This window comes from Heloderma suspectum, chromosome 1 (genome assembly GCF_057233095.1).
Source record: "Heloderma suspectum isolate Gila_16-S chromosome 1, 16-S_ref, whole genome shotgun sequence".
Taxonomy (NCBI): domain Eukaryota; kingdom Metazoa; phylum Chordata; class Lepidosauria; order Squamata; family Helodermatidae; genus Heloderma; species Heloderma suspectum.
In genome coordinates, this window is record NC_139458.1 from 439,665,050 (window position 1) to 439,737,138 (window position 72,089).

Below are 72,089 nucleotides of genomic sequence, written 5' to 3' on the forward strand. Positions count from 1 at the left end.
CTGTGATCAGCGCTTTGAATTAAATTTGGCAAACATACTGTATTGCCTTCTCTTAACACATCACACCATAAAAAAAAAAGGTAAAACTAGCATGCAAGCAAAAAGGGGGAAATTGCTAGAGAAAGAAAATGGCAGCAGGAACTGGTCAGCATTACCCCCCCCCCCCCCGGAAAGGAAACACCAAGCAGGTTGGAATATCTGCTCTAACCCCTTTGTCCTCAATTCACTACATCAATCACAGTAAAGTCATCATGGGAGAATTTGATCTCCTGTCTTGCTTCTACCAGAACAGAAAGAAAAAGAGGGGGAGGGAGAACCAAAGTTCCTTTCCATGTAAGGCACAGGACAAAATAAACCCCATTGACATACTCAAGGCAAATGAGTTTTTTGCTGATGCAAATATGGTGACTTAAGCACAGTATTCATAACAAAACCCCACTGTTGTACAAAATAAACTGTTAATGCTAAGTTTTATTCTTGTACAATTTGCAGACTGGAGCTGAAAGGATTGCTCTAAATTTTAACGTTAAGACTGGGCTATAATACAATGAGAATGTGGTGCTGAGTTGAGCTGGTACATTAAAAATAAAGTCAGACATGATTTTAATACAGTTTGTTTCAAGATAATTATAGTCAGCGAGCTCTCTCTAACAGAAGAACAAAGGAAAGGTGGAGCCATGTTAAGATGAGGAACAAAAACAATGAAGGTTAAAAATGGGCGAAGTGGTTTATTCCGCAGCAAGAAGAGGAGGGGTGGCGGGTGGCGCTTGGCAAGGGGAGCACACTCAGCAGCACTTGCTCTTCCAGCCGGTGACACCGCCTCCGCTGCTGATATCTACATTTTCACTGTTGGGCTCTTTTACAGGCGTCTGAAACAAAGAAGCCACACAGGAGTTGAGACAAACCCCAAGGTCCAAGAGTTTTCTCTCAGTCACTAAACAGACCAAAGCAAGTTGAATATGCAGCCACTCATGTTCAAACAAAGCGCCTGATGACAAGAGTTCCCGCATTGTTAGGTTACCTTTACAGAAGAAGCTGGTCATGGATAAACTCTACCAAAAACAATGGTATTTAGCCACACGCTGATTCTGATGAGACTTAAGTCATGCCGCACTACTCTGGATTGTGAGTGTGTCCTCACAACTTTGCGAGGCAGACTATGGTTTTGTTTATTGTTCACCGAGAGGTTTTTGTAACAATAAAAGACACTCCCTCTCTCCTTCCCAGTTCTACAGTTGATGGCACAAGACACAGGACAATAAGTCTCCATTTCCCCTGGTTCCCTCCTCCTCCCCCCACCTTTCCCTTCAGGTCACTGAGAGGTGTTAAGTTCTGTGTCTTACATATGAAACCATTTACAGTCATCACTTTCACATCTGCTAATTTGCCTATTACAGTATTATATTTTAAGAAAAAGAAAACAAAATAATGGGGAAAAAGGAGAGCAGAAATGTGAAAGGAAGGTAAAAAAAAGAATAAAACAGAACATGGTATTGATAGTGCAGAGGGGTGGGCTCTTATGCAGACTCCTCAGTCAGCATAAGAGTTCTACAAAAAAATTCTGCCAGACATTTTGGAAGTTATCTTCCCTCTTTTTATGCAAACTATTCCTCCATGAGCTGTGAGCTCCAAGAGGTCTTTTGTCCACTGATCCACATCAGAGGACCCGGTGGCTCTCCACCTCTGTGGTAGGGTATGCTTGGCAGCGAGTGTGGCCTTAAAAACCAGGCTCTCTGTTCTTCAGACATGCCCCATTTTAAAGGTATGTGCCCTATAATAGCCTGGATAAATTGAATAGAACAGAGTTTGTTTAAGGTTATACTGATTTTTGTTAATTAAGAACAGAGGGCATGTTTTTATAAGGCCCCTACTCACCGCAAGGTCAAGACTCTGCTCTACTCACAGGCGTTTGAAGGCACATGGCAGGCTTGTTATGCATCAGTTGTTTTGACTGTGGTTCTTCTGGTGTTTTAGTCGTCACATTTTGGTATTGTAATGAAAATTGCTTTTAGCTGTTTTACATTTTAGATGTTTTTAATAATTTTGTCATAAGACGCCTGGGGCCTGGTTAAAAGAGAGGCGTTTAATAAATTCAAACCCTCATCATCACCATTATCGAATTACTTCTTTCAAAATATGGTATCACAATACAGGCCCAGAGAAGGTGGGAGAGATTAGCTGTGGTGCTTGACATCGCCAGTCATCCGTTTCTGTTTGGATGCTTAAGTGGAAAAAACATTTTGGGGTGGCAGACTATCATTTTTATGGAAAGGAGGCCGACACGGTAGCTATGAGCAAGCGGTGGGCATCTGTGTTTTGCGCACCCTAAGTTGCTGAGCCTCAACGGCTCTCAGACAAGTTCAGGTTGAGCTGCTCCTCTCCACGCCCCATGTTCGGCTGAGAGCAATCAAGGCTGCAGTTACCTTTCGAAGAATGTCTTCCGCTAGCGTGAGGAACGCCTTCTCAATGTTTGTATTTGCTTTTGCGCTAGTTTCGAAAAACCTAATACCATGCTCCCTTGCAATCTAGGCCAAAAGGAGAAAGTCTGTTAGGCTAGCCAACGCTTCCTGAATCTGCCACACATCAGCAACGGGCAGCCGGCTCAAATCTACTACACGAGTTACAAGGCAATATAGAAATGTTGCAAGACTAATGTCCCTGAAGAAGTGTACAAACAAAACAATTAAACAGATTTAATTCATATAATGTTTTAAAATGTTTTAATAACACATAATGCAAACATGAATTGCTACCGTATGCAAAAGGACAGGTTGCTTACCTGTTAACTGTGGTTCTTTGAGGGGTCATCTGCATTCACACATATGAGCTCTGTGTGGAGCCTCAATTTGGGAAACTTTCAAAGCTGAGAAAAATTTTGGTGGGAACCCTCCCCCACCATCCCGGTGCACATGTCCGGGTGGGTTCCTGCCTATTCCCTCGGTTTAACAAGACCCAAATGTGGCCTCGGAACCGAGAGAAGTATGTCATTTTGGTACCCAGAAAAAAATACAACAGTCATGAAACCGAAGTGGGAATGGTGAGTGGGTTGTGTGAATGCACAGATGACCACCTGAAGATCCAATTACAGGAAAGCACCCTGTCCTCCTTCTTTGTGGTCTCTGTGCATCACGTATATGGGCGAGTAGAAGCTCACTTACCGGGGGGGGGGGGGGGGGTCGGTGTCAGAATGCAGTACTGACGACAGGACAGCATGACCAAAGGAACAGTCTGCTCGAGACCGCATAGCGGACAATGCTGCAGAAACATCAATGGGGTTGCCCAAGTAGCAGCACGGCACAGCTCCGGAATGGAGACACCCCTGTCAAATGCTATCGATGTCACCATGGCCCTTGTGGAGAGCACTGTCACCTTACCCAAATATAGATTAGCTAACTGGTAGGAGAGGGTAATAGTGCGAATGACTCAGGAGACCAGTCTCTGACCTGACAGCGGGAGGCACTTTTGTCTTCCTCCACAGCAAACAAAAAGTTTTGGCAACTTGCAAAAAACCTCTGTTCTAGATTTAAAGAAGGTCAATGCCCTTCTCACGTCCAAAGCATGCAATCTAGATTCCAAACCCAATGTTGGTGATGGAAAGAAAGCAGGGAGGACAATGTCTTGGTTAACGTGGAAAGCCAAAACTACCTTCGGTAAAACTTGCACATCTGGCCAAATAACAACTTTATCTTTGTGGAAGACCATGTAAGGTTCATCCACGCTAAGAGCTGCTAGCTCACTAGCCCATCTGGCAGAAGTTATCGCTACCAAAAAGGCTATCTTCCAAGATAATAGTTGGAGATCTGCTGTTGCTAGAGGCTCAAAGGGCTTAACTGCTAGAGCCTGGAGAACTACTGACAGACTCCAACTTGGAATTGGAACTTTAACTGGAGGCCGAAGATTTCATACTCAAAGAAACTGCCAAGTATGGGGGCATGAAAAAACAGTTAAACCCACTGTCAGTGCATGCAATGCTGAAATCGCTGCCAGATAAACCTTAATAGGCAAGAGTTTGAACCCCCTTTCAAACAAAGACAACAGGAACTGTAAAATCAGAAGGAGGGAACAGGTAACTGGGACTAACCCTCTTGAAGTCACGAACGCCAAAAACTTGTCCCATTTAAGGGCACAGGAATGTCCAGTTACTGGCTTCCTAGCTACCTCTAAGACCGTTTGGATTGGCTACGAAAACTGTGACAAATCATGCAAGGTTGCAGCCTCCATGCCTTCAGCCCCAACGTTTGAAGTTCAGGGTGTCGGATGTGGCCGTCCCACTGATACAAGAGATCTAGTCTCATTGGGAGTCAAAGACACTGATGCCAACACTGCTGAAGCAATGGGGTGAACCATCCCTGCAATGGCCACCACAGGATTATGACTATGCAGTCTGTGTTGTCGTCTGGAATCTTCAAGAATACTTGAGTCAACAGTGGAAATGGCGGGAAGAGGTAGTAAAACCCCTGGTTCCAAATTAGAAGGAAGGCATCCCCCAGTGAGGTTCAACCTATGCCTGCTCTGCTGCAATAACTCTCACACACCCCGTCTCCATTGCAAACAAGTCTATCACAGGGTCTCCCCAACAACTGAACAAACTCTGTACCAACTCAAGATGGAGTTGCCCCTCATGTGACACTCGGTACAAGCAACTTAGGTGATCTGCTAGAATGCTGTTGGATCCCGCCATGTGTACTGCTATCAGGGAGATTCCTTTCGCAATGCACCAACTGAAGATGTCTAGCGTAAGTGTCACTAAGGGGGGGGGGGATTTCATTCCCCCTTGCTTGTTTAAATAATAAACCATGGTTGTGTTGTCAGATGCAACTTGCACCACCTTGCTGCAGACATCAAGCTTGAAAGCCTTCAATGCTTTCTGGACTGCAAGCAGCTCGAGGAACTTGATGTGCTTGTCCCGTTCCAATTTTGTATAGAGACCATGTATTTTTGAGGGATCCACAGTGCACTCCTCATCTCTGTAGGGATTTGTCTGTTGTAAGCGACCTGGATGGCAATGCCCAGTGAAAAGGCACTCTGGAGAGATGACGACGGAGGAACATCCACCACTGAAGTGAAGGCGAATGTGCCTTGCGTCGTCTGAAGGATCGAACACCTCATTGAACCATAACTGGAGGCTTATCATTCGAAGGCGGGCAAATTGTACTACCACTGTCTTAGTGGCCATGAGTCCCAATAGCCTCTGGAGGGAAAAGGCGGTTACTGTGCTGAAACAAAAGACTTCTCTTACTAAAGCTACTAGTGCATCTGCTCGATTCCGTGGGAGAAAGGCTTGACCCCACTCGGAGTCCAAAACTGCGCCTATAAACTGAATGGTTTGGCTCAGTTCCAAAGAAGACTACTGAATGTTTATATAAAGGCCAAGTGCTTTTAAGAGCTCGCAGGTGAGACAGACTGAGCGAAGAAGGCCTTGACAGGAGGGTGCCGCTATGAGCCAATCATCAATGTAAGGAAAGAGAGTCACCCCCTGCAACCGGAGGTGGGCACAAACCACTGTGCCATGCACTTCATAAAGACTCTCGGTGCGGTGGAGAGACCCAATGAGAGGAGGCAGAACTGGTATGCCTGCACCCCAATGGCAAAGCGAAGATAACATTGGCTTGACTTTGTGATCACTATGTGGAAATATGTGTCTTTGAGGACGACTGATGCGAACCAGTCACCTCTCTGCAACAGCAGCAATATTGTGGTCAACAGTCATACAGAATTTCCTAAGTGTGATGAAGAAATTCACGTCTCGTAGATCTAGATTTGAACATAGCCCTCCTTTTCTCTTTGGTACGGTAACGTTTCAAGAATAGAGGCCTTGAAGAATTTGATGATTGGGCACACGTAAAGCTACCTCCACTTTCAAAACATCCAATGGTGGCGTTGGACAGACTGGACAGAGTGGGGGAAGGGCGTCAAACTCGATCCTGTATCCTCTGCTGATTATTGACAGCACCCAAAAATCTGAGAACTTGATGTGATTTGCTTCCAGGCCAGGAGAAATTGGGAAAGACGAGACCGAAACTTTGAAGACTGGTGGTTGAGGACACATCATACTTGAGTCAAAGACAATTCTTACCTCCAGGATCAGGCTTGCGGTAGGTAGGTCAGAACTTAAGATGAAGTATACTGTTGCTGCAAAACAGATGCTGACCTTGCTGCTGTCTCTGGTATCAATCGCCCTGATGTCTCTGTTGTTGGAAACCTGGGTGTCGGAACCAGCGACAAGGCTTGAAGGGGGTCGGGAGCCTGAGTGAGTCCCATCTCTTTGGCTATGGCCTTCACTTTCTGGACAGAGTCCATAGCGTTGTCTGTGGTCGCATTAAATAACCCATGCCATCAAATGGAAGATCCTCAATACAGGATCTTCTTGAGACTGCCATGCATGCCGTCAAAGAGCAATTGCGCCAATCATAGCCTTCACTCTGCAGTTCGACTTATGACAGGCAGTGTTGATCTGTTGCCTTGCCACTCGACTCGCTTCAGCCTGGAACACCCTGGCAAGTTCTCTCTGATCATCAGGTAAGTGGTCACATAGCGATCCTATCTTTTCCCACAGGAACGTTTGAACACTGTGCCATAGTGACCTGATAGTTCACGACTCTGAGGCTCAAAGCTGCAGATGAATAGATTCTACAGCCCATGAGGTCGAGTCTGTGCTCCTCTTTACCCACTGGAGCAGAATGTTGTTTGTGGGAGCGACTTTGTGCCGATTCGACAATTACAGAGTTAGGGTGCGGATGTGTGAACAAAAATTCGGTTCCCTTTCCAGTACTCTGCACATGCTCTCCTGTCTCTTTGAAGCAGGCGACATAGACGCTGTTTCAAAGTTCGAAGCAATGTCAGTAAGAAGGGAATAGCAACAGGCATTGATGTTTTGACATTAACAGCATCAAACACCAGATTCTTAAGATGTTCGATGGGTTGCTGTGTCTCTATTCCTAAGGATTGTGCCATTCTCACAATTTGTTCAGAAAATTGGTCTAGATCTTCCGAAGGTGAAATGGGGTCTTGTGAACCTACTGCCCCATCCAGAGATGAGACTGATGGAGCAACAGAGGAGTATGATACAGAATCAGACTGATCATTATTGGTAGCAGACTGAGGCGACTCTCAGCGTCGAGGTATGAACGGAGGTGGTTGGGGGGCTAGATCCTGTCCTTTGTCACGAGGCAGGGTGGAATCCCTAGTTTCACCCTCTGACATCAAAGCTATCTGTACCAGGTCAATCCTCAGCGTCGATGCATGCTCCATTTCAAGCCCTGGTACCAATAGCTCAGATGTTGTCGATATTGGCGAGTTTAACAACGGTGGCAGCGGAGGAAGGTCTCTTGGATGCTCTGAATGAGATTTTCTCTCATCTTTCCCTGTTTTCTGTTTCTCCAGGTCTGCGGTCTTAGGCATCCAAGCCTTCTTTGACAACTTTTTAGCTGTAGACAGCATCAAAGATCTCCCCAGAGTAAGTGGTTTCTCCGTCCTGCCTATGGCTAGAGCTGGCACAGAGGGAGAGGCAGGCAGTTGCACTCTCTCAGACCTCTCTCCCGTGCGAGTTACTTTTGCATAGGCAGACGTCTGTGCCATTGGAGCTTTAGGGGGGTCTCAACAGCAGCCAGTGCCCTTTCCCAAAGTTCTGCTCGCAGTCTATCGGCATGGTTTCTGTAGGCTTGCTTGGAAAAACCCTGACAGAATGAACACGCCTCTCCCACATGCCCTCTGAGACAAAAAAGACAAAGGAAATGCCTGTCTGACTGCGGCAATTTACTCCCACACTGCGAGCACTTCCGAAAGGGTGCCTTCAAGGCCATATGCCCTGAGGTGAATGGCTCGCGATCAACGGACCACTCTCCCCTGAAAGGAAAAATAATACCAAAATAAAATAATCTGAAAAGAGTGAAAGAACTATAGGAGATAGAGACAGAACAAATTCTAAGCTAAATAGCAAAAAAAGACAGTCCTACATGGACAAAGTTTCCCAACAAGGCACCACAGTTGGCAGTTGAAGAAGAACTGAGGGAATAGGCGGGAACCTGCCCGGACATGCACACTAGGACAGTGGGGGAGGGTTCCTGCCAAAATTTTTCTCAGCTTTGGAAATTTCCCAGATTGAGGCTCGTGCAGGTGCAGAGCCCATATGTGTGATGCACAGAGACCACAAAGAAGAATTCACACATTCATACCTCTCTCATAGTGTGGGGGATAAGAGGAAAGAGCTTATTAACACTCTGCAAGTTGAACACATTTAGCAAGACACAAATCAGTCCAGAGAAAGAGGGAGTGGAAAGCTTCTAGTCCTCACTGAAATCAAATCAGGTTAGAATATTACATGGGTCAAATCAAGGAAGAGCACTCACTCATCTGAAGACTGGGCTTTGTTGTTTACATTTGCATGTAACAAAATGACAGTTCTATGAAGCAAATATAACACATCTACCAACTCAAGTTAGACAGCTGCTGGGACTGTAGAAATGTTTTATCACGTGCAGATTAGCTGCAGCCTCCCAGCCCTCAGTCCACACTTGAGACAGACCGCTCCAGGCAACAGATGCTCACAGCATGGTTCCAGGTGGTTCAAGCTGTCCAGAGATTGCCCAGAGGAAGCTAGAGGCCTCCTTCTCAGATCCCTCTGCCCATCCTGCCACCAGCGCAGACTCTTTGCTGAACTGCCACTCACCTGTTCACCTTTTGCTTTGGGTACCACCCTCTTGTCATCCATATCACACTTGTTTCCTAGAAGCATTCTCTCCACATCTTCATTGGCATGCTAGGGTGCAACCAAAAAACACCTTACGTTTCCACACAGCATCGTACCAACATGCTTTTGAAAGCAAGTCATCTATTTCAGTTTGAGCAATCCATCATATACTGCAGTGTTTAGAAGAATGCAGAACCAAACCTTCTACTATTTAAGAAGGCTGACATCTTGAAATTAGGTAGAGAAACATTGTTATTCTGAAGCAACAGAAGACAGTTTGTGCCTGATGGTTGGCACATGGACTAGGAAAGTCTTTCCTATAATGTTTTCAAAGCTTAAGAACTTTCAGTTCTTTCAATGGCAGTCAGTAGCCCAGAAGTCTATTTCCCGTCTCACTAACACACACATCTTCTGGTCACGTGCCTTTATAAAGGAGAGGGAAGGACGATTAAGAACCAATTCCTGTGCTTAGCATTAACGAAAACGTTTGAGGGGAGGGACACTGGGGCCATGGTTAGTTAAGGCAAAGGAAATGAGATTATGAGACCCTCTCTACCAAAATACAGTCAGTCTAGGTAACAGAAAAACAGATTAAGAACTTATCTAGTATTTAACCTAAGGAAGACAGTTTAACAATGCAACAGGCTGCTTCAAGAGGCTGCAGAAGCATCTTCTTGGAAGTCTGCAAGAAGAGGCTGGACAGACAGCCCTTAATGATAGTTTAGATACAGAAGCTCTTGATGTCATGATTGTGGGAACAACAGGGTCCCTGCCAAATCAGAAATTATTTTATATGCAACAGCACTTTTTGCTGAGGCAAACACATCTTGCTCGGTTCCAAAGAGTCACTTTTTGCCATACAGCCCTTTCACAGCAAAGCACAAACATCTTCCCCACCCACTGCTCACCTCGTCGATGTTTCTGAGCCATTTGCTGATGTTTTCAAAGCTTTTGGCATTGGTGATGTCATACACTAGCATGATTCCCATGGCACCTCTGTAGTAGGAGGTGGTGATGGTGTGAAACCGCTCCTGCCCTGCCGTGTCCCTGGGAAGGAAAGAAGAAAACATTCAACCATCTAGCAAAGCTTCAGGTGAAAAGTACTGCTAAGTAGGATGGACATTAAATGACCAGAATGAGGCATAAATACATCCATTCTACTTCAGTTCTGCTACCCTTGAAGACACTTGATCACTCTTTTGTAGAAGCATCTTAAACAGCCTTCATTAGTATCTGAGTTCTCAAAAGAACTCAAACAGAGCCCTGCTGGATCAGACCAAAGGCTTATCTAGTCCAGCACTCTCTTCCCACAGTGGCCAACCAGAAACCTGTGGGAAGCCCACAAGTAGCACATGGGTACGATTATAGCACACTCCTGCTCAGGTTCCCCAGCAAGTGGTGGTTGTTGTTCAGTCGTGTCCGACTCTTCGTGACCCCAAGGACCATAGCACGCCAGGCCTTCCTGTCCTGATCCTGGAGGCAATATACAGCCATCATGACTAATAACCAGTGATACTAATAACCAGTGATACCCTCCAATCTGTACCCCCTCCCCGATTTTTAAAGCCATCTAAGATAGCAGCCATCACTACACTTTGTGGTAGTGAATTCCATAGTTTTAACTATGCACTGCTGTGTAAAGAAGTACCTCCTTTTATGAGTCCTGAATCTCCTACCGTTCAGTATTCATTGGACAACTACATTGGGTTCTCGTATTATGAGAGGCTGAAAAACTTAGAATCATAGAATAGTAGGGTTGGAAGGGGCCTCTAAGACCATCGAGTCCAAGTCCAACCCTCTGCTCAATGCAGGAATCTAGGTCAAAGCGTCCCTGACAGATGGCTGTCCAGCCTTGTCTTGAACACCTCCAGTGTGGGAGAGCCCACCACCTCCCTAGGGAATTGGTTCCACTATCGTATTGTTCTAACTGTCAGGAAGGTTTTCCTGATGTTCAGCTGGAATTTGGCTTCCTGGAACTTAAGCCCATGATTCCGTGTCCTGCACTCTGGGATGATGGAGAAGAGATCCTGGCCTTCGCCTCTGGGACAACCTTTCAAGTACTTGAGGAGCGCTATCGTATCTCCCCTCAGTCTTCTCTTCTCAAGGCTAAACATGCCCAGTTCTTTCAGTCTCTCCTCATAGGGCTTTGTTTCCATTCCCCTGATCATCTTTGTTGCTCTCCTCTGAAACCTCTCCAGTTTGTCTGCATCCTTCTTAAAGTGTGGTGCCCAGAACTGGACACAGTACTCCAGATGAGGCCTAACCAGTGCTGAGTAGAGGGGAACTAGTACTTCCCGGGATTTGGAAGCTATACTTCTATTAATGCAGCCCAAAGGGGCATTTGCCTTTTTTGCAGTCACATCACACTGTTGGCACATATTCAGCTTGTGATCGACAACAATGCCAAGATCCTTCTCGCTTGTAGTATTGTTGAGGCAAGTATCCCCCATCTTGTAACTGTGCATTTGGTTTCTTTTTCCTAGGTGCAGAACTTGGCATTTATCCCTATTAAATTTCATTCTGTTGTTTTCTGCCCAGCGCTCCAGCTTATCAAGATCCCTTTGAATTCTGTTTCTGTCTTGCAAAGTATTAGCTATCCCGGCCAATTTTGTGTCATCTGCAAATGTGATCAGCATTCCCTGCACCTCCTCCTCCAAGTCATTAATAAAAATGTTGAAGACCACTGGGCCTCTTTTCTTCACTCTTTTCTGCCTCTATTTACCATTGCTTAGGAAGATCAATGGCAAAGATACCGTACAGCCTCAAAAAGAACAGCAGAGTAATGTTGTAGGGGGGCAGGAGGGCTGCCCCTCCCAAGCGCCATCTGCTTTAGTTATCAATAGGAACAGAGGAGATCAAGGTAAATTCTGGCTATGTGAGCACCTGGAACAGAAATCCAGTTTATTTATTTACTGCATTTATACCCCGCCTTTTTTCCTCTTGCAAGGAACCCAAGGCGGCTTACATTATCATCCTCCTCTCCATTTTATCCTCACAACAACAACCCTGTGAGGTGGGTTGGGCTGAGAGTGTGTGACTGGCCCAAAGTCACCCAGTGAGCTTCCATGGCCAAGTGGGGACTAGAACCCGGATCTCCCAGCTCCTAGTCCAACACTCTTGCCACTATACCACACAGTTTAAAGCACTTCTTCCCATTATCCATTGTCAATCCATACCCATCCCCTTCAGGAACAGCACCACCACAACATCCCTTCCTGCATCATCCTCTGAGGGGCAGCTATGTGTTTTCTTTTTGCTGCAACAGACATCTTGAGGAATAACATATTTATTATTGCAGAAGCCGCCTAGCAGACGCACAAGGACTTATTCATTCTCCACCAGGATAGCTTGCTACTGGCCAGGGCTGGAGGAAGTGGGGTTGACATCTGGTACACAGCACTTGCTAAATAAGATGCACGCCTCAAGGAGAACAAAGCGCAGAGATTCACACCCCAGAAACTCTTAAGACAGTGAACTTGTTCATACCACAACTACAGTAGGTTGGAACTTTAATACAACAAATATTAAAGATGAGAAAATAAAAGCAGTAATACTGGAATAGTGAGTGGCTTAAGTTGGGTATATGTTGAAAGTTCAGTATCCACCCTGGAGAATAATGCTTTTAGAAGGGAAGTGGTTTTGTAATCTTAATGCTTTCATATTAATAGGAGCATCATATAATAGCTATAATGCATCATCATGTTCTGAAATGCTAAGTAGTCCTTCTGGCACTGGAGGGAATTGTTGCCTTTACTGTACCCTTTTAAGCAACGTAGTTCTACTCCCATTAGCTTGGTCTCTCTAGTCAATTAAGTATCTCAACCCAGATTTTGTTGGTCACCAATTTTAGAATGCTTTTTTATTCTCATAAAAACACACAAAAAAATGGAGAAAAACAAGTTTTCTATATTGGGGCTTCCAAAGTACCTGGGAGTATGGCTTGGTGGAAACTCAAACAGAAGTGTCTGTCCATGCATCGTCTGGAGGTTTCATTGATCAATGGCGCTATTCTGACTGGCAAGTTTAATTGTTTAACTGCATATTTAATTCAGTGCTTGGTATACACACACACCCCACCCCTACCCTGCAGGCTGATAAGACTGTATTTAATAATCCTCTAGCTAGGAGATCAGGCTTGCCAGACTCTCCCTTGTAGTCAGCTTCACATTGCAGGGAGGTGGGCGACCCTCTAGCATCTGCGGGATGCTTTGTTAACCTGGCCCAGCCACAGGAGGCGGTGGTGGTGGCGGTGATGGGAGCAGAAGACAGGCAGCCTGCCTGAAGCAGGAGCAAGGCTAGTGTTCGATTCCCTAGCACACAGGTCTGCATTTCAGCTGCAAAGCTGAGAGAAAGCTGCTGCAAGGGGCTTCATATTACATCTGCCTTCACCTAGGAAGACCAACGCAGCTTTCCTAAGCAGACGGCGAAACAGAAGCTGGGGATGAGGAGCAGATGGGAGCGTAGCAGTCATGGGTGCAACTGGTGGTGCAAGAGGGGGACTGAAAGGATGACCCCGAATCTGAGAAGACAGTATGAGAGAAGAGACAATGAGCCGTAGGAGTTAAGCTGGCAGAACAAATGAGGCAAAGGGAAACATAGTGGCATGTGGGTGGGAGAAAATCTCAATGCCAACTAACAAGAAAGAAAAAAGATTGAGAGAAAATTTAGGGAGGGAGAAGACAGAGAAAAGGGATACATGCCCAATTAGCATACATGTGGAAAGAGATACAATATCAGTGGCCGGGGGTGGGTGTCCTCAAATCAGACACTTTACAACTGAAGGGTGCTTTATTCACCCCCGAGAGCAGGACATCGGCGGCTGGCTGTTCTGGGATTTGCCACCATGGCAGAGCGGCCAGTGGGGCTCTCCGGAGCACCTGCCCACTTTGATGCCCCCCCCCCCCCCGAGAGTGTGTGATGGTGGGATACAATCTGCCGCCCTTCCCCATCTGCCACTTGAATGCATAGGAGGGCCCGCCCAGTTTATGACGAAGTAGATGCCAACAGCTGTGCATGTTGGTCATGTATGTACGAGTGACGTTTCTTACTGCTGAAGAACTCTTGAGCTTTTGCACCAAACACACTTCGGCAGAGTCTACTAAGATCCGATTCCCAGCACTTACCACTGAAAACCATTTATAATGTCGCCTACACTTTCCAGCTAAAACCATTCAAATGTGTCAATGATTTAAAAGCGGGCTGAGGTAGGGGCATGGGGTCTCCCTTCGTCCTGGTGGTTCTGGACCTGCAGACAGCTGGCTGCTATCCAGGGAGATCCATACTTAGGTATGCAAGGATAGGCCAGGTAGTTTTGTTATTTTGGCTTGGGTATGCATTCATGAAGCTCTCCATATAGCTTTGTACCTTTTTGTGTAACTTGCTACTTCCATTCTTCCCTTTCCTTCTACCCCTTTATTGTTATCTTAGTAAACCTTTCTCCAACCTTTAGTTGGTGTGATTTCTCTGCATAACCTCAGTGCTAATTTCAGTGCCTCTTGCCTTAGGAGGGTGGCTACTGGGTATTTTGGGGGACTGGAAGGCCGGGTTTGGCCAGGTCTATTTTTCGAAGTAGAGCTGGGATTAGGTCCTGAGCGGTCCTACCTCACAAGGAGGTTGGGGTTGTTCCCAGCGGGATCCTTCACAGCGGGGATCAAATTAGTCAATCATCCCTTACCATTTGCTGTGCTGCCTTGGGCTGATGGGAGCTATAGACCAAAACATCTGGAGGGCACCAGGTTGCCCTCTCCTGACCTGAGGCCTGTGTGGGGGATTGTACAGGATGGGCCACCCAAACACAGCTACCCACCAGCAACACACTACATAACAGAGATACAGACACAGGAACCAGACCCCAAGGCAGACCCAGATGCCAACTTTGTCCCCATATCTACTCTGGCAACACTATTACAGGACCTAATAACGTTAACCATATCAGAATCTTGTAGCAGATATATGCCATCATCTGCCAGCAAGGCTCTGATGCATTCTACATAGGACAATCAGGCCAGTCTCCACACAAAACAATAAATGGACACAAATCGGACATCAGAAATGGCAATATTCAAAAGAACAGTGAGGGAACATTTCAGCCTCGCAGGACACACTCACTGACCTTACGCCGTGACCTGTCACAGTAACCATTTGAGAATAAAGGAACTTCAAAGACAGATTGCAACATGAAACGGCTGAACTACAATTCATCAAGAGGTTCAACTCTTGGCAATCACACTACATGTATTTATCACCAATGCTAGGATGTATGTGTTATCACCCAACAAGTGTTTTGTGAATGACCACTGTTAATCCTCATCCAGTCTCTAGAAAAACCTAACAAATGTCATATTTGGGGTCTTTTTGGACCCCAACCTGAATTCCAATACATTTGGAGGTATAAAATGTCCCACGATACCAATTTTTTTGTTGTTCATCATAGCGAAGTGTTTAACAATAGCAAAACACCCAGATCCAGAAAACACACAATCAGATAAGGTAGAATGTTTGTTGGGAATATACAGTAACCCCCAATTTTTGCACACAGAGTAACTAACAGCATTTCCGAATCTTCAAACATCAAATATTTTTATTTTTCATTAGAAACAATAAAAACAATGTTTTTGAACCAAAGATGGCAGAACCCCAACACAACCTGGCATGAAAGCGTTGTTCCTCTTCAGGGTCATTTTTCTACCCCATACACAAAACTGTCTCCAGTGAAGCAATGTCCCCTGTGAATAGGGATGTATGAAACCCCTTTACCTGGAGTCCGAGGGGGGTCCGCGCGGGGGGGGGGGGGAGGCGATTCGTCCCTCCTCCTTGGAATCCTTGTCAGCCGGCTCTGCCCTGTGGCGATTCCATGGAGCTGCCGGTTGGCTCTGGCTGCTGGCGGACTTCTGGCCGCTGGGAAGCAAATGGCGTCCGGTGTAGCAGACACCATTTGTGTCCCTGCTCTTTGCCATGATAGGCTACATAAATCTTCATGTAGCCTATCACGGCAAAGAGCAGGGACGCAAAGGTCGTCCGCTATGGCATTTGCGTCCCTGCTCTTTGCCGTGATAGGCTATATAAATCTTTACATAGCCTATCACGGCAAAGAGAAGGGACATAAATGGCGTCTGCTATGCTGGACGCCATTTTCTTCTGCAGATCAGCAGCGGACGGACCAGACCAGGCCGGTGGCAGGTAGGATCCATGCTGGGGCAACTTCGCGGGGTGGCGGAGGTGGGTGGTCCGTTCCACCACAGACTCCGAGGGGCTGGATTCTAAAGAACTGGAGTTCGTGGCAGAATTCTCTTAACATCCCTACCTGTGAAAGGCCATTGTTTGTGCCGGCTTACTGGCACAAAGAGCACTTTACTTCAGTGACGCAGTGCTCCTCACAAACAAACCTCCTACAGCTGATTCCCTGTCCGGTGGGTTTTTTTTTAATCTACTGCTCTAGCGCAGAAGTGACAGCATCCTTTTGATCCAGAGAGTTGTACAGGCGGAGGCAAAGGTTGGTGTACACAACCCACAGCATGTGCATCAGACTTGATGCTCGCACTTTGGCATGTCTTGCACTCTTCGTTGCACCTCGGGATGTATCAGTTCTTTCCTGAGAGCTGTAAGGAACAGGTGCCTTCTCCGTTTTGGCACTCTACTCTCCACAGAGGATGTGTGCGGACCCACAACACATAGCTGGCTATGGCTGCAATGTCCAGCATATTTTTTTTTTTAAAGCACCATGGCCACCTGTTAATTTTATGCTTACTGGCGTAGTTCCTCATAAGGTAGTCAAGGTTATCCACCCCACTTTGGTGGCACTGTAATGTGCAATTATATCTGGCTTTTTGGACTCCCCATGCACCAGCACATCATGATGCATTAAGGAGAGGAGAATGACAGCTTTCCCTTTTTGGAGAATATACGATACCAAAGTAGAGTCACAGTCAAAACCAAACAGAGATGACAGTGGTTCCCTGCATAGATGTGGCTGCATCTTGGGTGGGATGTACAGTTTATTCCTTCTCAGTGTGCCTACGTAAGTTAAGTCTTTGATTATCAATGCTTCAGCAAGTTCAATACTTGTGAAGAAATTGTCCCCCAGCACATTTCTCCCATTGTGGAAACAGGCTTCCACAAGTTTTGTCCACTGGAGATTGATCTTTCCCCCAGCAGATTACAATCAGCATAACAAGGGATTTTAGGTTTCAGTTTCTCAGTGTCTGGGTGAGGGAGGGAATTGCTCCTCTTCCTGGCACTCAAAACAGTCTAAGATAACCTGTAGTTTAATCAAAGGGGCATGGGACATTTTATGACCCAATACTTTACATTGTGTGGGATGTCAAAAACACCCCAATGATGAAAATCCATAGACTTTGTGGGATATTTTATGTCCCAGACATGTTTTGGTTTATAGAAAGAAAATTGTAAAAGGCAGGTGAGGACATCATATACTACCATGCAGATGACAATGGCCTAGAAGGACTAGATTGTAGGTCTACTTATGTGTAAGTTAAGCAACACAATATAAGCCTGGGGAAAGAAAGTCCCCCATAACAGCAGATGAGGGTTAAGCTAATTATCTCTCTCTCTACATTCTGCATTTCAATTCCCTCTTGACCTCACTGTTTACAATTCTCTTCCCACTATGTGTGTGTGCGTGCTCTGTCTCTCTCTCTCTCTCTCACACACACACACACACACGTACGTAACTCAGACAATACCCGATGCATCTGATGAAATTGACTGTAGTCCAAGAAAGCTTGGTGCCACAAGACTTTGCTGGTTTTGCTGCAACAAACATGGCTACCCCATGAACATTTCTATCCTAGTGACTCATTTTGTTAGCCACCTTGAAAGTGGAAAAGTGTATAAATCTGATCAATACAGTTAGTAGAACCTCAGCCCTTATTTTATCCAGGATTAGACACAGATTGCTCAGAAATGTCATAGGCGAAACCAACACCATGATTTTTACACTGTTTGCTATTAAACCTAATTCCATTAAAGCAACTGAAACTCAGCCTGAGTCACTAGAACTATGTCACTTTCGTAGAATGGCCACCAGCAGATCCGTGACATACACTGCTAGTGGCATATGATCACTTTCATGTAACTACAAATACATATAACAGGTAAAATACCTTAAACACACATGCACACATTCCGATTTCTTCAGCAAACTTAGTTTAGTTTTACTAACATACCCGATGGACAATATGCCACATGTCTGCTTGTTTTCATATCCAGGTCAAAAGTAGGTGTTTGGAGGAGGCAGAAATATTTCTGGGGGAAAAAAATCTTAATTGCAAGGATGTTCACCCTTTCCCAGTCCAGTTTGCTGCCACAGTTGCCCCTCTCAGCTGCCATGACACACATTTGTTCTCCTCATTCCAAAATTAGTTACATGGGTAAACTTAGCATCAGGAAACTGAACATCCAGTGAACATGATGATCTGGTTTACATGTAAGGACAACGCATGGGTCATTGAGAGGGAGTGAGAGTAAGCATAATGCCTCCATTCGTTTCTCACCTCTGCCTTCAATAAACAACCTTCATGAAAAAAGGATCACTTACCATATCTGTAGCTTTATCTTCTTTCCTTGCAATTCAACTGTTTTGATCTTGAAGTCTATCCCTATGAAATGAAATGAGAAGCAAAGTCAACTGGGCAGTATACGACAGGACAAAAAACCAACAACGATCTTGAACAGCGCAGTTATGGCAAAAACTGAAACTATGCCTACATACACTCCATAAAGCGCCAGCCAATGTCTCCAAAACTGATCCTGCAAGCTCAGGTACCAAACCAGCACAGTTTCAGTGGTAATTAGCAGTATACAATTCTTGGCCTACAACTTCTAAAACCACATAAACAAACCTCCCCAAAGGCCACAGTTTCAAGGACCATAGGGTAATAAAATCATGTTGAATATATTTCTACACTATGTAAGAATGCAAGAGCCATGATGGTTCAGACCAAGCTCCATCTACAGTAGTCCAGCGTTCTGTCCACACAGTGGCCAACCAGCTGCCCACACGAAGCCCACAAGCAGGACATGAATGCAACAGCACCCTCCCACCCATGTTCTCTAGCAACTGGTGTACATAGGCATACCGCCTCTGATACTGGAGGCAGCACATAGCCAGCAGGACTAGTAACTATGGATAGCCTTCTCCTCCAGGAATTCGTCTAACCCCCTTTTAAAGCCATCCAAACTGGTGGCCATCACTACTGTCACATTTCCCTTGGGCCCCCTCTTTCCTGATGCACTCACTCACACACACACACACACACACACACACACACACAAATAGAGAGGCTTCAGTCTCAGGCCTTTAATTCATTATCAACAGGTCGGGTACAGATGCAAATCCTCAAAGACTCTCAGGCTACAAAGGAATGCCTCCAGGGGATTCAAATGGGAACACAGTTGCCTACAGTTTGAAGTGAGGCTTGCTGGCTAGACTAACTGAGGGAGGGATGTTCCACCCTTCCAGTGATGCTGCCCTCGCCCATCGCTAACCTGGTCGACCGTCCCTCTTAGCTCTGCGCTGTAGTCTAGCATCTCTTAGGTCACAGCCCCCACTCTCCTCCTCCCGGCTTCTCACAGAGGGGGTCAAGGGGGGGCATCAGGCCCAGCCATCTGGGAGTTAGTAATCTGAGAAGCATGCCTACTGGTATCTGAACTGGCTTGGGAAAATGCATCCCCAATCTGAGCTGCTAACTATCTCCCTGCACTCAGAATCAATCCTGACAACTACATCTTGTGGTAGCAAATTCCATAGTTTAACTATGCACTGTGTGAAGAAGTCTTTCCTTTTATCTGTCTTGACTCTCCCACCAACCAGCTTCATAGCATGTTTCCCTATCCACTACTTCCACACCATGCATAATTCTGTACACCTCTAATGTCTCCCCTTACTTGCCTTTTCCCGCAAACAAGCTAAACAAGTCCCAGATTTGGCAACAGTCCCAGATGTTGTAGATATGCACTAGCTGTGCAATTCCAGACATTTGGATGACACCAAGTATCTGGTTTTATCTCAAATCCAGTGTCTGGCCTCGGTTTGGCATTGAAACTTCTATGGTCACCTCAATGGGTGACCTATGCTGGGAGAAGGGGGAGTGAGACATTCCCTATTCTCTTCCACCATTTGACAGCTTCTGATACCATTGTTCATGGACTAGATCTCTGAGATGGGGATTGGGGTGCTATGCTCCAGTGGTTCTGTTCCTACCCCGATGGCCATTTCCTGAAAAGTGTTGCTGGGAGACTCTTGCTTTGCCCCAAGACGGTTATGCTATGGTGTGCAGCAGGGCTCTATTCTGTCCCATCTTAACATCTACATGAGACCACTGAATGTGGTCATCTGAATCAGTGTGATTTGGCTCACACTGTCATCTCATAATCATACTCCTGTAATCTTCCCTCCACTAACTGCTGATGAGAACTGCAGTAAATATCAAGAAAGTTCAGTGTGCTCCAATTGAAAACCCTTATATTTAGTACTATTAAAAATCTGATGTCATAGGAACATAAGAAGCTGCCTTATACGGGGTCAAACCATGAGTTCATCTAGCTCAGTATTGTCTACACTGACTAGCAGTGACGTTCCAGGACTTTAGACAGAGGTCTTTCTCAGTATTGCCAGGAAATGCCAAGAATTGAACCTGGGATGTTCTGCATGCAAAGGATATGCTCTGCCATTGAGCTACTGCCCTTCCCCATGAAGAAAAGACTGTACTGTTTCAGCTCTGATTCCCCACTGAGATTTTCTTAATCTTTTATTATGCTGGTCTGTTATGTATCATTCTTAGGGAGTTAATTTTATCATTTCTTGCTCTGCTATTCGTTTTTATGCTATGCAAAGATATTAACTGATTGAAAGCTGCTTTGTGGGGTTTCAGAACAGGGGACGGGGGAAGAGAAGAGGGAACAAATGATTTTGGCCCCACGGTTATAATTTCAGTTTCTGAGGGCAATCCTCATTCCTGCAGAACTTCCTGATCCTCTTCCGTGTTAAAAATGCCTCTTTGACATTACCTGCAATTTTCATCAAAATGTTACTCTGACAAAAATTTCAATATGAAATAATGGAAACCAGGCCTGCCATCTAATTCATCTTTGCCTTTGAGAAAGCATAGCATCAGTTAAACCAGCTCCCACCAGCTCCAGCCAACATAGCCAATGGTGAGGGATAATGGGACCTGCCATCCAACATCTGGAGAGCCACATCGTCCCTATCCCTGTCATTCTCTGACTGAACCCAGATCCAGCTCAAGCATCCACAAAGTGACTGAACACATTTAAGGAGCATAAGACGTTCTGTTCACCAGAGGGAGCGGAATTCCGTTGCTACAGAGAACTCAACCAGGTGCTGTGGCCCAGGCCTCTTGCATTCTCCACCCGGCATGTCAAATCATGAGTCATACATGTGAGTGTTGAACATTTTAGTTTTGTTTACTTCAACTCTCCCACAGTACCCTTCCCCCAATCCACCACTAAGTTCAACAGAAGATTTTGTAAGCAGGTTTATTAACATAGGCTACTTCAAGCTGTCAAAACCAACCTATTTTGCAATCATGGAAGATTTAAGCTTTCAACAAAGTGCTCCATGATCTCCTGATGAGCAAACTAGCTCAAAGTGGGCTAGATGAAACAACGATCTGGTGGATCCACAGTTGGCTACAGAATCGGACTCAAGGAGTGCTTCTCAAACTGGGGAGAGGTACCGAGCAGGGTACCGCAGGGCTCAGTCCCGGACCCAGTGCTCTTCAACATTTTTATGAATGACTTGGAGGAGGAGGTGCAGGGAATGCTGATCACATTTGCAGATGACACCAAATTGGGCGGGATAGCTAATACTTTGCAAGACAGAAACAGAATTCAAAGTGATCTTGATAGACTGGAGCACTGGGAAGAAAACAACAGAATGCAATTTAATAGGGATAAATGCCAAGTTCTGCACCTAGGAAAAAGAAACCAAATGCACAGTTACAAGATGGGGGAGACGTGGCTCAACAACACTACAAACGAGAAGGATCTTGGAATTGTTGTTGATCACAAGCTGAATATGAGCCAACAAGGTGATGCGACTGCAAAAAAGGCAAATGCCCCTTTGGGTTGCATTAACAGAAGTATAGCTTCCAAATCCCGGGAAGTACTAGTTCCCCTCTACTCAGCACTGGTTAGGCCTCATCTGGAGTACTGTGTCCAGTTCTGGGCACCACATTTTAAGAAGGATGCAGACAAATTGGAGAGGGTTCAGAGGAGGGTAACAAAGATGATCAGGGGACTGGAAACAAAGCCCTGTGAGGAGAGACTGAAAGAACTGGGCCTGGTTAGCCTTGAGAAGAGAAGACTGAGGGGAGATAGGACAACGCTCTTCAAGTACTTGAAAAGTTGTCACCGAGAGGAAGGCCAGGATCTCTTCTCCATCATCCCAGACTGCAGGACACGGAATCATGGGCTCAAGTGACAGGAATCCAGATTCCGGCTGAACATCAGGAAAACCTTCCTGACTGTTAGAGCAATATGACAATGGAACCAATTCCCTAGGGAGGTGGTGGGCGCTCCCACACTGGAGGCATTCAAGACAAGGCTGAACAGCCACCTGTTAGGGATGCTCTGACTTAGATTCCTGCATTGAGCAGGGGGTTGGATTCAGTCTCGGTTGGCCTTCATCCAACCCATTACTGTGCCCAGGCACTGGTTCAAAATATGCATGGCCCCTCCCTATTCACCCAGCTCTATTTCTCTGTTACATCAGCATACTGATGACACCTTGCCCCAGATCTCTTGATGACCACCCCCAGGGGCTTCACGTAAACATTAAAAAGGATTGGAGACAAAATAGTACCCAGCAGCCCCCACAGCATAGCTGCCCCAGTGCTGAGACACAGTCATCAAATGCTACTTCTGGAACCATCACAAGTAGGAGCACACCATTATAAAACAATGCTCCTAATTGTCTGAGATGTAACTATTCAATTTACATGTTAAAAACTTGGAAATCCTTCAAATTCTATTTAAACATTTTGTACCAAATTATGCCTATATTTTGGTACCTATATTTTGATACTATAATTCAGGGGTCCCCAACGTGATGCTCATGGGCACCCGGAAATATTTATTTTTCCCCCATTTTTAAAATATCCATACATGGATTTGTATGAAATACATACAACTTTCTAGCAATTTATACATGGGCTGCAACAAAAGTGGACCAAATATCCAAATAAGTATCCGTCTTTCAAATGTGGAAGTGTTACAAGGTCTTCAATCCATTGCATTATAGGTGAGTGTTTATCCTTCCAGTGTTGTAATATCAATCTTTTATCTGCCAAAGGGTGCAGGGGATCCTGCACCCTTTTGACAGCTGAGCATTTATGCTGACCTTTTATGCTGATCATTTGTTAATTTCCATGAAGCAGGTAAATAATTTAAGAGTGTGTACATCAGTGAATATTAAAGACTGTTCCATTACAAACATTTTCTGTGTAATAACCAATGGACATTGCCAAAACGTATGTTTAAAAGAAGCAATAGCTGTATTGAACTTCCAGCCATTCCCCTTCATGGATCACTGCCTTGTTGTGGCGAAGGGGCTCGCGTAACTCAGTGAAGCCATAAGCTATGCCGTGCAGGTCCACCCAAGACGGACAGGTCATGGCAGAGAGTTCTGACAAAATGTGGTCCACTGGAGAAGGAAATGGCAACCCACTCCAGGATTCTTGCCAAAAAACCCCCCATGGAACGTATCACAAGGCTAAAAGAGATGATGCCGGAGAATGAGCCCCTCAGGTCGGAAGGTGTCCAATATACTACTGGGGAAGAGCAGAGGGTATTTCCAAGTAGCGCCAGAAAGAGTGAAGCGGCTGAGCCAAAGCCGAAAGGACACTCAGCTGTGGATGTGTCTGGTGGTGAAAAGAAAATCCGATGCTGTAAAGAACAATATTGTTTAGGAACCTGGAATGTAAGATTAATGAATCAAGGTAAGCTGGAGGTGGTCAAACATGAGATGGCAAGATTGAACATCGACATCTTGGGAATCAGCGAACTAAAATGGACAGGCATGGGCAAATTTAATTCAGGTGATCATCATATCTACTACTGTGGGCAAGAATCCCTTAGAAGAAGTGGAGTAGCACTCATAGTCAACAAAAGGGTGGGAAAAGCAGTACTGGGGTACAATCTCAAAAACGATAGAATGATCTCAGTATGAATCCAAGGCAAACCACTCAACATCACAGTAATTCAGGTCTATGCCCCAACCACTGAGGCTGAAGAAGCTGAGGTTGATCGGTTCTATGAAGACCTAAAACACCTTCTAGAACTAACACCAAAAAAAGATGTCCTCTTCATCATAGGGGATTGGAATGCCAAAGTAGGAAGTCAAGAAATCACTGGGATAACAGGCAAGCAAGGCCTTGGTGTACAAAATGAAACAGGACAATGGCTAATAGAGTTTTGCCAAGAGAACACGCTGATCATAGCGAACACTCTTTTCCAACAGCACAAGAGGCGACTCTACACATGGACATCACCAGATGGTGAATATCGAAATCACACTGATTATGTCCTTTGCAGCCAAAGATGGAGAAGCTCTATACAGTCAGTAAAAACAAGACCTGGAGCTGACTGTGGCTCAGATCATGAGCTGCTTCTTGCAAAATTTTGGCTTCAATTGAAGAACGTACGGAAAACCACTAAACCATTCAGGTATGACCTAAATCATATCCCTTATGAATACACAGTGGAGGTGATGAATAGATTTAAGGGATTAGACCTGATAGACAGAGTGCCTGAGGAACTATGGACGGAGGTCCGTAACATTGTTCAGGAGGCAGCAACTCAATCCATCTCCAAGAAAAAGAAATGCAAGAAAGCCAAGTGGCTGTCTGAGGAGGCTTTACAAGGAGCTGAGGAAAGAAGGGAAGCAAAAAGCAAGGGAGAAAGGGGAAGATATATCCAACTGAATGCAGAGTTCCAGAGAATAGCAAGGAGAGACAAGAAGGCCTTCTTAAATGAACAATGCAAAGAAATGGAGGAAAACAACAGAATGGGAAAGACTAGAGATCTCTTCCAGAAAATCGGAGATCTCAAGGGAACGTTTTGTGCAAAGACGGGCATGATAAAGGACAAAGAAGGCAGGGACCTCACAGAAGCAGATGAGATTAAGAAGAGGTGGCAAGAATACACAGAAGAACTATACAGGAAAGATCTTAATGTCCCTGATAACCATGATAGTGCGGACACTGAACTTGAGCCAGACATCCTAGAGAGTGAAGTCAAGTGGGACTTAGGAAGCATTACTAACAACTAAGCTAGCGGAGATGACAGTATTCCAGCCGAGCTATTTAAGATCCTAAAAGATGATGCTGTTAAAGTGCTGCACTCAATATGTCAACAAATTTGGAACACTCAACAGTGGCCACAAGACTGGAAAAGGTCAGTTTACATTCCAATTCCAAAGAAGGGCAACGCCAAAGAGTGTTCAAACTACCGCACAATTGCGCTCATTTCACATGCCAGCAAGGTGATGCTCAAAATCCTACAAGCTAGGCTTCAGCAGGATGTGAACTGAGAACTACCGGAAGTACAAGCTGGGTTTCAAAGAGGCAGAGGAACTAGAGGTCAAATGGCCAACTTTCGCTGCATCATGGAGAAAGCAAGAGAATTCCAGGAAAACATCTATTTCTGCTTCATTGACTATGCTAAAGCCTTTGATTGTGTGGATCACAACAAACTGTGGCAAATTCTTAAAGTGATGGGAGTATCAGACCACCTTACCTGTCTCCTGAGAAACCTGTACGAGGGTCAAAAAGCAACAGTAAGAACCGGACATGGAACAACCGATTGGTTCAAAATTGGGAAAGGAGTACGACAAGGCTGCATATTGTCGTCCTGCTTATTTAATTTATATGCAGAGTACATCATGAGAAACGCCGGGTTGGATGAATCACAGCTCGGAATTAAGATTGCTGGGAGAATTATCAACAACCCCAGATACGCAGACAATACCACCCTAATGGCAGAAAGCGAAGAGGATCTAAAGAGCCTCTTGTTGAGGGTGAAAGAGGAGAGTGCAAAAGCTGGTTTGAAACTCAACATTAAAAAAACGACGATCATGGCATCTGGCCCCATCACTTCCTGGTATATAGAAGGGGAAGAAATGGAAGCAGTGAGAGATTTTATTTACTTGGGCTCCAAGATCACTGCAGACGGTGACTGTAGCCATGAAATTAAAAGACGCTTGCTCCTTGGGAGGAAAGCTATGGCAAACCTAGACAGCATAGTAAGAAGCAGAGACATCACCTTGCCGACAAAGGTCCGTCTAATCAAAGCTTTGGTTTTCCCAGTAGCAACGTATGGCTGTGAGAGCTGGACTATAAGGAAGGCTGAGCGCCGAAGAATTGATGCTTTCGAACTGTGGTGCTGGAGAAGACTCTTACGAGTCCCCTGGACTGCAAGGAGGTCCAATCAGTCCATCCTAAAGGAAATCAACCCTGACTGCTCACTGGAAGGACAGATAATGAAGCTGAAGGTCAAATATTTTGGCCACCTAATGCGAAGAGAAAACTCCCTGGAAAAGACCCTGATGCTGGGGAGGATTGAAGGCAAAAGGAGAAGGGGACGGCAGAGAATGAGATGGCTAGATAGCATCACTGATGCAATGAATATGAACTACAGCACGATCCGGGAGACAGCGGAGGACAGGAAGGCCTGGCGTGCTATGGTCCATGGGGTCACGAAGAGTCAGACACGACTTAACGATTGAATAACAACAACTTCCAGCAATTAGCTACATTAGACAATCTATTATTAAAGAGATGGTGCAGTGTCCATTAGACATGAAGCAAAAGTTTTTGCTGAACAAGACAACAGCCTCAGATCTACAGATGCGAGGGGTAGATGTCAAAGCGGCGACCTGCTGATTAGGCATTTTGCGGTGGTGCCCACAGCAGTATCTCAAATTCCCAAATGTGCCCACAGGTCAAAAAAGGCTGGGGACCCCTTGTACTAAATCAAGCCTATATTTATCTGAGAGTTTTTCTTCTTTAAACAAGGGAGGAATTCCTTCACCTTTATAGCAAGTAACAGACTTATCAATGGAACACCTACAGTTTAGAAATCCTAAGGAGTGAGTCAGAAGTTGAACTGCCAGTCCAATATGCTCCCGCACAAGCCAAGACCAACTTCCTCTTAAATCAGAAGACTACAAGTGTTTCAGATTTGTACCAACTGGGTATACACAGAAAATATGATTCACTATATGCCAATGCTGCTATTCAAGAGTGGTGCAAATGCAAGACCAGACACTCTCTTAACTATGATTAGCCTTAATTGCAGTTACCTCTTAACCAATGCACATGAAGCAGCTTCTCACAGGTTCTCTTACCAGGGAAAACAACTACATGAAGCTTTGGAAAGAGGGGAGGATGGTGGAGAGAAGGGGGCAGGCTCTGTACTTTCCCATGTAGTTGTCTGCTCAAAATCATAGAATCATAGAATAGTAGGGTTGGAAGGGGCCTACAAGGCCATTAAGTCCAACCCCCTGCTCAATGCAGGAATCCAAGTCAGAGCATTCCTGACAGATGGCTGTCCAGCCTCATCTTGAACACCTCCAGTGTGGGAGAGCCCACCACCTCCCTAGGGAATTGGTTCCGTTGTCGTATTGCTCTAACAGCCAGGAAGTTTTTCCTGATGTTCTGCCGGAATATGGCATCCTGTAACTTGAGCCCATTATTCCGCATCCTGCACTCCGGGGTGATGGAGAAGAGATCCTGGCCTTCCTGTCGGTGACAACCTTTCAAGGACTTGAAGAGCGCTATCCTATCTCCCCTCAGTCTTCTCTCCTCAAGGCTAACCAGGCCCAGTTCTTTCAGTCTCTCTTCACAGGGCTTTGTTTCCAGTCCCCTGATCATCTTTGTTGCCCTCCTCTGAACTCTCTCCACTTTATCCACATCCTTCTTAAAGTGTGGTGCCCAGAACTGCACACAGTACTCCAGATGTGGCCTAACCAGTGCTGAGTAGAGGGGAATTAGTACTTCCCGGGATTTGCAAGCTATGCTTCTATTAATGCAGCCCAAAATAGCATTTGCCTTTTTTGCAGCCACATCACATTGTTGGCTCATATTCAGCTTGTGATCGACAACAATTCCAAGATCCTTCTCGCTTGTTGTGTTGTTGAGCCACGTCTCCCCCATCTTGTAACTGTGCATTTGGTTTCTTTTTCCTAGGTGCAGAACTTGGCATTTATCCCTATTAAATTTCATTCTGTTGTTTTCTGCCCAGCACTCCAGCCTATCAAGATTCCTTTGAATTCTGTTTCTGTCTTCCAAAGTATTAGCTATCCCGGCCAATTTTGTGTCATCTGCAAATGTGATCAGCATTCCCTGCACCTCCTCCTCCAAGTCATTCATAAAAATGTTGAAGAGCACTGGGCCCAGGACTGAGCCCTGTAGTACCCCACTTGTTACCTCTCCCCAGCTGGAGAAGGTCCCACTGATAAGCACTCTTTGAGTCCGATTCTGTAGCCAACTGTGGATCCACCGGATCGTTGCTTCATCTAGCCCACTTTTAGCTAGTTTGCTCATCAGGAGATCATGGGGCACTTTGTCGAAAGCTTTGCTGAAGTTGAGGTATATGATGTCTACAGCATTCCCACGGTCCACAAGGGGGGTGACTTGACCAAAAAATGAGATTCTATTCGTCTGGCAGGATTTGTTCCGGACAAATCCATGTTGGCTTCGAGTAATCACTGCATTGTTTTCAAGGTGCTTACAGATGGACTGCTTTGTCACCTGCTCCAGAATTTTCCCAGGAACTGATGTCAGAGTGACTGGTCTGTAGTTCCCAGGTTCCTCCTTTTTGGCCTTTTTGAAGATAGGGACAACATTAGCCCTCCTCCAGTCATCTGGCACTTTACCCAAAAGGCAATCCACCCTGTGCCTTTCTGAAGAGATTACAGATACAATTGGTGCCTTATATGTCCAAGCTACTACCACTCCTGAACCACTTGTCCTTCTACAGGCAAGATAAAAGGGCTCATTTCAAAAATTGGGAAGCGAAGGGCTTATATCACATTTATTTATTTATGTTTTTATTTATTAAATTTCTTAATCGCCCATCTGGTCGGTCACCTGGCCACTCTGGGCAATGTACAATGGTACAATTTAAAACAGTAAAGTTATACATAGCTAACTTCTATGTAAATAAGCAGCCACTGGCCATAGATGAACTGAAAAAGAAGTTGCTGGAAGTACCAGCTGCTTGGCTACAACTGCACCAGGTTGTTTACTTTTTAAGCAAAGAAATGCATGAAAGACCAAGCAATCCAGAGGCTCACCCACCTTGAAGATTATTATTAGAGTACAGTATAATCATAAAAAATAGTGTTAAATACATATAGGATTTTAACCGACTACACGATGAGCAACTTTGAAGGCCTTAAAAATTTTTTGCAAGAAGACATCAGTGACCAAATTTCAGAAGAAAAATAGGCAACAGTGTGGAACCGGAGACCATTACGATCAGTCTTCGCAATTTAAGGAAGTCAGCACTTTAATTTATAGGTGGTGCATTACATGACTAAAACTTTCACAAATAGCAGACACACATCCACTGGAACGTTGGAGAGGGGTGGCTGTGTCCCTTAGCAGGAAACTTTTGGGATAACACCTTTAAAGACATTTTAGCCATTACTGATCAACAGATTCCCAAAGATCCCTAACCAGCCTTGTTGGACATTTTTGAGGAACAGCATAAAGACATACAGCATAAGGACCTAATTTTGTTCCTATTGGTGGCAGTAAGATTAGTTTTTGCATGACACTGGAAAAATAATACTATAATTTCAATTGGAAGTTTGGTGGCAACAGTTTTGGCCCATAGCCATTGCTGAGAAACGAACTTACCAACTTAGGCTCCTAAAAGAACAAACAAGCCCAGCTGTATTTTACATTACTTGACCCACATATCAGAAAACAAGCATATACCATCCACAATTTATGTCATCATCGTGTTTGTTTGTATGCAACATCTCCAAAGCTCAAAGTGGCTCACAAGAAAAGTAAACTAAATATAGAGGTACAAGAGCATAAAATCATAAATATATCAAACAAATTTCAAATAATATGCACATTACAAACTAAAAGACACCACAATTAAAATTCTCCTAAATATATGAACCGCAGCGTTCTCAACTGTCCGGGCACACTGAGCAACAGGAGCAGCTGTTGTAGCTGGAGCATCAGGGCCTCGCCCCTCCCACTCAAGACGTAAGGCCAGCCATTGCGTTCCCTGGAAAGAAGTAGCCTGGAGCTACAGAGAACAAGTAGAACCTTTCAGTCTGTGTCCAGCACAGGTATGTGTAGGAAATTGAAGGACAGAAGGCCAGGCAGGCATACTGGTGAAATTAGTTTTATACAGTGGTGCAGTTTGAATTAAAGTTGTTTGCTATGAATTCTTTTGAGCTTCTAGTGGCTTGAATCAGCATCAGGGAAGAATTGAACGCAATGTTTTGATGAACCATCTGTCTTGCTCTGTCATCTTCAAAATGCCACTGCATTAAGCAACAAGAATCTCAGAAAGCACATCCAACACAATCAACAGCAAGATAAAATGAAGTCCTAGATATTCCTTCTTACACGCTTTAAAGGCTTTCCTTCAAGACCACTTATTCCGTTTAACTTGTAAAAAAGGAAAGGCTGTGTATCCCCACACACAACTTTCAACTCCCAACCTTTTTTCTTTTTTTAATGACAAGCAAGAATACAAAGGCATTTTGTGAGGGCATGTCTAGCTGCTGAAACCCCGAACAGGAGCACTTCACACTGCAACAGTTTCTGGAAGATTGAAAGTTCTCATCTAGATGCTAGTGAGGAAAACCACTGTATATTAAGTTGCACATGCCACACCCAGCATATCTGTTCTGTACCACACCATAGTCAGGTAGCAAACGAATGCTGACAGCAGATAGGGCAAGGCCACTACACATTCATATGAAAAATATGTCTGAGAGTGTTGAAGGAGTGGATGTGATGGAATGAAGGATTCTAGTTCTGTCTGACTGACAGATCACCTGCTAGTTAAGCTTTTGCTTTCACTAAAATGTGAACACTACAGTAGAGACCTACAATACCATTGCCATGTAACCTGGCAACTCTTTAGCAGCACTACAAGAAGAATAGACCAATGTCTCCCTAACAAGACTCTGCTCCATGGGAAACACTTTCATCATTCTTGAAGCATGGCACAAGAGGAAGTCAACTGCTCCTACTAGCAGTTGTCAATGCCTCCTTTGCTTCAAAGGATACCTTGACTCTCAGGACTGTAAAGAAGGAGAGGGGCAGCTGATAAGCCCTGTTCCAAGCATTCTAGCCTTAAAAGGAGGGAAGGAGAACTGTTCAGCTCAAATATAAAACAGAACTAAAGTGTTAAGAGAATGCCTCTGCCAAGAAGCAGAACAGCTCTGCTGAGATGCAATCTTCAGAACTGCTAAGTGGCATTACTGAAGACGGCCAGATTATGACGTGATCTGGGGCAATTTATTAGTTTTATTCCAGCATTTCAAATTGCAACTGAAAGATGCCAGGATCTAATAACAGACTATGAATTGCCTTTCAACCCAAAAAGAGCCCCCAAGGTGACCTACAAATTAAACATACAAAAAAGTATTTTAGCTATCTAATATACAGATTAAAACCAGGAGAAAAACGCCTCCCTTTACACTGAATAGAAAGGAAGTTGAATCACTCTAGTCTTTGAACCCACAACAATGTAATGTCTGAACAGCTATAACAAACTATGCTGAGCAGATGTGGGCTTTCTGGAAGATTTCCCAATGCAAATTAGGTTACTTTTCAGAGGAAAAGTTTTAGTTTGTATCAGAAAATTCTCCTGTGCAAATTAGGTCAATTTGCATAGGGTCATTTGCAGATGAAAACATTCAGTCTGCATTAGAAAATGTTCTGATGCACTCCCATCATTCTTCACCAGCCTAGAACTTTCAAGAAGCAAGAGCTGTTAGGTTGGGCAGAGCCATTTTCATGAGATGAAAAACAGAAATTATTGTGGAACAGTGAGATGCGGAGGGCCATCGACTTGATTGCACCTGAGTGCCCTCTCCTGCACTGTGGAGCTCGTTCTGCTCCCTGGTATACTGGGGAGCTGCAGTCAATGAAACAGGCTGGGCATTGGCTAGAGCGCAAATGGTGCAAGACTCGAAGTGAAGACGACCAAACACACTCTAGAGTGCATAATCGTGTCTACTGCGTGGCAGTGTGGGCAGCAAGGAAGGTTTATTTTGCTGCCTCCATTGCGTCAAGTAGCCATCCAGCGGAGCTGTTCCAGGTGGTCTGGCGGTTAACATCCTCCCCAGTAAATGGGGCCCTGGCCCCGTCGGGGACCCGCTGTGACCTTTTTGCATTGCACTTTGAGGGCAACATTGCTTGTCTCCGCAGCGACCTTGATGCTGTTGTTAGTGCAATACCAGTTGAGGTGTCTGATGCCACCATTTGCCCGATTTTGTGGGATCAGTTCCAGTTGTTACGGTCTGATGATGTGGACAAGATGCTTGCAATAATGTGACCAACCACATGCCCTCTTGATCCCTATCCCATAGGTAGGTTCCAGTCCTACCTATGGGGCCGATTTCAGAGAGTAACATTGGGTGACTATTCCTCAGCCCCTTAGCAATTAAGCTATGGGGTGCCGCAGGGTACCATCTTGTCCCCAATGTTGTTTAACATCTATATGAAGCCGCTAGGAGAGGTCATTAGGGGATTTGGAGCTAAATGCCATCAGTATGCTGATGACACGCAGCTCTATCTCCCTCTGACATCTGAATCAGCAGAGGCTGTGCAAGTCCTGAATCAGTGACTAGACTCAGTAATGGGCTGGATGAGGGCCAATAAACTGAAACTGAATCCTGGCAAGACGGAAGCCCTGTGGGTGAGTGGTTCCCGGGTCTAGGAGATAGGCTCAATGTCTGTTCTGGATGGGGTTGCACTCCCTCTGAAAGGTAAGGTCCATAGTCTGGGGGTACTTCTACATCCATCATTGTCGCTGGAGGCCCAAGTGGTTACGGCAGCTCAGAGTGCCTTTTACCACGGTGATACAGGCATTAGTAACCTCAAGACTGGATTACTGCAATGCACTCTATGTGGAGCTGCCCTTAAGGCTGGTCCAGAAGCTGGAGCTAGTAAAGAATGCAGCAGCTCGGCTGTTGTCGGGAGCTGCCCCTTTTAAGCATGTAACTCCTCTGCTGAGGGAACTGTGCTGGCTGCCTATTCGCTATCGGGCCAGGTTTAAGGTATTAGTACTAGTGTACAAAGCCCTAAACAACTTGGAACCTGGAGACCTGAGAGAGCGCCTCCTTCCTAACCAACCTGCCTGGTCACTGAGGTCATCAGAGGGCATGTTCCTGGTGGTTCCACATGGACCCATGGCCCGGTTGGAGTCCACCAGGAAAAGAGCCTTCAGTGTGGTGGCCCCCTTCCTGGGGAATTCCCTGCCTTTAGAGGTCAGGCAGGCAGGCACCAACATTGTGCTCCTTCCAGCGCGTCCTGAAGACGTTATTTCAAGAGGCCTTCCTTGCATGACCAGCCATGGTTTGTTAAATTCCACTTTGTGGGGAGTTTCTCTTTTTAAAAAATGTTTTAACTCTTTTAACGTCTTGTTTTATTCTTTTACCATGTTGTTCACCGCTCTGAAATCTTCTGATGTGGAGCAGTATATAAATATTGTAAATAAATAATAAATTAATCAAAAACCCGCAGTGGCTTCTCAACCACCCCTGCAAGTGTCGATCTTGTGCCAGCTGATTTCGCTAATTACCCTTGCCAGGTGCGAGCTGTCGTGTTGTCCAAAGCCGGCAAGGGTGGCTGGTGGGCTAGGGTGGTTAGTAAACTACCCAGCAACCCCACAATAGACCATGGGTTCTGGGTGGCTTTTTAAGCACCCCAGTCACCCACCTTCACTGGGTTCAGATGTCAGAACAACCTGTGCCCGGCCAGAGTAATTAGGGAATTAGTCAGCACACACAGGGGTGGTTGACAAACCACTGTGGCTTATTAACCACCCTTATGTTGTGCAAACCCAGTCAGTGTGCCTTTCAGTAGCAGCAGGGAACACAAGTGGGAGGGTGCTGTTGCACTCATGCCCTGCTGTGGGCTTCCCATGGACAACTGGTTGCCCACTGTAGGAACAGAATGCTGGACGCCTTTGGTCTGATCCCGAACAACTCTTCTTATGTTCTTGTGAAAGGCTCAGGGCAGGCCACTACTTTTATAAACAAATCATATTTTTAAAATTAACTATTACTTATTAAATACATTTATTTATTAAATATGTATTTTAGCTACTTTTCAAGCCCATGATCTTCCCAAGACAGCTTATAATACAGAACAGTAAATTCAGAATCAAATTATAAAAGCATGCTTTTAAAATAATTAAAATAAAACACAATTTCAAATATCTAACAGCAGCAAAAACCATAAAACCTACTTCTATGGTATTTAAGCAGAGGCTGGACAGCCATCTGACAAGAATGCTGTGGCTGCATCCTGCATTGCAGAGCATGCGCTGGGCAGGGGTTAGACTTAATCTCAAAGATCCCTTCCAACTCTAGGATTCTAACCTTTTCAATTAAAAGCCAGAGAGAACAAGTATGCTTTTAAAGACCTTTTAGAAGCAGCCATAGATGGAGTCAGCCAGGCTATCTGAAAGATCACCTCCTCTCGTATGTGCCTGCCTGGACCTCAAGACCATCCTCAGCTGCCCTCCTCCGTAAGCCCCTGCCAACGGAAGTAAGGTGGGTGGCCACTAGAAGGGGGGCCTTTTCCGCTATGGCACCCCGGCTGTGGAATGAACTCCCTAGTGAGGTTCGCCTGGCACCTACATTGTATCCCTTCTGGTGCCAGGTGAAGACCTTTTTATTTTCTCAGGCATTTTAGCATTTTAGCTTTCTAGCATTTTAGCTTTGTTGTTTTAAATCTGTATTTTAAATCTATGCATTGCTGCTAGGTTTTACTCTGGTTTTATTCTGGTTGTATTGTTATATTGTGGTTTTTATGTTTTATATTGTTTTACTGTCTGCTTTTTGGTTTTAATTTTTGTGAACCGCCCAGAGAGCTTCAGCTATGGGCGGTATAGAAATGAAATAAATAAAACAAATAAAAAAAAATATCTCTCTGCAGAAGGAGCTCCACAGGGCAGGGCTCAACAATTTATTTATTTATTTATTTATTTATTTCTATACCGCCCAATAGCCGAAGCTCTCTGGGCGGTTCACAATGAGAAGGTCCTATCTCTTGGCACCTGCTAGCCTTACAGATCTTAGTCGCAGGCCAGCTAGTAGGGCCTCCAACGTTGTTCTCAACACATGGGCAGATTCATAAAGGTGCAGGCAGCCCTTCAAATCATCAGGACTCAAACAGTTTTAGGCTTTAAAAGTCAACATCAGCACTTTAAATTGGGTCCAGAAATGCACTGGCACAAGTGCGGCTGGTACAAAATTGGTATAATATGATTTATTTTTTCATTCATTTATTCTCTCTCTATACCATCCAATCGCCTAAGCTCTCCAGGCGGTTCACAAAAATTAAAACCACAGAGTGCAGCATAAAATCTTAAAACCACAATATAATAGTACAATCAGAATAAAATGCAGCAGCAATGATCTGAGCATCCAGCCCCAATGAGGTTGGGAGCAGCCGCTTTCTGTACCAACTGGCATTTCTGAGTTGTCTTCAAAGGAAGACCTATGTAGAGCACGTTATTTTAGTCCAGTCTGGAAGTAATCAGTGCATGGAGAACAGCGGCGAGCTCTGCTTTCCTGAGATAAGGTTCGCAACTGACTCCTACTTAGGCTTAGTCTTCTCCCAAAAGAGGGTCTATAAGCCCCCTGACAAAGGCAAAGTACAGGCTAAAGGGGCAGGATCGCAGCTTGAGATTGATGGGCATATGGTCAAGGAACACATAAATACTTAGAATGAGTTCAAATCTCCAGGGCCACATGAACTGTATCCTCGAGTAATAAAGGAACTGGCAGAAGAACTATCAGAACCACTGTTCATTGTCTTTGAGAAATTATGGAGGATGGGTGAAGTGCTGATGACTGGAGGAGGGCTAATGTTGTCCCTATCTTCAAAAAGGGGAAAAAGGAGGAACCTGGGAACTACAGACCAGTCAGTCTGACATCAATCCCAGGGAAAATTCTGGAGCAGATGAGAAAGCAATCCATCTGTAAGCACCTTGAAAACAATGCAGTGATTACTCGAAGCCAACATGGATTTGTCAAGAGCTAATCCTGCCAGACTAATCTAATCGCACTTTTTGATCAGGTAATCTCCCTTGTCCTCTTCACAGATCACTGCCTTGTTGTGGCGAAGGGGCTTGCGTAACTCAGTGAAGCCATAAACTATGCCGTGCAGGGCCACCCAAGACGGACAGGTCATGTGGTCCACTGGAGAAGGAAATGGCAACCCGCTCCAGTATTCTTGCCAAGAAAACCCCATGGAACGTATCACAAGGCTAAAGATATGACTCCGGAAGATGAACCCCTCAGGTCGGAAGGTGTCCAATATACTACTGGGGAAGAGCAGAGGGTATTTCCAAGTAGCGCCAGAAAGAGTGAAGTGGCTAGGCCAAAGCCGAAAGGACACTCAGCTGTGGATGTGTCTGGTGGTGAAAAGAAAATCCGATGCTGTAAAGAACAATATTGTTTAGGAACCTGGAATGTAAGATCAGTGAATCAAGGTAAGCTGGAGGTGGTCAAACATGAGATGGCAAGATTGAACATCAACATCTTGGGAATCAGCGAACTAAAATGGACAAGCATGGGCGAATTTAATTCAGGTGACCATCATATCTACTACTGTGGGCAAGAATCCCTTAGAAGAAGTGGAGTAGCACTCATAGTCAACAAAAGGGTGGGAAAAGCAGTACTGGGGTACAATCTCAAAAACGATAGAATGATCTCAGTACGAATTCAAGGCAAGACAGCTTCGGCTATTGGGCGGTATAGAAATGAAATAAATAAATAAATAAATAAATAAATAAACCCATTCAACATCACAGTAATTCAAGTCTATGCCCCGACCACTGAGGCTGAAGAAGCTGAGGTTGATCGGTTCTATGAAGACCTACAACACCTTCTAGAACTAACACCAAAAAAAGATGTCTTCTTCATCATAGGGGATTGGAATGTTAAAGTAGGAAGTCAAGAAATCACTGGGATATCAGGCAAGCAAGGCCTTGGTGTACAAAATGAAACAGGACAAAGGCTAATAGAGTTTTGCCAAGAGAACACGCTGATCATAGCAAACACGCTTTTCCAACAGCACAAGAAGGGACTCTACACATGGACATCACCAGATGGTTAATAGCGAAATCAGATTGATTATGTCCTTTGCAGCCAAAGATGGAGAAGCTCTATACAGTCAGTAAAAACAAGACCTGGAGCTGACTGTGGCTCAGATCATGAGTTTCTTGTTGCAAAATTTCGGCTTAAATTGAAGAATGTAGGGAAAACCACTAAACCATTCAGGTATGACCCAAATCATATCCCTTATGAATATACAGTGGAGGTGAGGAATACATTTAAGGGATTAGACCTGATAGACAGAGTGCCTGAGGAACTATGGATGGAGGTCCGTAACATTGTTCAGGAGGCAGCAACGAAATCCATCCCAAAGAAAAAGAAATGCAAGAAAGCCAAGTGGCTGTCTGATGAGGCTTTACAAGGAGCTGAGGAAAGAAGGGAAGCAAAAAGCAAGGGAGAAAGGGGAAGATATATCCAACTGAATGCAGAGTTCCAGAGAACAGCAAGGAGAGACAAGAAGGCCTTCTTAAATGAACAATGCAAAGAAATGGAGGAAAACAACAGAATGGGAAAGACTAGAGATCTTTTTTAGAAAATTGGAGATGGCAAGGGAACATTTTGTGCAAAGACGGGCATGATAAAGGACAAAGAAGGCAGGGACTTAACAGAAGCAGATGAGAATAAGAAGAGGTGGAAAGAATACACAGAATAACTATACAGGAAAGATCTGAATGTCCCTGATAACCATGATAGTGCGGTCACTGAACTTGAGCCAGACATCCTAGAGAGTGAAGTCAAGTGGGACTTAGGAAGCATTACTAACAACAAAGCTAGCGGAGATGACAGTATTCCAGCCGAGCTATTTAAGATCCTAAAAGATGATGCTGTTAAAGTGCTGCACTCAATATGTCAACAAATTTGGAACACTCAACAGTGGCCACAAGACTGGAAAAGGTCAGTTTACATTCCAATTCCAAAGAAGGGCAACGCCAAAGAGTGTTCAAACTACCGCACAATTGCGCTCATTTCACATGCCAGCAAGGTGATGCTCAAAATCCTACAAGCTAGGCTTCAGCAGTATGCGAACCGAGAACTACCGGAAGTACAAGCTGGGTTTTGAAGAGGCAGAGGAACTAGAGGTCAAATGGCCAACTTTCGCTGGATCTTGGAGAAAGCAAGAGAATTCCAGAAAAACGTCTATTTCTGCTTCATTGACTATGCTAAAGCCTTTGATTGTGTGGATCACAACAAACTGTGGCAAATCCTGAAAGAGATGGAAGTACCAGACCACCTTACCTGTCTCCTGAGAAACCTGTACGAGGGTCAAGAAGCAACAGTAAGAACCGGACATGGAACAACTGAGTGGTTCAAAATTGGGAAAGGAGTACGACAAGGCTGCATATTGTCGTCCTGCTTATTTAACTTATATGCAGAGTACATCATGAGAAGCGCTGGATTGGATGAATCACAGGTCGGAATTAAGATTGCCGGGAAAATTATCAACAACCTCAGATACGCAGACAATACCACCCTAATGGCAGAAAGCGAAGAGGATCTCAAGAGCCTCTTGTTGAGGGTGAAAGAGGACAGTGCAAAAGCTGGTTTGAAACTCAACATTAAAAAAACGACGATCATGGCATCTGGCCTCATCACTTCCTGGCATATGGAAGGGGAAGAAATAGAAGCAGTGACAGATTTTACTTTCTTGGGCTCCAAGATCACCACAGATGGTGACTGTAGCCATGAAATTAAAAGACGCTTGCTCCTTGGGAGGAAAGCTATGGCAAACCTAGACAGCATAGTAAGAAGCAGAGACATCACCTTGCCGACAAAGGTCCGTCTAATCAAAGCTATGGTTTTCCCAGTAGTAATGTATGGCTGTGAGAGCTGGACTATAAGGAAGGCTGAGCCCCGAAGAATTGATGCTTTCGAACTGTGGTGCTGGAGAAGACGCTTACAAGTCCCCTGGACTGCAAGGAGGTCAAATCAGTCCATCCTAAAGGAAATCAACCCAGACTGCTCATTGGAAGGACAGATACTGAAGCTGAAGGTCAAATATTTTGGCCACCTAATGCGAAGAGAAAACTCTCTGGAAAAGACCCTGATGCTGGGAAAGACTGAAGGCCAAAGGAGAAGGGGACGGCAGACGATGAGATGGCGAGATAGCATCACTGATGCAATGAATATGTACTTGAGTACACTCCGGGAGAGAGCGGAGGACAGGAAGGCCTGGCGTGCTATGGTCCATGGGGTCACGAAGAGTCGGACACGACTGAACAACACCAATCTCCCTTGTGGACTGTGGGAATGCTGTGGACATCATATACTGCACCTAGACTTCAGCAAAGCTTTCGACGAAGTGCCCCATGATCTCCTGATAAGCAAACTAGCTCAACGTGGGCTAGATGAAACAATGATCCAGTGGATCCACAGTTGGCTACAGAATCGGACTCAAAGAGTGCTTATCAATGGGATCTTCTCAAACTGGGGAGAGGTAACAAGCGGGGTACCGCAGGGCTCAGTCCTGGGCCCAGTGCTCTTCAACATTTTTATGAATGACTTGGAGGAGGAGGTGCAGGGAATGCTGATCACATTTGCAGATAACACAAAATTGGGCGGGATAGCCAATACCTTGGAAGACCGAAACAAAATTCAAAGTGGTCTTGATAGGCTGGAGTGCTGGGCAGAAAACAACAGAATGACATTTAACAGGGATAAATTCTGCACTTAGGAAAAAGAAACCAAATGCAGTTACAAGATGAGGAATACTTGGCTCAAAAATACTACAAGTGAGAATGATCTTGGAATTGTTGTCGATCACAAGCTGAATATGAACCAACAATGGGATGTGGCTGCAAAAAAGGCCAATGCTCTTTTGGGCTGCATTAATGGAAGCATAGCTTCCAAATCCCGGGAAGTACTAGTTCCCCTCTACTCTGCACTGGTTAGGCCTCATCTGGAGTACTGTGTGTAGTTCTGGGCACCACACTTTAGGAAGGATGCAGACAAGCTGGAGAGGGTTCAGAGGAGGGCAACAAAGATGATCAGCGGACTGGAAACAAAGCCCTATGAAGAGAGACTGAAAGAAGTGGGCATGTTTAGCCTTGAGAAGAGATGACTGAGGGGAGATAGGATAGCGCTCTTCAAGTCCTTGAAAGGTTGTCACAGAGAGGAAGGCCAGGATCTCTTCTCCATCATGCCAGAGTGCAGAACACGAAATCATGGGCTCAAGTGACAGGAATCCAGATTCCGGCTGAACATCAGGAAAACCTTCCTGACTGTTAAAGCAATACAACAATGGAACCCATGACCTAGGGAGGCGGTGGGCTCTCGCACCCTGGAGGCATTCAAGATGAAGCTGGGCAGCCACCTGTCAGGGATGCTTTGATTTGGATTCCTGCACTGAGCAGGGGGTTGCACTCCATGGTCTCATAGGCCCCTCGAACCCTACTATTCTATGATTCTACGATGTACCAAGCTGGTACAAGGCACTCCTGGTTGGTGTCACTACCTGTGCTTCCACAACCAGCAACAAGTCCAGAAGACCCACAAGCTACTGACCTGTTCCTTCCGATGGAGTGCAGTCCCACCCAACTCCAGCTGAAACTCTCTATCCAGATGAAAACATTTCCCTACCCACAGTACTTTAATCTTTTCTGGATTAAGCTTCCGCTTGTTCACCCTCATCCATCCCCAAACTGCCTCCAAACATGTATTCAGGAGTTCCACAGCCTTCCTGGGATTAGTAAGCAGTAACAAGAGGTAGAGTGGCATGTCATTTGCATACTGGTGACACTGCACCCCAAACCTCTAGGTGACTTCCCCCAGTGGTTTCATGCAGATGTTAAATAGCATGGGGAACAATGTGGAACCTTATAATGCCCCAAAGCCCACATGAAGAGAAGACCCCCAGCACCACATCACGTGCCAAGACCAACCAGCCAGACAGGACTGGATCCACCATAACACTGTGCCCCCTAAGCCCAACCCATCTGGGTGTTCCAGAAGAATACCATATTGAAAGCTGCTGAGACATCCAGGAGAGCTAGCAGGATTGCACTCCCCCTGTCTATTCCCAGGTATCAATCTTCCACCAAGGTAACCACCAGGACTGTTTGTCCCAAAACCAGCCCTGGATCCAGACTGGAATGAATCAAGAGTATTCAGTATCCTCCAATACTACCTGGATTTGAGAGGCACCAACTGGCTCCAGAACCTTGCTCAAAAATAGAAGGCTAGAAACAAATATCAAATATCTAACAGTAGCTAAATATCTAAATACCATAGGATGATACTTATCACAGATTGAGGAGTCTAGATTTTTTTTTTTTCAGGACGGACCTAACCACCTCCTCCTTAAAGCTGGTAGGCTCACGTGAGACCTTCATAACACAGCTCTACCAAACTGTAAGCAGCAGCTACTCCAAAGCTGGGCAACAACTATTAAAGGACAAACTAGATGTGACACTTGTTACACAGTTTGCCCTTGCATACTAGATTTTTTTAAAAAATAGCCAACACAAGCCACCAAGTCAGGTCGGGACCATGGTACAGGACAGGGGTGGGCAATATGTAGCCTGCAGGGAACCTCAGCTCCCCTTGGCTTTAAGAGAACCCACTACCCCCATATTTAGTCCTGTAGCGGCAAAACAATCTGCAGCTTGCCCTCAAATTGTGGTGGCAAACCGCTAATTGTTTTGCTGCCACCGCTGCCAAAATTCAGCGACATGCAGTGGCGGTGCAGCCCTCACCCCTCAGGAGGCGGGGTCAAGGATGTTGAAATTGGTCCCAGAAGCCCCTAGCTTCCCAACCCTGCTATAGGAGAATGGGGCTTTAAGCCTTTGGCATACCACAACCCCAACTGGAATTGGCCCAGCCATGCTTGTTATTCATAATGGGAGGAAAGCTGCCATTGGCGCCAATGGAAACCTTTCTCCCATTGCAAATAGGAAGTGTGGGGTAGAGCCAATTCCACTTGGGACCATGGAAGGGGCAAAGGCTTAAAGCCCATCTACCACACATTCCTGATTTGGCTCACCCCAGCCCCTGCACTGGCTCTTTATTTTTTAATGAACAACTATGTAAGGGTAAACTACATGTCAAATATGTTAAGTCTGGCCATAAGAACTTTCCTACTGGACCTTCTTATCAGTTTCTTGCACTGATGACATATGAAGAAGGGGTTCTTAGAGCTCCTGTGGTGACTTCCTGGCCCACCCAAAGAAATTTACTGTCAGTATTTTGGGGAAGGATCATTATTTTTCTCAAATTCTTAAAGTGATGGGAGTACCAGACCACCTTACCTGTCTCCTGGGAAACCTGTACGAGGGTCAAGAAGCAACAGTAAGAACCAGACATGGAACAACTGAGTGGTTCAAAATTGGGAAAGGAGTACGACAAGGCTGCATATTGTCACCCTGCTTATTTAACTTATATGCAGAGTACATCATGAGAAATGCCGGGTTGGATGAATCACAGCTCGGAATTAAGATTGCTGGGAGAATTATCAACAACCTCCGATATGCAGACGATACCACCCTAATGGCAGAAAGCAAAGAGGATCTCAAGAGCCTCTAGTTGAGGGTGAAAGAGGAGAGTGCAAAAGCTGGTTTGAAACTCAACATTAAGAAAACTAAGATCATGGCATCTGGCCCTATCACTTCCTGGCATATAGAAGCGGAAGAAATGGAAGCAGTGACATATTTTACTTTCTTGGGCTCCAAGATCACCGCAGACGGTGACTGTAGCCATGAAATTAAAAGACGCTTGCTCCTTGGGAGGAAAGCTATGGCAAACCTAGACAGCGTAGTAAGAAGCAGAGACATCACCTTGCCGACAAAGGTTCGTATAATGAAAGCTATGGTTTTCCCAGTAGTAATGTATGGCTGTGAGAGCTGGACTATACGGAAGGCTGAGTGCCGAAGAATTGATGCTTTCGAACTGTGGTGCTGGAGAAGACTCTTACGAGTCCCCCGGACTGCAAGGAGGTCAAATCAGTCCATCCTAAAGGAAATCAACCCTGAGTGCTCATTGGAAGGACAGATACTGAAGCTGAAGCTCCAATATTTTGGCCACCTAATGCGAAGAGAAAACTCTCTGGAAAAGACCCTGATGCTGGGAAAGACTGAAGGCAAAAGGAGAAGGGGACGGCAGAGGATGAGATGGCTAGATAGCATCACCGATGCAATGAATATGAACTTGAGCACGCTCCGGGAGAGAGCGCTGGACAGGAAGGCCTGGCGTGCTATGGTCCATGGGGTCACGAAGAGTCGGACACGACTGAACGACTGAACAACAACAACGAACAAGTTTTAATTGATCCTGGAATGGCGTATGGTTATGGTTGTCTGCTTTGAGATTGCTTGCTGAAGTTGTTTTACATATATGGTGTTGTATATTGTTCTGTTCATGTATTTTTTTATGGAATTGGCTTTTAAAATTTGTATATTTTAAAACGTTTTAATCTTTGTAAACCGCCCAGACAGCTTTGGCTATTGGGCGGTATAGAAATGTAATAAATAAATAAATAAATCATAACTATGTTAAACCTACACTTACAGTCTCAAAAAAATGACGTTACCTACCAATCAAACATGGACATTAATTTCTATTCTTCAGCTCATGAAAATGGCTCTGTTCAGCTTAACAGCTCTTGCTTCTTGAAAGCTCTGGGCTTTTAGCTTCTCTGATTAAAATCACATTGTGAAGACACAGGGTTAATCTTTAGGGGCTAGACAACCCAGCGGTCCAGGTTCTCACATCACACTGACAAACTGCAGTTGTGCTAATCGGAGGTTGTTTACAGTAAGTGGAGGTGGCTCATGCACACTCTGCACTCCCACAAATCAGGGGGTAAACAACCCACAATTTACTGTTGTGATGTGCATCCTGGGTCACAGGCTAGACAGGACTGTTGTTCTGTGTTTCTGTGGTGGTGGAGTTGAGTCAAGCAAAGTAGAGGAGTTAAGACAGAAAGACAAGATAGCAGGGTGGATAAAAATGGATGCTCAGACATCCCCAAATTTTGAATATTCCCACATTTAAAGTGGATTTTTTCTGCCCAGTAATTATCAAACCTTGCTTTGACTTGTCACGGGCATTTTGTCTTTGTTTCCAACTTTGTTTTCTGTGAGGCCAAGGCTGGGCCAAGATAGAGGGAATCAGGAAAGAGCAACACTCGAATGAGAAAGAGAAGACAACGTTGTACAGTGTGCATCTTCGTGTATTCCCATACTAATATTAAGACTGCAATCCAATACCCACTTACCTGGGAGTAAGCCCCATTGAACTCAATGGAACTTATTTCTAAGGGGACATGTGAAGGATTGAGCTATTAACCCAAATTGTCATGGGTGCTGGTCATAAGAAAGGCCCTGCATGGGAATGTTTTAAAATATTCCCTCTGTAGGTTAAAAAAAGGAAAGCAAGAAAATATACACAGTGAGGGAAAGATGCAAAGCCTGCTTGTAAGAATGAAACAGCGTACATAATACTCTATGTAGCTGTAAATTAACATGGCTTAGTGGTCAGATTTGCACTACTGTTCAGAAAATACATAAAAACATTTCAGTGAGAAACTTGATTTAAATAAGTGATTTAAATCAATCTTTTTTTCTTAGTGATTTAAATCAATCCGTCGTGTAAAGTTCTATACCCACTTACCTGGAATGGGAAATACTTCTGAGCAAACATGTATAGGATGGCACTGTTAGCGCATCAGGAATTTATGAATACATCCTTACTTTCCATTCCTACTCAGGAATGCAGAGATATCAAAGTCTTGCATGCTCCACTGAATATAAATTAAGTGAGTCCTACACAGTGCCTTCATACATTAGAAAAATAGCCTCCAAGTTGTAGCTGGAACATTAGGAGAATACTTGGATTCATTAATCCCTCAGGAAAGAAACAGTAGCTATTTTTTTCCTTAAAATATATGGCATGTTGGACTGATCAAGTTGCTATCTTGAGTTCTTAGAATTATACCTGTTGTTCAAGTGATCCCCATAGGACTTGAAATTGCAAAATGGGGCACGTTAACAATCCACCTCCTTAGTCTTAGCATGAATGGCAACATGGAAAGAGAAACGCAAGATACTTAAACTATCATTTGTTCTATTGTTGTTGTTCAGTCGTTAAGTCGTGTCCGACTCTTCGTGACCCCGTGGACCATAGCACGCCAGGCCTTCCTGCCCTCCGCTCTCTCCCGGAGTGTGCTCAAGTCCATATTCATTGCATTAGTGATGCTATCTAGCCATCTTATCCTCTGCTGTCCCCTTCTCCTTTTGCCTTCAATCTTTCCCAGCATCAGGGCCTTTTCCAGCGAGTTTTCTCTTCGCATTAGGTGGCCAAAATAATTTGTTCTATATTGCCACATTAATGGATCATCGGTGACTTAGGACACTTACTCAAGTCTGTAGTGTGTAATAAACTCCCCCAAGCGCTGCCTAGGTAACTTCCAAAGTATTTGATAACGTCAATCAAGCCAATTCAGTAGTCATGGGATAAGAGGGCAGGTCCACTGCTATTAGGTTAAAAACCAGGAAAAAGAGAGTGCAAGTGGAAACTGACGGGAAGCAGCTCTCCAGACCCTCGAACAGATGACCTTCCCAGCTCTACCTGGAGGTGCTGCCAAGGACTGAACCTGGGACCTTTTGCCTACATGTGCTCTACCACTGAGCTATAGCACTCACTGAACTTCCCCAAAAAGCACATTCAGTGTAAGAAGATGGGAAAGGGATGAAGAATAGAACAAAAAACCGCTGTGATTACATTACATAAATATGGTACACCCATATTTAGAATACCATGAAGAGTTCTGTTTGCCCCATTTAAAACAAAACCCAAAAGATGAATTACTCAAGAGTAAATGAAGCAACTGTGCACTTGGTTTCTATGAGGAAAGGTGGAAGTTGGGGCTTTTTAGTTTAGAAGATTATTGGGGTGGAGAAATAATCAACTTCATAAAATTATAAGTACGGAAAATATAAGTAGAGAAATTATTATCTCCATGTGCCACTCCTCAGCCAAAATGGCTCCAAGAGTGGTTTACTAGGGATGGGAGAGAATTTCTCCCCGAAACTTCGGGGGGCCGAGCGCCAATGCATTCGGTCCTCCGAAGGTTGTTCGGGGAGAACTTCTCTGCCCCCCTGCCCCCCCCCGGGATGGGACTTACCTTTCACGAATGTCCCTCCCAGCGGCAGGTCCCGGCGGCGGTTCGGCAGGTCTTCGTCAGGGGCGGGGGCGGCAGCCGGTCTTTCGACCGGCTGCCGCCGCCGCCGCCATTACAAGCAAAGTTTAAAAAAACAACAACGCCCCTGTGACAGGCTACGTAACGATTAACGTAGCCTATCACGGCTAGATTTGCAAAGTCAGCCGTGATAGGCTACGTTAATCGTCACGTAACCTATCACGGGTGACTTTGAAAAAAAAAAAAAGCGCGTACGGCTAATGGAGGCCCACATAGGGAGCCGCCATTCGCGTTCCTTATTTGGTCCCTGTAGTCTACGTAAAGATTTACGTAGACTACAGCAAAAATAAGGGCAACGCAAATAGCGTTGCCCTTATTTTCGCCGTAGTCTACGTAAATCTTTACGTAGACTACAGGGACCAAATAAGGAACGTGAATGGCGGCTTCCTATGGCGGCCGCCATTTGCGTACGCGCTTTTTTTTTTTTTTCCAAAGTCACCCGTGATAGGCTACATGACGATTAACGTAGCCTATCACGGCTGACTTTGCAGATCTAGCCATGATAGGCTACGTTAATCGTTACGTAGCCTATCACAGGGGCGTTTTTGTTTTTGTTTTCTTTTGAAGTTCGCGGCCGGGGAGACGGGGCACTTCTCCCCGGCCTGAATTTCGGCTGGGCGAGGCGGGAAGCCTCCCCCCCGGCCTGAATTTCAGCCGGGCGAGGAGGGAAGCCTCCCCCCCCGGCCTGAACTTCGGGGGGAGCAGCGAAGCGCCTCCCCCCCACCGCGAAGCAAGCTGCGAGACCAGGTAAGTGACTTTCGTGCACCCCTATGTTTACACATAAGCAAACCAAGCAGTCCCTGCCCCCAGGCTTACAATCTACAAAGACCAGACACAGAAGGAAAAAGGAATGGAGGGAAGACGGAAAGAATATCTTCACTTACCCTACTTTGGGCTTACAGAAACATTCAAGAAGTTCATGGAAGTCAGACCTATCATGACAGGAACCTTCACATTCAAAGGCAGTATGCCTGCAATTACCACATGCAGAGAACCAACAAGGGATAGCTATTCCTATCATTGCCTGCGTACAAGCTCCTTATGGACATCTGACTGACTAATAATTGAGACTAAGTGCTGGACTAGATGAACATTTGGTCTGATCTAGCAAAATAATTCTCATGTAGACTTATGCCAACTGTAATTGCCTTTTGTCATAGCAACAACTCAAGATGCTTAATTCAGTTGGTTACTGATGACACAATAAATCACTTTAAATGCTGGCCCTAACATTCTAGGTTCCAAAGTAGAAGAACAAAAGTACTGTAACTTGTAGTCCAGCAACTACTTAAACAAGCAAACTCCTTACCACAGCACACAGCAGATTGCCCATTAAAAGTTTGATCAGATCTTTTAAGAGTAGTAAATGCAAGCCCTGAAGTGGAAATTTTACTGTGTCCAATGAGAGCTCCACAATTCTCCAACAATTCTACTGTTTGTTTCCCCTTCCTTCTACTCTTTAAAAGCAAACAATACCTTCCCAATTCGCATAGTTTCCTTCAACATTTCACAAAGCTTATGCTGCAAAATGTAAGATGTTTTAGCCATTTTAATGGTCAATTTTAAAGCTTTCCTTTCAAGACAAAGGGAATTCAACTACTTTTGGTCATAAGGATTTGATTGTTCCACACTTCTGAGATGGAAAAGGGGTGGTTGGCACAGTGATAAAAGATGTATTCCTTGTTAAAATAACTGTACTATAAGGAGATACTGTAAGTGTGATTTTTACTCTTTTTAAACGAGTCATGATCTCTACCATCATTCCCATTCCGATAAAGCCACTGAATAGCTATTTTAAGAGGCGGGAGAAACAATGTCAAGAAGATTTGTTATGTACAGCAAGATTAGGGACAAGGACAGGAGGGATGAACAAGGATTTTGCTGCTTGCAAGGATGTGAACCATTCCGGGGTCCAGGGCCATCCCCCACTCCACAATAACTGGAGTCTTGTGCTGCTTCACATCCAACAGGGGTGTAGCAGGGAGTGGAGTGTAGAACAGGACAGCAGAGTAGTGGGAAAGCTATTCCTGCTAAGTATGGTGTCCCCCCGCCCCCCGGTGACACACTGAGTTTCTGCAGTGGGACAGAAGGATGGAACACAAGAGAACCCCTTTTCCCAAACTGACCTTAACTAGTAAAATATTACATACCAAGAACATCAAAATTATACAAAGATAAAGGAAAAACATATACTGATTCATGTCAGGACTGTGGCAATCAAAGATATTCGCCCAGTTCAGACACCATGAGTGATCAGGAATGAGCTGCAGAAAGCCCTAGGTATAAACACTTCCCCTCCTCACTCTTCCTCATTTGGAAGAGAGAAAAGTGAAAACTACCACTTCAGAACAAACCTGTTCTGTGTTTTGCCCAAACTCTGAGAACAGTGGTTTGTTCCAACCCAGTAAGCCAACCCCCAAACCCACGTATCAATCCATGATCACCTTCAACTATAATTCAGGTGAACATCTGAACCAGGCCATTTTGAGTCAGGAACAGCACATTCAGATTTGGCCATTTTGGAGGTGTCCATCTCTTACCACTATTTGCTCAATGTGCAAAGTTCAAATTAAGACTACAACCACTATTTCTTAATCTAGTTTAAGATATTATTTAATGTATCATATCTGGCTCCACAGTGTCTTCAATCGAGCACCACAAGCCCTCATAGACACTTAGTTCGCCTGGTGATCAGCTTGGAGAACCCCTGCTAACAGAACAGCTCTTTGTAGCTATACATTCTGGAAATCAAGGATAAAGATATGGCTCCTTCATGGCTGTGCTCCTATCCTATTTCATCACATTATCTCTCGGCCCAGTCTTCCTTATGTGTACAGACAGGCAGACTCTCTCAAAGTTCCTGCAAGCATTTAATAGGCTCAATATCCATTCTAACACTTGCAAAGAATTATCTACCTATGAAACCTAAAACACTATTCCATAGCATGGGCATTGACAGAGCCAGTAGAATATCTGAAAGTAGTTGTAAAGGGCAAGAGCCCCACGTTGTTCAGCCAAACCAGCAAGTTCATATCACAGACTAGCTAAAATAATTTAATGGTAAGCCAGTCACGTGATAAAGCTAGCATGTTTTACTAGCAGCCAACAAAGAGCATTTGCGCCATGTTAAGCAAGCAGTTCTCTGGCAAGTAAGAAATTAATATCCAAACATTCCAAAAGCATGTGTATCCCCCATGATACAGGAACTCCAATAGCTCTGCATGTAAGCACCACCTGCACTTTTGAGAGCAACTGCAGACCAAACTAATAGTTTGACAGATGGGGCGGAGTGGGAAGAGAGGATTCTCAGGAGCCCACCCTAATACTGGCAAACCAAATGCTCCACTTAATGCATGACAGCAGTTGTAGCGTGATTCTACACATAGCGCAATACAGAGCTTTCTTAGACTTGAAATGTCGCATCTTGCCTTTGAAGACAAACCCTCTGCTCTATTCAGGGAACTTACGATGACTTGGGGATTTTCGCACTGGTCGTTATTTATAGCGACCCTAGCTAGGGTACTGAAGTCATCTGCCCTCCCCTCAGCAATTTACTTTTCAAGCAGGAGCTGGACCACAACTAAAAATAACGAACTGTCCTAAATTACCAGCAAGCTAAAAGGTATGCCAAAACGTTGCCAAAAGCTCTATGCTCTTAATTTTGAAGATCCAATATCTCTCCAAAGTAGAAATGCACCTGATCGTTGGACCAGATCAATAAGCCAGAAAGCCTAGGAACTCAGTTCTTGCTAAGTGAGGTAGGTCCTTCTGAAGTTCTGCACAATTTGGAAATAAGCAGGTCTGTTAAGACCTGTTTAAGGGCTACCACAGGAGCAAAGCCTGAAGGCATCAGAGTACAACAGGAAAAAAGTGTCCTGACTTCACCTACTGGCAGACATGTATCAGAAAGCCAGAATGGAACTTTCAGTGAGTAATGCCTGATCCAGCTGCATACCTCTGAGAGAAGTTCTTCTACGATTGTTATGCAAATGGTGTGGGTTTTTCTAGAGCTAGTAGTTATAGTTACACTACAGGCTTCCATCATCTAAATATCAAACCTCAAATGTTTGTCAGATTGATGGTCCCTAAATAGCCACTCCCATCTTATTAAAAAAAACCCCATGTTACTAGCCTGCATGCCCAGGAACACTTAAGTTAGCCATTTGTAGCCTAAAAGTGAGGGTGGGGAGACAAATGATTTGTAAAGTTTCCATACTTAGCTCTCTAGAGGGCATTCTTATTTTCTACTGTGTGGTTATTTACAAGGCTGAGGTGGCACTAGGCTTCAACTAGGAGAACTAAACATCAAAAGTTACAGTTCAGTTCTACAGCAGTAAAGCTAGTTGCTTGTTCAGCAATTGGCAGCTGCAAACGGTACCTAAATTAACTGCACAGAGCAAAAAAAAATGCCAGCAATTTGTGTATTTCATGCAGTGGGCTCCTGCTGCTGAAAGCTTACATCACAATTATCAGTCTTTGAGGTGCCACAAGGCTCTTGTTTTCTCTACAACAGAAAAAGTTAAGAACCACTTTACATATCACATTATTTACATTTGCATCTAAAAATAATGTGAAGTATATCATCATCAAGATGCAACTAGCTGTTGTTCCCTGTTGAGTGCATGCTCTGTAGAAATCCCAAGTTTACCTCTGCACAATATATGAAATCTCTCTAAAGTGGTTGCCTCTCAACTTTGATAAGATATCCCACCTTGTAGAAAACTCAGCCAGAGGCTTAATTCAATTCTGAAGGAGCTGGGGAGGTGCATTCCAGTGATGGGCAGGGCCAAAGGCAAAAGGAGTGGGGCCACAAAAACTACCAGCATATTTTAGCTTAAAGCTCTTACTGCCAGCAACTTAAGTCGTTGAAGAGGCATCTCAACCTTTTAGTATAGGTGAAAACCTGTACAAAAGCCGGGAAACCACCAAACAATCAATGGTTGGAGGAAAGGAGTGGGGCCAGAGAAAGGAGGCGTGGCCATCGAAGGAACGCCAGAGGGCCAGAGTGGAAATCCAGGAGGGCCAGGTTTGGCCTGACAATCCCCAGCCCTGATTAACAGAATACTCACATTCATTCAAATACATGCAACCTGACAAAAATCCTAAGCAATTTTCTTCAATTAGACCTTAGAGAGAAAGAATCCACCTCAAGGAGAATGACTTGCAATTCACAAATAGATAAGACCATCTGCCTTTCCATGCTGCTCTGTAATGCAATAGCTTTGAATCCTGAAGTTGTGACCTGGGCAAGGTCATGCAGAATAGCAGCACACATCTCTTCTTCCCACAATTTAGGTCAGGAGAACATCTGAAGTGTGTAACTACCCTGCTCAGCAAGTACTTGTAGTTGTTGTTCAGTCGTGTCCAACTCTTCGTGACCCCATGGACCATAGCACGCCAGGCCTTCCTGTCCTCCGCTCTCTCCCAGAGTGTGCTCAAGTTCATATTCATTGCATCGGTGATGCTATCTAGCCATCTCATCCTCTGCCGTCCCCTTCTCCTTTTGCCTTCAATCTTTCCCAGCATCAGGGTCTTTTCCAGAGAGTTTTCTCTTCGCATTAGGTGGCCAAAATAGTTGAGCTTCAGCTTCAGTATCTGTCCTTCCAATGAGCACTCAGGGTTGATTTCCTTTAGGATGGACTGATTTGACCTCCTTGCAGTCCAGGGGACTCGAAAGCATCAATTCTTCAGCGCTCAGCCTTCCTTATAGTCCAGCTCTCACAGCCATACATTACTACTGGGAAAACCATAGCTTTGATTAGACGGACCTTTGTCGGCAAGGTGATGTCTCTGCTTCTTACTATGTTGTCTAGGTTTGCCATAGCTTTCCTCCCAAGGAGCAATCGTCTTTTAATTTCATGGCTACAGTCACTGTCTGTGGTGATCGTGGAGCCCAAGAAAGTAAAATCTGTCACTGCTTCCATTTCTTCCCCTTCTATATGCCAGGAAGTGATGGGGCCAGATGCCATGATCTTCGTTTTTTTAATGTTGAGTTTCAAACCAGCTTTTACACTCTCCACTTTCACCGTCAACAAGAGGCTCTTTAGATCCTCTTCGCTTAGGTATTTGTAGTACAGAGCATTATAGATCAGAGCTTAATCTAACAGCTAGATTGGGAATCTAACCTAAATGGCAGTCAAGCAGACAATACACAGACCATCAATGATCCGGTTCGCATGTCACAACTCCCACAAATTGTTTAAAAAATGGGTTAGTCATGACAACAAAGGAGAGATGGAGAGAGCATGCTGCCTCTCGACCACTTCAGCTTTGCGGAATTCCTGGGTTATTCGCCTTGACATCCAAACCCAGCACTCTGGTAGCTGAGGGAGAAGCAACCCAGAGTTTTAACCCAACAAAAAACATGGGTTAAAACTCTGGGTTGTTTTGCACAGCAGAAGCAGCTGAGCTGTCAGGAGCCAGCATACTCTCTTGCTTCCATGCAGTCATGACTACCCATGGTTTAAACAACCCATGGGTAGTCGCTATATGCATACCGTCTCAATCTCTTTAACACAACTGTGCAACTAACAGATACAGTTGAGAGTTCCCAGCACATTAGCAGCACTGACTGTGAAAAATTGCTGTACTGGTCAGGAAATAATGCTGTCAAACCCCGGTTTGTAACTTGAGGGGAAATTTGCTTGAATAATAAGGAAGCCAGGGCATGTGAACCTATTTATTTTAAGGAAGACTGGTTCAACTCAGTTCTTTTGTAGCAACTCAAAACTATGAGTACCTAGGCTCAGAGGTTCTGGTTTCACCTACCAAGAACGTCAAATCCATAAAAAATACTTTACAAGTAGAGGTGGAGCAAGAAAGAGACAAATATGGGTGTTCCTTTAGGGTCAGAGATGCCAGCATAACCCCATGTAAGTGCAGAAAGTTTATAACACCTGGATTTCAGCAAACTGAGGATCTCAATTTCCATTCAAATGCAAACTTTGGCATTTACAGGGGAGAAAAGAATCTGCATAGCTTATACAGGTCACAATGTCCAACTTTTCCAGTAAAGAACTTACTGTTTCTTTAACAGTGCAGCCTTGAAATAGCTTAGAGAGAACAGCCAAGTTAATGTTAGCCCAAGCCACACCTGTCTAATATAGCAATGGTAGACATCAAAGGAAGCCAAACCTAGGCACCAATTGTCTTCAAGATAATGTTTTCTTGGTCTCTGATAAATCCACCACACCCATCATTCCATTTCCAGTCATGACAGCCTCTGATGCCTCTGAGAATGGCAAACTCAGCCTCCTGGGCCAGCCTTCTCCAACTGAAGCACTGGAATAAATCCTAAAATATTTCTCACATTTATATTACTCAGTCCTGAAATCAACACCACACCATTCTAGAATTTCACATCACTGGAGATCAAAAATTGACAGTGGGTTGACAGCCAGTAATTTTGTACCCATGAGAGGCACAGTGGTTCAAAGCATACTCTGTGAACACACACACACAAATACAGACGGTGACATAGGATGGGTCAGGTTGGAGGAAGAGCATCCATGCATGGAGGGCGGCATCAACACTACGGGGTGTGGTGGGAGTAGGAAGCCTTGGATGATGTTGAGGTCACTCCAAGGAGTGGATGTGGTCCTGGGAAGATGCAGTGGTATACAGGCATGCTCCAACTCACAGTGTGAAGGAAGTGGAACACGGTGGGGTGCTCTTCAGGAATTAGCCTGCAGAAGCATCAAAAGGTGCTGTGGGAGTGTATACTGTGCTGGCAGATAGCAGAGCAAGTCAGTACATTATAAGTATTCACACGTCATCTCACATTCAGGACACAAACTCAGTTAGGCAGATATTCACTAATGTGGAGCAGGGACGACAGCCAGGTGGAACTTTTCTCACCACAGGAGCAGAGTATGAGTACACATTGAAAACATCCACACAATGTGAAAATAAGGATTTGGCTGTAGAAAGTTTCCGCCTCAAACGCAAAGATATATTCTGGAAACAAAGATGGTGTTGGAATAAAACGGGTGGGATGGCAGGAGGGTATACGAGGAGGAGAGGAGAAAGAAAGCACGTCTGACCAGGGGATTTGGGCGCGGGATGTACTGTGAACAGTACACCGAGGAAGGGGTGAGTGGGGTGGGGCAACCCTACGAGAGGCACTTCTCAGTGGAGTGAAAGGGGCGCCTGGGGTGGCGGTGGGGGGCACATGCGGGGCTCGAGCGGGGAGGGGGAAGGGTGACGAGCGGAGCGTGGGTGCAGGGGGACGAAAGAGGCGCTCCCTGGGGGCCACGGCGGCCGGGGGAGGGAACAGTGCCGCGGGCCACAGCTGCCGCCCGCCCTGCTCGCTCACCCACCGATGGTGGAGATGAAGGTGGTGTTGAAGGCATCGTCGGAGAAGCGGAAGAGCACGCAGGTCTTGCCGACGCCCGAGTCGCCGATCAGCAGCAGCTTGAAGAGCAGGTCGTAGGTCTTCTTCGCCATGGGGCCCCCCCGCGCCGCGCGCGCCGCCCTCCCTCGCCGGGCTCCGCCTCCGCAGGCGCCGCCGCCGCCCTTCCGGGACCCCCTCAGCACCACACTCGCACGGGCCGGGCCGGGCCGCGCGGCGGCAGCGGCCGGCGGAGGAAGGGCGGGGGCGGAGGAAAGACAGCGGGCAGGCAGGCAGCGGGAAGGGGCCGCACAAAATGGCTGCCCTGGCGGCGGCCGGGCCGGGCCGGGCCGAGCCGAGCAGGCGGCGGCGGCGGCGGCCTCGGCGCGCTACGTGGCTCCGCTCCCGGCGGCGTCTCCTCACGGCTGGGCGGCGGCGCTCGGCTTCCTCATGCCCCTCAGCTCGGCCGCCTCCCTCGCTCGCCCGCCCGCCAGTGAGCCCGCGAGGCGCGCACGCTGCGGAGCAGGAGGCGAGCGGGCCGCGCGGAGGGCCTGAGTGGCTGGCTGGGCGCGCGGGGCGGGGCTTGCGAACGCACGCGGGCGCGCGCGCGCCGACGCGCCGGCCGCTCCCTTTCTTTCTCGCGCTCGAGAGCCACAGGGCGGAGGGCGGGGACGCGGGCTGACGGACGCGCTCACTCGCCCGCATGCGCAGGCCGGGATTTCTGGGCCGTCTATGGCACTGCGGGCCCTTCTAGGCGTACGCGAGCCGGGCTACTGGCGTGCGCACGCCCTGTACGTACGAGGCGTGCGACGGCTCCAATCGCGGTGCGGCGAGGTGACGCCACCGGCCCCGCGAGCTCGCGGATCGGAGGGCGGGGCTCTGGCTCTCTCTCCCGCTCCGCCGGCGCGCGCGCCCCCGGGCCGAGGCGCCGCCGAGGGAGGCGGGGCTTCGGGACAGGACGGCGCTCCCGCCCACGCCCGTCCCACATTGGGCGAGCCGCTCGGCGGAGGCGGCCCGTGCGAGGGCGCCCGGGCGCGAGCCCCGCCTGGCTCCCGGCGGCCCGGCCGCGCCCGCAGGTGGGCGGCGCCTCCGCCAGGGCCGTGGCGGGCTGAGGGGCGCCGCGCCGCGCCGCGCCCTGCCCAAGCGGAGGGGCAGCCGGGCGCCGCGCCGGCAGGGCCGCCACCGGGCAGGCGGCCTCGTCTGGAAGCGCCGCCCCGCGCCCGGCCGCATCCCGACGCGGGCTTCGCCCAGGGCGCGCTCTCGGCCCGAGGCGCGGCGAGCCGCGGGATCCGCCCTCCGCCGCGCCCCTCAGCGGCGTTCCCCCGGCAGAAACGTGTCCATGCGGGGAGCGCGCGCGCACGAGGAGGAGCGAGCCGATCGCGACGGGCGGCCGCCCCGAGCGCAGAGGTGGCCGCCTGGCCTGTCCGGCGCGGGGCCGGGCCGCGGCGGGGACCCCCGTGCCCCGGCCGCCCTGCGCTCGCAGCCGGGCAGCCGGGGTCAGCCGCCTAGAGCGGGCCGTCCGGCGCGGGGCCGGGCGACGCATAGGGAGCGTCACGCCGGCGCCTCTGCGCCGCCCTGGGCAGCCCTCCCGCCGCGCTCCGCGCCGCTCACCCGAGCGCGGGGCCCGGGGATGATTCGTGCCACCGGCGCGGGGGCAGCTTTCCGAGAGCCCGCCTCAGAACGACGGCGCCGAGGCCGGTTCCCGAAACCGAACGACGCGGTGGCCATCTAGCCACCGTCTGGCGGCCTTAGGATTGCGCCCGCAGTGAAATTAACAACACGCGTTATGATAGGAAAATGTGTGTACATTAGGCTGAATTGTTTGCAGAAGCGCGTGTATTCGGAGAAATGCCCACGACAGTGTCAAAGTCTGGGGCAAACTGAATTTAAGACTGGAAAAATTAATGAAGTGAGGGGTGAACCAAACTTAAGATTGGGGAAATGAGAAACTGAAATGGACAATTCATCCATCCCTAATTTTGTGTTCTGCTGTTCGGGTTGGGATATGTTATTGTTTTGTGCCTCCTCCTTTCTAATTATTGGATTATTCTGTTCTTGCTTTTTGTGCTTTGCTACCTGCTTTGACCATCTCCTTTGACCATGCTGGCTGGGAATGATGGGAGTTGCAGTCCAACACATCTGGAAGGCACCAGGTGGGGAAGGCTGGTCTAGTGGCATGCCCTGGCACCTCACAGGAAGCTCCCTCCCAATCACAGACCAAATAGACCTTCCTGGAACCATGAGGGCCACAGATTTTGGCACGGGGCCGCACCAGCAAAGACTGGCATTTAGCCAATGGCTTCTGGGATTCTCATCCTGCCTCTTTCCTGATGCTCCCTTGGGCAGAAAATGGCAAAGCCGTTGCACTTGGAAGAGGCCTAGGCACATGGTTTGTGAGGTAGCTAGAAATGCAACGCTCTTGTCCAGAAAGCAGCAATATTTGCCCAGCTCAGCAATCTGTGTCTGTGCTCTGTGAGGAGCTTCTGGCTTTTGTCTTGGCTCTGGGTTTTGACCGAGTGTAAGCAAATCAGCATTTATCCTCGGGGGGGATTAAAGCATTTAAATGCATTCTGTCCGCAAAACAGTATTTAAAGAAGAATCTACCTTATCAAAAGCAGAACGTTAAGCTGGATGTTCATACATCCCGTCCTCACATCTGACTTCTTGTTTATTCGGTCAGTCGCTTCCGACTCTTCGTGACTTCATGGACCAGCCCACGCCAGAGCTTCCTGTCAGCCGTCGCCACCCCCAGCTCCCCCAAGGTCGAATCCGTCACCTCCAGAATATCATCCATCCATCTTGTCCTTGGTCAGCCCCTCTTCCTTTTGCCTTCCACTTTCCCTAGCATCAGCATCTTCTCCAGGGTGTCCTGTCTTCTCATTATGTGGCCAAAGTACTTCAGTTTTGCCTGTAATATCCTTCCCTCAAGTGAGCAGTCTGGCTTTATTTCCTGGAGTATGGACTGGTTTGATCTTCTTGCAGTCCAAGGCACTCTCAGAATTTTCCTCCAGCACCACAGTTCAAAAGCATCGATCTTCCTTCGCTCAGCCTTCCTTATGGTCCAGCTCTCGCAGCCATAGGTTACTACGGGGAAGACCATTGCTTGAACTATGCGGACCTTTGTTGCCGGTGTGATGTCTCTGCTCTTCACGAGTTTATCAAGATTTGTCATTGCTCTCCTCCCAAGAAGTAAACGTCTTCTGATTTCCTGGCTGCAGTCAGCGTCTGCAGTAATCTTTGCACCTAGAAAGACAAAGTCTGTCACTGCCTCCACGTTTTCTCCCTCTATTTGCCAGTGATCAATCCAGCTGGTTGCCATAATCTTGGGTTTTTTGGAGGTTTAAGTGCAACCCAGCTTTTGCACTTTCTTCTTTCACCTTTGTCATGAGGTTCCTCAGCTCCTCCTCGCTTTCAGCCATCAAAGTGGTATCATCTGCATATCGGAGATTGTTAATGTTTCTTCCAGCGATTTTAACTCCAGCCTTGGATTCATCAAGCCCAGCATGTCGCATGATGTGTTCTGCGTACAGGTTGAATAGGTAGGGTGAGAGTATACAAGCCTGCCGTACTCCTTCCCAATCTTAAACCAGTCCATTGTTCTGTGGTCTGTTCTTACCGTTGCTACTTGGTCGTTATAGAGATTCCTCAGGAGGCAGACAAGATGACTTTGTATCCCCATACCACCAAGAACTTGCCACAATTTGTTATGATCCACACAGTCAAAGGCTTTACAACAGTCAATAAAACAGAAATAGATGTTTTTCTGAAACTCCCTGGCTTTCTCCATTATCCAGCGGATATTGGCAATTTGGTCTCTAGTTCCTCTGCCTTTTCAAAACCCAGCTTGTACATCTGGCAATTCTTGTTCCATGAATTGCTGGAGTCTACCTTGCAAGATCTTGAGCATTACCTTACTGGCATGTGAAATAATTGCCACTGTTTGATAGTTTGAACATTCTTTGGTGCTTCCCTTTTTTGGTATGGGGATATAAGTGGATTTCTTCCAATCTGGTGGCCATTCTTGTGTTTTCCAAATTTGCTGGCATACGGCGTGCATCACCTTGACAGCATCATCTTGCAAGATTTTAAACAGTTCAGCTGGGATACCGTCATCTCCTGCTGCCTTGTTATTAGCAATGCTTCTTAAGGCCCATTCAACCTCACTCTTCAGGATGTCTGGCTCTAGCTCACTGACCACACCGTCAAATCTATCCCCGATATGATTATCCTTCCTATACAGATCTTCCATATATTCTTGCCACCTCTTCTTGCTCTCTTCTGCTTCTGTTAGGTCCTTGCCATCTTTGTTTTTGATCATACCCATTCTTGCCTGGAATTTGCCTCCGATGTTTCTAATTTTCTGGAAGAGGTCTCTTGTCCTTCCTATTCTATTATCTTCTTCTGCTTCCGCGCATTGCTTGTTTAAAAATAATTCCTTATCTCTTCTGGCTAACCTCTGGAATTTTACATTTAATTGGGCATATCTCCCCCTATCACTGTTGCCTTTTGCTTTCCTTCTTTATTGGGCTACTTCCAGTGTCTCAGCAGACAGCCATCTTGCCTTCTTGGTTTTCTTTTTCTTTGGGACGTTTTTTGTTGCCGCCTCCTGAACAATGTTGCGACCTTCTGTCCATAGTTCTTCCGGGACCCTATCTACTAAATCTAGTCCCTTAAATCTATTCTTCACCTCCACTGCATATTCATTAGGAATATTAGTGAGCTCATATCTAACTGATCTGTGGGTCTTCCGTATTCTCTTTAGTCTGATTCTAAATTGTGCAATAAGAAGTTCATGATCTGAACTACAATCAGCTCCAGGTCTTGTTTTTACCAACTGCATAGATGTCCGCCACCTTTGGCTACAAAGGATGTAGTCAATCTGATTTCGGTGTCGACCGTCTGGTGAAGTCCATGTATAAAGTCGTCTCTTAGGTTGTTGAAAGAGAGTATTTGTCATGCACGGTGAGTTGTCTTGGCAAAATTCTATCAGCCTATGTCCTGCTTCATTTTGTTCTCCCAGACCATGCTTGCCTGTAATTCCAGGTGTCGTTTGACTACCCACCTTAGCGTTCCAGTCTCCTGTAATGAAAATAACATCTTTTTTTGGCGTACTATCCAGTAGGTGCTGCAGATCCTCATAGAACTGATCTACTTCTGCTTCTTCAGCATCTGTGGTTGGGGCGTATATTTGGATCACTGTGATGTTAAATGGCTTACCCTGAATTCGAATTGAGATAATTCTGTCATTTTTTGGATTGTATCCAAGCACTGCTTTAGCCACTTTATTATTAATTATGAAGGCTACTCCATTTCTTCTGTGGTCCTCTTGTCCACAGTAGTAGATCTGGTGGTCCTTTGATGTGAAGTGGCCCATTCCAGTCCATTTCAGTTCACTGACACCCAAAATGTCTTTATTTAATCTTGACATCTACCCAGTATCCGCATCCAATTTGCCCTGGCTCATAGATCTTACATTCCAGGTTCCTATGGTGTGTTGATCTTTAGAACATCGGATTCGTCGTTCACCACCAGCACCATCGGCTGCTAGCCGTCCTTTCGGCTTTGAGCTAGCTGCGTCATCCCATCTGGGGCTAGTTGAACTTATCCTCTGTTCCTCCCCAGTAGCATTTTGACCATCTTCCGACCTGGGAGTCCCATCTTCCGATGGTATACCGACATATCTCTGGTTGTACTGATCCATTTAGTTTTCATGGCAAGAATACTGGTGTGGGTTGCCGTTTCCTTCCCCAGGGATCGTATTTAGTCTGACCTCTCTGCCATGACCTTCCCGTCTTGGGTGTCCCTTGACGGTTTAGCTCATGGTGTCACTGAGGAGCTCAAGCTCCAGCACCACGACAAGGTAACGATCTCCTTTGCTGGAGCACATCTGACTATATTGTTGTTATTCTTTATAAAGATATACAGACCACAACCACTCATCTTTGGAAAATTTCTGACCATTTCTGAACACACAGTACCAGAATATCCGCAGAGCAGCATTCAGAGCAGCCCACAGGGAGGGGATGCTTGGGCTGGGGTGGTCAGAAGGGGGGGGCGGTGCCCTTCCCGCTACAGGACTTACTCTCGCCCGCCCGCTCTCAGGAAAGACGCAAGAACACCGAGTCAGACCAGTGGCCAGGCTAGCGCAGCAGCATCGTCAACTGGCAGCGGCAGCTCTCCAGAGTTTCAGGCAGGAGTTCTTCCGACCCTACCTGGAGATGCTGCTGGGGATCGAACCTGGGATCTTCTCCATGCAAAGCAGGGGCTCCACCACCAGCCATGGCCCCCTCACACAACATCCCCATGCCCTGCCCCATGGGTCTTTAGGCTGTTGAGTACTTCATTAAGTAGGTACTGAATGTAGTGGTGGTTGGGGCTTGGACAAAAAGCCCCAGGCTCCTCCTCAGCTATTGTCCTGTGCCACTCTTCCTCCCCCACTGACAGACGAGAAGCTTTAAAAAAAAAAAAAAAAACTGTTACAGAAAACATTCCAAGTCTGACTTTGCACATCTTCACTTGCCCTAGAATCTCCACTGAGGAACGCCTTGTTTCCAGCTGAGTGCGTGTGTGTGTGTTTGTGCCATTTCTGTCTGTGCACACTTAAAAATCCCACCCAGCCATCTTGAGGACTTCCCCACTCCACATCTGTAGGGTGGAGGTGGGTTTTACATGTCACATCACAGTTATTGATGAGAAGATGGGTCTGTATACAGTCTGTGTCTGTATATTTCAGCATTATTGTTACTTATTATCCAAAGAATTCCAAAAGAAAAGAAGTGTTAAGAAGAAGAACTTCTGTATGAAAACCTACACTGAAGCATTTGTGCCAATGGCTGGTAATTTAGTGGGCTAGAAAGAGGTCACTTCTGCCGTGGAATTCTTTTAGTATCAAACGCGCTCAAGGGGGTGGGGGGAGTCTTCCCTCAGCTCCCAGTGGTATCCTATCAGCCGCTTCCATTGCTACAAGAGGGTGCATCTGCTGCATCCCCTCGTTTCATTTTGGTAGCAAGCATTGCTGAGGAGTGCAGGCCCGGAGCCCCTTATCCTTCCCCTGCAGTTTGCAAACGGCTGTTTCCAGCACTGCTGCCATGTGTGGGATGGGCAATTCCAATATTCCCTTCTTGCCCTTTAGTTTTGCATATATTTTTCTCAGCCTCCCTTAAAGTAAGCCTTCCCTCCCTCTGTGCAAAGAGACCTCGGTCTCTTTTAAGAGTGACATCAGCCATCTGTGAACAAAGAGAATGCTGTGCTGGGAACAAAGGAGCCAGCAAATTAACTGCACATGCTGGAGAGGATGATGGTACCTCAGTGCTGGGAAGGGGCTGAGTGATGGCCTCCCCCGCAGATGAGACTGGATTGAACTACGCAGTTTCTGAGCTGCAAAGCGTCCTGCTGATTCTTCAGCTCCACGGTGGCAGGTTGCAGGCCTTAGCCTGTGGGAGGGAGTTCTTGGTAAGGGGCACGCCAAGCGGTGGGGCCCACAAGCCATTCCCAGCTGCCTGCACCATGGTTCAGGGGCTGCCTTCAGCTAAACACCCTGGAGGCAAACGGCACCGTCCTGTGTGTGGAAGCACATCCCGCCGTCCCCAGTGGCACTTCTTCCGAGGTGCGCAGCAGCCTCCTTTGGCACAGCAGAGAGATTTCTGTTGCGTCGGGCAGAGCACTGGACTGGGATTTGAGAAGCCCAGGGCCAAACCCCACTCTGCCGCAAGGCTCCCTTACGTGGCTTTGAGTAGGCTAATGTCCCTCCTCCCCACGGGGTCTCTGTAAGTAGCCACAACAGAGAGAGAAGAACTGCAAAGTGGGAAGAGCATGGCCAGTTCCTTCGCTCCAGACAGTTCCCTCTTCTTGCCCATCGCTCCACAGTGCTACCTGCATCCTGTCTCCGCAGTGAGGATTTCTGACAGGTCCCTGCTGCTTGCTGGGGGTTCAGGTCTTCTTCTAATTGACTGTATGGCCTAAGGAAGGAGCTGACTCAGGAAAGTCACTTCGCTTCTCACAGCTCCAGAGAGATGTAATCAGAAGAGGCCGCTTGCCAGAAAACAGATGTGAGTGGCACTTGCAGAAGTTTGCCGGACAAGTCCTGTTTCTTACCCATTTTTAAAGGGAGAATCCCCTATTCTGTTCTCTTTGGATTACATACAAGCCTCTGATTTTGCAAGGACTTAGGGCTAGCACAAGAGCACTTGCTGCTCCGAGCAGTTGCTTGGTTGTGTGTCACAGCATCTTTCCTAACGCAGGGATGGATCCTGGGATGCCCCTGCTCCCGTGCTGCTTAATTGGCACCTCCCCTGCACGCATCCCTTGTGCACTCAGGTGACCTTGCACATCAGACACCTGAAGGGTGGGTCTTGCTGGGGGCAGGCATCTCTCTGCTCCCTTTCTGATGAGCATTGGTGCAGTGGTACGTTTCGAAGTGCAGGCATCCGTCATTACAGTCCCTATGGCTGCGTCCCCAAGGGGGGCCCCAAAAATGCAGGGGGGGCATTGATCTGCATGTGTGCGTGCGCGTGTAAATAAAACTTGTGGCGGGAAAAATCACTTTCCCCCCAGCTCCTGTGAGGATTGCAGCTAAACTCAAGAGGAGGCAGGGAAGCCTGAGAGGGTGGCAGGTGATGCTGTCGTCCCTGCAAATAAAAATACCCCGCGCTTCCCCCCTGGCCCTGCTACACCACTGAGATGCGGAGTTAGCTCTCGGTGTCGAAGACCAAAGTGGGCGTGTGGCTGGGACTGCTGGGGTCAATGTACACAAATGACACCTCAGAAGAAGCCAGACAAGCGTGCTCTGTCCAAATCATCGGCCGGCCCTTTGCCTCCAGGAAGCCCATTGGCGTGGAAGCAGTGGCCTTCTTGGGCGATTCCACCACAGCACCTGGTCAACAGGGCAATCCCATTGGGCAGTTGGGAATTTGGTGGCCTTTCCTCCCATAGATTTGCCTAGTCCCTTTCTAAAGCCATGGAAGCTGGTGACCATCACCTTGTGATAAAGTGAAGGCTTTCTTCAGCTACGTTCAGCCGTTCTTGTGAAGGCTTTCTTCAGCTACATGCATAGTAAAAGGCAGAGGAAAGAAATGGTGGTTCAGCTATTAAATAAGGATGGCAAAACGATAACAGATGACAAAGAAAAGGCAGAGGTGCTCAATTCCTACTTTGGCTCAGTCTTCTCCCAAAAGAGGCTCTATGACTCCCCTGGCAAAGGCTGAGTACAAGCTGAAGGGGCAGGATTGCAGCTTGAGATCGATAGGCATATGGTCAAGGAACACCTCATTACTTTGAATGAGTTCAAATCTCCAGGGCCAGATGAGCTGCACCCTAGAGTAATAAAGGAACTGACAGAAGAACTCTCAGAACCGCTGTCTATTCTCTTTGAGAAATCATGGAGGACGGGGGAAGTGCCAGATGACTGGAGGAGGGCTAACGTTGTCCCTATCTTCAAAAAGGGCAAAAAGGAGGAACCTGGGAACTACAGACCAGTCAGTCTGACATCAATCCCTGGGAAAATTCTGAAGCAGATGATAAAGCAAACCATCTGGAAGCACCTTGAAAACAATGCCGTGATTACTTGAAGCCAACATGGATTTGTCAAAAACAAGTCCTGCTGGCCGAATCTGATCTCATTTTTTGATCAGGTAACCTCCCTTGTAGACTGTGGGAATGCTGTGGAAATCATATACCTCGACTTCAGCAAAGCTTTCGACAAAGTGCCCCATGATCTCCGGATGAGAAAACTAGCTCAAAGTGGGCTAGATGAAACAATGATCCGGTGGATCCACAGTTGGCTACAGAATCGGACTCAAAGAGCGCTTATCAACGGGACCTTCTCAAACTGGGGAGAGGTAACGAGTGGGGTACCACAGGGCTCAGTCCTGGGCCCAGTGCTCTTCAACATTTTTATGAATAACTTGGAGGAGGAGGTGCAGGGAATGCTGATCAAATTTGATAGCGCTCTTCAAGTCCTTGAAAGGTGGTCACAGAGAGGAAGGCCAGGATCTCTCCATCATCCCAGAGTGCAGGACACAGAATAATGGGCTCAAGTTCCAGGAAGCCAGATTCCGGCTGAACATCAGGAAAAACTTCCTGACTGTTAGAGCAATATGACAATGGAACCCATGACCTAGGGAGGTGGTGGGCTCTCCCACACTGGAGGCATTCAGTACGAGGCTGGACAGCCATCTGTCAGGGATGCTCTGACTTGGATTCCTGCATTGAGCAGGGGGTTGGACTCGATGGCCTTGTAGGCCCCTTCCAACCCTACTATTCTATGATTCTATTCTATGATTCTATGTAACATCTTTTTCCCACTGAGAGGATTTTAAGCTACAGTGGACACAACTTGTGGACACTTCAGTACATGTTGAGATTGCAACTCATTGGTATTGTTTGTTGCATAATTATTTTTGGAGTGTCTGCAAGAACCAGGCTGTACACAACACTGGAAGAAGACACAGGTCCTGCCCTTGGACTTCCAACCATGCTCAGGGTGGGGGAGAAAGGGAAGTGGGACGGTTTAATTTCTAATTAGGGCAGACTCCGGGTCAAACTACATGGTATGTTAAATATGGGGCAGTATTCTCTTTTTCCCCTCATGGATCACTGCCTTGTTGTGGCAAAGGGGCTTGCATAACTCAGTGAAGCCATAAACTATGCCGTGCACGGCCACCCAAGACGGACAGGTCATGGCAGAGAGTTCTGACAAAATGTGGTCCACACTCCAGTATTCTTGCCAAACCACCCCCCCCCCATGGAACGTATCACAAGGCTAAAAGATATGATGCCGGAAGATGAGCCCCTCAGGTCGGAAGGTGTCCAATATACTACTGGGGAAGAGCAGAGGGTATTTCCAAGTAGCGCCAGAAAGAGTGAAGCGGCCTGGCCAAAGCCGAAAGGACACTCAGCTGTGGATGTGTCTGGTGGTGAAAAGAAAATTCGATGCTGTAAAGAACAATATTGTTTAGGAACCTGGAATGTAGGATCAGTGAATCAGGGTAAGCTGGAGGTGGTCAAACATGAGATGGCAAGATTGAACATAGACATCTTGGGAATCAGCAAACTAAAATGGACAGGCATGGGCGAATTTAATTCAGGTGACCATCATATCTACTACTGTGGGCAAGAATCCCTTAGAAGAAATGGGGTAGCACTCATAGTCAATAAAAGGCTGGGAAAAGCAGTACTGGGGTACAATCTCAAAAATGATAGAATGATCTCAGTACGAATCCAAGGCAAACCATTCAACATCACATCAAGTCTATGCCCCAACCACTGAGGCCGAAGAAGCTGAGGTTGATCGGTTCTATGAAGACCTCCAACACCTTCTAGAACTAACACCAAAAAAAGATGTCCCCTTCATCATAGGGGATTGGAATGCTAAAGTAGGAAGTCAAGAAATCACCGGGATAACAGGCAAGCAAGGCCTTGGTGTACAAAATGAAGCAGGACAAAGGGTAATAGAGTTTTGCCAAGAGAACACGCTGATCGTAGCAAACACTCTTTTCCAACAGCACAAGAGGCGACTCTACACATGGACATCACCAGATGGTCAATATCGAAATCAGATTGATTATGTCCTTTTCAGCCAAAGATGGAGAAGCTCCATACAGTCAGTAAAAACAAGACCTGGAGCTGACTGTGGCTCAGATCATGAGCTGCTTCTTGCAAAATTCCGGCTTAAATTGAAGAACGTAGGGAAAACCACTAAACCATCCTGCTATGAACTAAATCATTTCCCTTATGAATACACAGTGGAGGTGATGAATAGATTTAAGGGATATGATCTGGTAGACAGAGTGCCTGAGGAACTATGGACGGAGGTCCGTAACATTGTTCAGGAGGCAGCAACGAAATCCATCCCAAAGAAAAAGAAATGCAAGAAAGCCAAGTGGCTGTCTGATGAGGCTTTACAAGGAGCTGAGGAAAGAAGGGAAGCGAAAAGCAAGGGAGAAAGGGGAAGATACACCCAACTGAATGCAGAGCTCCAGAAAATAGCACGGAGAGACAAGAAGGCCTTCTTAAATGAACCATGCAAAGAAATGGAGGAAAACAACAGAATGGGAAAAATTAGAGATCTCTTCAAGAAAATCGGAGATCTCAAGGGAACATTTTGTGCAAAGACGGGCATGATAAAGGACGAAGAAGGCAGGGACCTAACAGAAGCAGATGAGATTAAGAAGAGGTGGAAGGAATACACAGAAGAATTATACAGGAAAGATCTTAATGTCCCTGATACCCATGTTAGTGCAGTCACTGAACTTGAGCCGGACATCCTAGAGAGTGAAGTCAAGTGGGCCTTAGGAAGCATTAGTCAAGAAGCAACAGTAAGAACCGGACATGGAACAACCGATTGGTTCAAAATTGGGAAAGGAGTACGACAAGGCTGCATATTGTCGCCCTGCTTATTTAACTTCTATGCAGAGTACATCATGAGAAACGCCGGGTTGGATGAATCACAGGTCGGAATTAAGATTGCCGGGAGAATTATCAACAACCTCAGATACGCAGACAATACCACCCTAATGGCAGAAAGCGAAGAGGATCTCAAGAGCCTCTTGTTGAGGGTGAAAGAGGAGAGTGCAAAAGCTGGTTTGAAACTCAACATTAAAAAAACAACGATCATGGCATCTGGCCCTATGACTTCCTGGCATATAGAAGGGGAAGAAATGGAAGCAGTGACAGATTTTATTTTCTTGGGCTCCAAGATCACCCCAGATGGTGACTGTAGCCATGAAATTAAAAGACGCTTGCTCCTGGGCTCAGCATAGTAAGAAGCAGAGACATCACCTTGCCGACAAAGGTCCGTCTAATCAAAGCTATGATTTTCCCAGTAGTAATGTATGACTGTGAGAGCTAGACTATAAGGAAGGCTGAGCGCCGAAGAATGGATGCTTTCGAACTGTGGTGCTGGAGAAGACTCTTACGAGTGCCCTGGACTGCAAGGAGGTCAAATCAGTCCATCCTAAAGGAAATCAACCCTGAGTGCTCATTGGAAGGACAGATACTGAAGCTGAAGCTCAAATATTTTGGCCACCTAATGTGAAAACTCCCTGGAAAAGACCCTGATGCTGGGAAAGACTGAAGGCAAAAGTAGAAGGGGACGGCAGAGGATGAGATGGCTAGATAGCATCACTGATGCAATGAATATGGACTTGAGCAAGCTCCGGGAGAAAGCGCAGGACAGGAAGGCCTGGCGTGCTATGGTCCATGGGGTCACGTAGAGTCGGACACAGCTGAATGACTGAACAACAACAATTTTATGGACATTAAGTTTCACCTCTCTGTACAGAAATAACATCCCTGGGTATGCTGCAGTGATGACTGTGCCAAGGCCACCCCCTGGTGTCATGCCAAATTTGGGGCCTTCCAGACAGAAGGGTCCTAGTGCTACCCTTGGAGGCCTGTGCAGCTGTTCTGTACCATTCTACTTAATAGATTTTCTGCGGTAAGAAAAAAGCCAGAAATAACGGTGGGCATAAGAGGATTACAAGAGGTGACAATGTCTGGATCCCGTGTAAAATTCTGTGAATGAGGCAGGGGCGTGGCACCATTAAAGCCTTGCCTAGAAGCAGCTCTCCTCTGAAGATGAAGGTCTCCAGGAGAGCAGCCCCTTTTCAGCGACCCAATGCCACTCCTGCAGGGGCAACTAGACAAGAAAGGAAAAAGGCTGGCAACTAGTGGGGAGCTCCCAGGCCACCAGCCAAGGCGCAGATGACCACGAGGTCAGCGGCTCAGTCGGAGGCATCAGCACCGAGTCAAAGAGCCCAGTCCAGAGGCCACAAATGGATCGGGTCGAGTGTCACAATTGGTCAATTATTCAGCAGGCTTTTGGTCTCCCTGACACTAATTTCTGTGCCCAAACAACAACACCGAGCTGCATCCGGAGTTGCCAGCTGCTGCGTCCCAGGGTTGATCTTGGGGTAACTTTCGTGCTGCTGATATTCTCTAGCACTTGGGCAAAATCTGGGGAGTGGGAAAGCGATGTGTGTGTGTGTGTGGGGGGGAGAATGTGTTGCTTAGAAGTCTGGGCCTCCATCAATCTCCAGGCTCTGAATCAGAGAAAATGCACCAATTAGCGGAACACCTGTCACTTAAGCACAGTTAATTCTTCATCCACCCCCACAAAAACCCTTGCCCTTGATTTCCTTGCCAATTATCCAAAGGCCCCTCTGTAAATTGCAGCAAACCGCTCTTCCCTTGACTTTCCTACTCATTCAAAACTGCTGGTTCCCCGTGCTTCAGCACTATTGGTACTGGGGCTGAAGAAGGAAGCAAGCAAATGGGGGGGGGGTCTGATAAGAGGTAACAATTAGTAGAGTAATTGCGAGTGCAATGCAGTTGTGTGTAATGAGAAGTTGAAGAGACATGGCTGCTTCCATGAGGCTTTTCCCATGCAATTGCCCTGCCTCATTCATGGAATTTTCCAAGGAGGGGCAGCCTTGTCATCTTCCATTTGTGACTCCCCTCTTGCCTGTCTCTCTGGTACTGTCAGGGTTCAATGATATTGCCAGTGGGAGATTGGCAGGGCTACCTCAAGTTGCTTCGAACTGCCTCAAATGATAAATCATTGGTTTGGTCTTGAGATGGCTGCGTAGTCTGATTAAGGGCTGTGGGCAAGAAGTACAAGAAGATCCCCTTTAAGACCCCAGACTTTTGTCTGAGAGGAGCCCTGGCCCATGTGCAAGAAGACCCCAAACTTCTGATCTTATCACCGCTAACGTGATGGCATTTCACACCCCTGAACTGATGGCTGTGGCAGTTATTTCAGCGCTGGCCCTGAAAGGAATAGCTCTGGACAGTACGGCTGTGTTCCAAGGTCACAGTCAGCTTAGGGCTTGGTAGCTACTGATGAGGTAAGAAGATGGGTTTCGCCGCACACTCAGATGCCAAATCTGAGCAAAAGCCTGTTCCCGTGAGATCATGCTGCGTACCTGCTGAGAGAAGGGGTACTAAGATCCTCGCTTGGTGCCTCTTGGTTTGGAAGTCGTAACAGTGACATCAGCAATGGCTGGGAGGGCAACAGTGAGATGGCCATGGGTTCAAAGAGGATGTACCGGGAGGAACACGTCAGTCAAAATGACACACCCAGATGGAGGAATTTTGGAGAATTTTCAGAAAAGTTGGAATTACAAAAGTATTGAATGCATTTCAGTTTACTTCTGAGTCTGTGGTGATGTTTGTCTGATCCTGACTTGGGGGGTCTTGAACCCAATTGGTATAGGTTCTGAAGCTAAACTGGATCAAATCGGTACCGTGCTTTCCCACTGCTTCTTCAATCTTTTTTCTTTCTACAAGAAACCCTGAAGCTGAACCCTGACAAGACTGAGGTACTTTTGGTGGGAGACAAGAGGAGGCTGGGGGATGTTGACCTGGTGTTGAATGGGGTACGGCTACCCTTGAAAGACCAGGTCCGCAGCCTGGGGGTCATTTTGGACTCCCAGCTGTCCGTGGAGGCTCAGGTGTCAGCTGTGAGCCGGACAGCGCTGTATCAACTCCGTCTGATACGGTGGCTGTGCCCCTTCCTTCCCGACCATCTGCTCCCATCTGTAGTACATGCCCTGGTCTCCTCTCGTTTAGACCACTGTAATGCGCTCTACGTGGGGTCACCCTTGAAGACGGTTCAGAAGCTGCAGCTGGTACAGAACGCGGCGACTCGCCTGATTAAAGGCAGCCGCCGGCGAGATCACATCACTCCAGTGCTGAAGAAGTTGCACTGGTTACCAGTTGTTTTCCGGGCCAAATTCAAGGTGTTGGTTTTGACCTTTAAACCCCTATATGGTTGCGGCCCAGCCTATCTTAAGGAGCGCCTCCAGCAGCACCAGACAGGCCGCTTAACAAGATCAGCCTCAGATGGCTTTCTCTCTGTCCCATCAGCCAGGACAGCTAGACTGGCGGGGACAAGGGAGAGGGCCTTTTCTGTGGTGGCCCCCACGCTGTGGAACTCCCTCCTTAGGGAACTCCGCCATTCCCGCTCTTTAATGAGCTTCCGTCGTGCATTAAAAACGTGGTTGTTCAGGCAGGCATTGGGGGTGGGTTAGGGTATTTTATAAAACGTTTTTATTGTAGAATTTTATTGTTTTAAACTGTTTTATTATACGCTGTACATCACCCAGAGTGGCTGGGTGATTAATAAATTTAATAATAAATAAAAAATAAAAAAACCCATTAAGGAGGAAAAGAGGGATTCCTTCTGGAGTTCTCTGTCACATCAGAGAGCACCCACACACGATTTCCATCCTGCATTCCTCAGCTGGACAGCCAGTCCGTCTCGAGGCATTTTAGGGTTGGAGGTGGGAAACTGGAGTGGCAGCCCTGCCCCGTAATAAGCATAGGGCCCCGCTCCACCTGGCAGTTCTCCTGCACAAGCCCATCGAGATGGAAGTGCAAGAGCACATGGTGAGCAGGAGGACCTCTGGGTGGAGCTTCAGGAGAGCCAGGCCTTCCCCTACGCCACTCTTTTGCCACAGCCGCACCCAGGTCCAAGGCTCCGGCTGCACCAGCTGCACTGAGGAGCTCTCCTCTGCTTGTTCCCACAGCTCTTGCTCCCAGCAAGAGAGATGGGGAGCAGATGCAGCAGACGGAGGGCGCAGCGCAAGCAAGGGAGTCTAGCTGGTGGTTTCACGATGGAACTGACCGAGGTTGCCATGCACGCTGCCAGCCCCCAGGAGCCATGGTGCACTCGAGAGATGCTGGACGCCCCGTCTGCCCCCATGCAGCATCGCGGCCAGTGGTGGCTCTCAGTTCAGCTCCAGAAGTCACTCTCATCTCCTCCTCCTTCTCCGGTCTGGGCACCCACCCTCTTCCTTCTTCCCATCACACCTCACACTCTTGGCCATGTGCCTCAGCCACGGCAGCTACTTCACTCCCTCCACCCTTCACTTTCTCCCAGGGTGCAGAGTGACAACTTGAAAGGGCCCTTTGTGTGCGGGGAAGCAAAGACGGCAGCATTGTTTCTCTCCTCCACTGCCGCCGCTCCCCATCCAACAAGCAGGATAAAACGTCAGCTGCTGGGGTGAAAGTTGGCGCCACTGAGCTCTGGCCTTGGGACTCGCAGGGCAACTCCTGGACGAGCACAGGCAGAGGAGCTCCAAGCACAAGTGAGCTGCTGCAGGCTTCAGGAAGCGGGGAAAGGGGGAGGATGAGGCAGGGGGGACTGGCCCACAACTAACCGTCCTTGGCTTTGGGCCTGAAATCCCGAGTCCAAATCTCGGGTTAGCCAGCACCTAAAATCAGAATCATTGCAGGGTGGACGTTTTGATAAGGATGGAAGTAAATGCTCCAGATGTTCTTGGCAAAGTGTACTGGGTGGACGGCAGTGATGGAAGTCTGTCTAGTCCTCCACGATGCTCGGCAGCTTGCCGAAACACACTGAGTGCATGGCGGCGCTGGGGGCCTCTGGGGGGTTGAGCGAGAGCCAGCTGGGCTCTGCCGTCTGTTCCCTGCTCCACCCGTTGGGGGGGGCAATTTGCAGCACGAAAGTCAAAGTGGGACATGAGGTTTCTGGGCCAGTGATGACATC

At 46.7% G+C, this 72,089-nt stretch overlaps 1 protein-coding gene across 1 annotated transcript; it reads right to left on the minus strand.

The window, feature by feature from the left end:
- Window positions 1-453: 453 nt before the first annotated feature.
- RAB10 (RAB10, member RAS oncogene family) lies at window positions 454-54,731 on the minus strand. Its single transcript, XM_084829555.1, has 6 exons — window positions 54,570-54,731; window positions 18,246-18,306; window positions 9,598-9,736; window positions 8,669-8,758; window positions 2,424-2,525; window positions 454-869 (listed from the first exon to the last, which is right to left on the minus strand). Exons 1-6 carry the CDS (start codon window positions 54,694-54,696, stop codon window positions 786-788), a joined length of 603 nt encoding a protein of 200 aa, XP_084685681.1. The 5' UTR covers window positions 54,697-54,731; the 3' UTR covers window positions 454-785.
- Window positions 54,732-72,089: the final 17,358 nt, after the last annotated feature.

Bases quoted from the DNA above. Each gene is read 5' to 3' on its own strand.
- RAB10 (XM_084829555.1), bottom strand. From the start codon at position 54,696: ATGGCGAAGAAGACCTACGACCTGCTCTTCAAGCTGCTGCTGATCGGC. The intron at 18,307-54,569 runs GTGGGTGAGCGA...TTCATTTCATAG, and splicing joins CACCTTCATCTCCACCATCG to GGATAGACTTCAAGATCAAA. The intron at 8,759-9,597 runs GTGAGCAGTGGG...GTTGCACCCTAG, and splicing joins GGCTCAGAAACATCGACGAG to CATGCCAATGAAGATGTGGA.